The following is a 72,089-nucleotide window of genomic DNA, read 5'->3' as shown; positions in this document are numbered from 1 at the left end:
AACTCTGTGTCAGAAACACAGAACTTTCAACCAAAGGCTTGGGTCCTGTCTCTAACTGGCCTGGACCACTCTAATATCAAAAACAAGCAAGTGACCAGATAGGATCTTACAAAATTACTACGCTGCACCTAGACAATCGATTCTAAGTACATGTGATTTATTTCACATTCAATTCAACCGTTTAAAAAAAAAATTTAGACAAACATTTCATCGACAGAGATTGTTGCACCACATTTTTCAGTGTGACCTCATTGCATACAAAAAACATGAATTACATACGAATCACAAAACCATGAGAGTGAAAAAACATAAATATCAAAATATGTACAGCAAAAACACCATTCATATTCTCATTGTCCTCCTCGGAATTGAAGGGAACCAGTCCATGTATACAGAACAAAAAACAGGTGGACTTTACTCAGTTCAAAGGTCCTGTGTTAGCATGCATGTGTCATTGAAAGTAAAAGTTAAATGACATATGATGTCACTTCCGGTACAACAGGCATTTTGATGAATTGGCGTTCATGTGATAAAACAAACTAAGAGAATAAATAACAGAGTGTTATATGAATGAATAGGGCGCAGTGAACTAGCAGAAGGACGTTGAAGTTATAGTTACCATTTGTGACTGAGCTGGGTAAAGTTCATCAAGAGCAGCATACCAACAAAAGTGGAAGTTAACAAGTATACATCTCAGCTTGGCTGTATGCTCCAGACATAGCGAGAAGAGAAGTGGGCAGAGGGGGACAGATGAGTGATCGCAATAACTTCCTTTTTGGATTAGAGTGCTTTTTATACCTAAACTGAAGCCCAGTTAACAAGAATCCGAAAATTACTTTTACACATCATAGACAATTTGGTTCAAAAGCAACAGTACTATGTCAGAGTATACACGTGAAATCAAGTGTGAAAATACATTCTGCATGTTGTTAATGATGCACAAAAATATAAACACATAAAAAACTTTTATAATAGTACTTCATTGTATACATTTTCACTAATACACCTAAGCAGCTTGGCATTCAGATGAAGGTGTCACATCACAAAATAAAATAGATATCAGGTCAGAAGTTTCTTTTTAAATGCATTCCAACAAATATTTCCTGTCAACCCCTGTGAATTTCTACATTATCACCCTCTAAATTGAGACTTCATCAATATGATTGCCAACATTATTAAGTTAGGCAACAGCTAGAGCACGTTGTGTAAGGAAATTGATGTTAATCGAAAATGTAAATATATTTCTGGCAGTGTAGAGTGCAAGTTGGGGTTCTCAAAAGAGAGTTAAGAGCTATGGCATCAAAGGCAGAAGTGTGAAAAAGGGAAAAAATGCTATTCTTGCCCACATCAGTGGCATGAACCACACCGCCTAATGTGCTCATGACCTGAAAGCTATGGAGGTTCTGCAAACTCCCTAAGTGCATGTTGGACAAGAAGTGAGCTATCTCTACTGAATCAGGCACTGAAATCTTTGGAATGTATCTAAAACATTGAAAAAAGAATTGAATTAATGACTACTGAAATACTACGCATGTGGAAGGCACTCTGTCAGAACTTGCTGCTCATTCTCCTTTAACATCCATCCCGCAAACTGAGCTACGTGGAGAAGTAAAATCATGAAATGAATCAAGGAATTCACGAGACATGAATCAATCTTATGTTCTCAGCGTGGATGAACGTGCAGTAGCGGCCAGTATCTTGGAGAATTGAAGGCATGTGAGGGAGGCACGGGGGGAGGGGGCAGTGCTTAATTTGTAGAAAATTAAGTGCCAGGGCCCTTCTCGGAAGGCCACTGCAGCCTGCACCACCCATAACAAGCGCTGCCAATGAGTGTACCAACATGACACCCAACCATCGCACTCCTACAAGTGTGACAATTCACACTATTTCAGGCACATAAAACTATAATAATGGCGTGAGAGGCTGGTATTATTAATTTTCAATATAAATTGACTTAATAAACACGGTTGTTGTGCTCATCTCAGAATTAAATAGAAAGTGGCACCCTCTGATGAACTCCCATTAGAGCTGGTGCTGACAATTAAGTGCCAATGCCAAGCACCAGAAACCACCAGCTCAAATTAAGCACTGGGGGGTGTGGGGTGGGGGGGGGGGGGGAGGAGCTGACAGACGACCCGAAAAAAAAAAATGTACCTACCGTACCACCGGATTGCTGCATTACGCTCTTCTAAGCTCCTCTCCTCCGCAGGAAAAGGCTCCACTGGCCAATCCTGATGCTGCTCTCATGCTGCTGGAGCCAGTGCCTGCTGTTTCCAACCCGGCAATACAGCTTGGTTTGGAGACAGCTTCAGTACGCATAGCAGTTGGCCGGCCTGAGACTGCTTTCCAAACCGTCATTTGCAAAACACTCCCTCTTGTATCTGCCCTGCCCTAAAAACTCGTTCGCTACAAAAAAAAAACCCAATAATAAACATGTTTTATTATCGTTTTTTTTTCTATGTTTTTTTTTTAAGTTTGAGTTTATTGAAGGTTACAGAGACAAAGAACAGAAAGTGAAAAAACAAACAAAAATGACAATCAATTGATAATCAAGGCCGCTGGCAAGGTGGGCGACGCTCCGCTGCCATGGCGGAGGAGCTGCCGCTGTGAAAATGTCACATTTTCTCCAGCACTGACTGATTTCATATCATAACTTATGGATCGAATGGGAATAAAAAAGTTGCGCCTGTGATGCAGCACCATCCCAAAACATTGGAAGTACATGTCCTTAGAGGTCAAAATCCAATTTAACAATAATAGAAGTTTTGAAGATTCAAAAAAGTCCATGACACAGATACAGCATAATAATGTAATTACTACACTTCATTTTTTCCCATCCACAGAACAATATTTGAAAAAATCATGAAATTATGTGAATGGATTGAAAAACTGACTTTGCTCTCTTATCGTGCCGACCCATGAAATAAGAGGTGCTGCAGGATCAGTGTCTATTAACAGCAAGGTTGATGTATGATTATGGTACCGTTTACTATGAAGTAGGAACTTGCAAGGAAATTAAGGGGCATATTATCAAGGGATTTATCTCTTCTTTTTTTGGCTTTAAAAGCCAAGAAAGCGGAGATAAAATTATCTCCCTATCAGCAACAGGGTGCTTACACGCAAATTCGCATGTTAGCACCCTTTTTCTCTACGCTTCCCCTTGCATCTCTAATGAGATGCAAAGGGGGCGTTCCAGAGAAAAATAATAGGAGAAATGTTGTTAAGCGACATTTCTCCTATTATCAAGGATTTCGGTAACCCTGTTAGTGATAAAAAAAAAGCAGCGCTAACCGCAGTTAGCACTGCTTTTTTTACACCTGGTATTTTCCTGACTTAGCCATGATATCCTATGGAAGGTGGATATCATGGCTAAGTTTGTGAGCCCCTATCATCAAGCTAACGCCAAACTTCGAGAGATTATCGTTGGTTTTCCAGCGATAATCTCTCAATTGGCAGTTAGCGCGAGTATTTTTATCACTTCTGAGATAAACCTTGCTAATAGCAAGTTATCTCTGCGATAATTTCCGGCGATGCTTAGCGTTCAAAAATTAGTTGCTAAGCATCGTTAGCGATAAATATCGCTAAACGTTGGTAATATGCCCCTAAATGCGCTAATTAAGTTTCGGACAATATTACCATGTTTTAAGAAGAGAGCACAAGCACAGAGTGAAAATTAAAAGTTTTCTGGGATGCCAAGGCAAGAATATCAAGTTTAAGAGTTTAAGATTTTTTTCTACACAATGAGATCTCTAATAGGAGCTCAACGCTTTCTGGCCAAAATATTAACGTTCCTTCCCTATAGGAACCCTGATGGACCTCTAATGAGACTAATGAGTCTGTCTGCCACAACTGTGATTAGGCCTGAGTGGGGATTCAACTACATTTCAAACAACAGAGTTAGTTCTCATCCATTTTACTTTGCATGTAGGGGCTCAGTTCCACCAACATCCCTCCTTTGAAAAGATAAGAACGAGGTAGGTTTCTGAAAGACATCTTCTGGCAAATACTGGGACATGAATACTCTCCATCCACTAGTCCTTTAGACTTCTGCTTCCTCTTTTTACCCAGTCTTCAATACTACAACAACTACAACCTACCTTCACAGCTCAAACTACATTCTGCCTTCACATTTGCTCTAAACAAGTTTCAAGTGGATTTGCCATGCTCATCTTCCTATGTAACACATCTGTGTTACCGGATTCCAAAACATCAAAACTCACAAATGTTCCTCAATACTTCTTTTAATAATGCCTGTACATCAGGATATATCAGTTCGTTTGAATGTTGGTTACCTCTCAGTCAGGATGTCAACTCAGTTGCATGGCTCTTTATCATCTGCCCTAATATTATCCAATGAAAACATCTCTTTCCTTATTTCTGGACTATTATATTGTTATAGGACTCCTAACTTTACTACTACTAAATTGAGAAAAATCCTAATTGTAAGACTTTCGGTATTCACAGAAGGCATTTAGGAGTCCTAAAGTTAGTAGTCCTAACTTTACTACTACTAAATTGAGAAAAATCGTAATTTTAGGACTTTCCCTATTCACAGAAGATATTTAAGAGTCCTAAAGTTAGGAGCCCTATCTTTACTACTACTAAATTGAGAAAAATCCTAATTTTAAGACTTTCGGTATTCACAGAAGGCATTTATGTATCCTAAAGTTAGGAGTCCTAACTTCTGTGAATACCGAAATGAGTAAGTTCATTCTGTGAATACCAAAAGTAGTAAGTGCATTCTGTGAATGCCAAAAGTAGTAAGTTCATTCTGTGAATACCAAAAGTAGTAAGTGCAATCTGTGCATACCAAAACAGTAGTAAGTTTAGGATTGAGTCTTAAGTTCATTCTGTGAATCGGGCCCCATGTTCCTTTCAAATGTCCATCATACATTTTAGGCGTGGGTCACATCAATCCCAATGCATTTTGGGTGTTAAGCCCACCCTTCCTCAGGGGAGTCTACAAACAAATAATAATACCAATAAATGTATGACTGTTAACCTTTTCGCTGCAGCGGCTATTCCGCCGCAGCGCTAACGGGGCGGGGCGGCCGCATGCTGGTGACAGAACCGCTCCATCACCAGCCGCGGTTGAGCTGTGCTGGTGACGGAGCGGTTCCGTCATGGCCCGCCCCGCTCAATAGAACGGCCGCGTAGGTGTGAAATCAGCGCTGTGCAGGCGCGGCGGCCGGGCCATGACGGAACCGCTCCGTCATCAGCACAGCCCAACCGTAGCTGATGACGGAGCGGTTCCATCATCAGCAGGGGAGGGGTTAAAGTTACATCGATACATACAAATCTGTGAGGTAGTTGAGTATAGGAAATATATGATAAGCAAGAAGAGCCCAAATAAATCATCAAGATGTAGGATAGGTGTCATCAAAACACAAGTCGAGAAAAAGATCTGAAAAAGGGAAAGAGGTAAGAAGTCTAAAAGGAAGTGAACCTAATAGAACTAGAGTGCTAAAAGTATTCAAACGAACGGAAAACGAAAGTGACACCCTCTCCATGAACATGCTTACCCTAGCGCAAGACTATCTGCAGAGCAGTGTTCCAAGTGATTTCTACCCCCGTGAGCGTTACCCTCAAGTATAACTGTGTACTAATGCACTACTGTCATACAACATGTGCCCATCGTAGAAGTCTCCTCAAGATATCCATATGTACCTCCACGCCAGATTTCCTGTCGTGGGTCATCTATAGTATATGTCTTGTAGTTACACAATGATGCCGAAGACTGTTCTTACACCACGAGAAGGGATTTACATCACTCGGGAAAAAACAATTATGCTTCCTGCTCAAAAGAGCTATTTCCAATGTTTTGCTGTAAATACAACACTGACTCTTACTCTCCAGTGTTAACTTGATTGTTACACTGCCATTTAATTCTTGAGCAAATAGCACTCACCAAATTTCTATTGTTAGTAATGCTGTGTTAGCCACTAAGTCCTGTGCTCCTTGTACTCTCATTAGTACTTTTGGAAAGTGAGCAATTCAAAGTTCTCCCGTATTACCGGATCACCTTCAGCAGGGTGCACACTACAATTGAGTTCTGTTTTGTTTCTATTGTGTACAGTGTTTATTTTGTGAAAATTGAGTGCAATATAGCCGTTTTGTTTTATCACTATTAGATAGTCAGCATTTTCTTGCCTTAGCCATTTGGTGCCTGTAGCCTGTCTTGCTTAACATGACTGAGTCTAACTGACAGTTATACTTTGTGAATTCCTTACAGAGAGTCACGCAATAATTGGATTAGGTGTGCCTGAATGGGTCACCTTCTGGCAAGATAGAGGGGCAGAATTTAGTACAGCCCCACTTGCAACTGAATAGCCTGTGCTCTGCCCTCACACAAAGTGCCTAACAACCCCACATTGTTAAAGCAGCTAAGCTAGCAGGGAGCCAGGGCAGTAGAGGTAAGGACCTCCATGCACTTCAAAGACACTTCTAGAAGGTTCTCCCATCTTCCAGAACCAGGGTATAAAAAAGGACCTCAGACACAAACGCTTGAGTACACTTCTAGACCTGTGGATACTCTGCCAGGAAGAAAGATTGCTGTGCTGCTACTAGGACTGCCACTCAGCTGTACTGCTGCTCTAAGGGAACCGCTGCCCTGCTGTGTTGGCCTGCTGCCTGCTGCCCGCCTGCATGGGTAAGAAGAACTGTACCTGCAACTTCATTTTGAACCCCTGACCCTAGAGGGACTCAAAAGCCTAGTTTGCTGGCCCCCTGATCTGAGCCCCAGGGACATAAAAATCTCCCCAATAGTTCCTGGACCCATCTTCAGTGCATTCCCGACCCCCAGAGTGGTACTTCTCAGGTACTGCACCCTTGGTGTTGTTTTCAGGCTCTTTAAATCAAGGTTTTGGTGTCTTCGTGACTGCAAACAGACCCGTTCTCACCAGATCTGCGCTGCTCACACCAAAAATCAGCGCAAGCCACCACACGCTCATCTCTTCTCACAGCAAACATGGATCGTCTGTGGAGGACCGCCACCACGAAGCTTCAGCTTGCCCATCTACGATGCCCAACCTACTAATTGCACAACGCGGATCACCACCTGCGACACTCTCCTTGATCCCTGCAACCCTCTCCACCGCAAATGGGACTCTTGGCACAACACTTGAGAAAATAAAACTTCAGCAGGACTTATATGGACATGTATCTGACCTGCGCTCCATCGCAGGTGTCCTGAACCATTGACTTTGACCCGGACCAGATAGCTGCGGTTGGGGCTTTGTGCTTTTAGACATTATTTTACACTTTACTCTTCAAAAATCCATAATTCAGTCTCTACTGATTGGCTTTTCATCATTTTGGTCTTTTTTTTTTATTACATTTTGCTTTATTTTGCTAACCTGGTGTGGAATCTTTTTGTGTGGTATTCTCACTGTTTTATGTGTTGAGGTGTTGTACAAATACTTTACACATTGCCTCTAAGTTGAGCCTGAATGCTCTGTAATAATAGCGCTATCCCTAACTAGTAAGGAGCGTGCCCAATCGCACTCAAGGAAAATTAATTCACCATAAGTATTTCGATAACCAACTAAAAATGTATTTAATTTCGTCTTCTTTCATGAATCCTATTCATTTTCATCACACAGAACCCATCCTGATTATAGGGAGACACGTAGAACTTTGCGAAGACCGTTACAGTTGTAACATTGACGAGAATCGGTCATAGCGCCATTACAACTCCAGGAACATGGGTTATATGTGATGAAAATGAATGGGATTAATGAAAGAAGATGAAATGAAATTAAACTTCAATTGATTGCCGGAATACATATGGTGAATTAATTTTTCTTGAGTGCGGTTGGGGAGCCTCCCTACTAGTTAGGAATAGCGCTATTATTTCAGTTTCATTTACCTCATACTCAGGAGGATCTACGAACCCGCATCAACAACTTGGTTTAACGGACAACATTGTTCTAACAGTGATTGCGTGAGTCTAACCAATGGGTCTAATTGCAAATCGATATCCCTGACTGCTCTAGTTTGTGCCAAGCTACCAGGGGATGGAGCACAGGTTCATTTGGGGCTTGCTTCTGCCTTACCCTGACAAGGATTGTGATTGCTGCTTGACCTGGGCTCACACCCAGTCAACCAGCAACCCAATTTCTCCCAAAAGACACTTGGGAAACTGAGTTTGGGAGAGCTCTCCATAACAAAGAGTGATCCAGAGCATTGTGTTACTCTCATACCATTTTCTGCAGTGCTAGATTTAAGCTAATCCAATTCTTTATATTATACTATGCACATTTCTTTCCTGCCAGACTCCACAGAAATGGAACCATAGTTGAAAAGAAGGAAAGCCTAGCAGGCAAAATGGAAAAGAATAAAAATGCAATAAAACAGCAGAAACATAAATACACTCTGAATGTTAAAAGTTAAGATATGAGTGGGATATCTTAGGGCCCGATGTAGGAGCCCTGATACCGGTCGGAAACAGCCGATTTCGGCCGTTTCCGACCGGTATTAGGGTTTTGTAATGTAGGAGCATGCTTCACAGAATCGGTATTTTACCCAATCTGTATTTACAGATTCGGTAAAATTACCGAATCTGTAAATACAGACTCGGTAAAAATACCGATTCTGTAAAAGCACATGTAGGTAGCACATCTTTGAGTGCCGCAGGCCTTTCAGATTCGGTATTTTACCACCCAATCCAATAGGGTGGTAAAATACCGAATCCAGGTGTGCATGCACATCTGTGCATGCACACCTGTGCAATGTGACACACAGACATGCCTTTAGGGCATGTCTGTGTGCCACATGGCACACAAGTCCGGAATTGGGGTGCCAGAGGGTGTCAAAGTGACACCCCCTGCACCCTTGCAAAAATCGGAATTTACCGAATCGGTAAATACCGATTCGGTATTCACCATTGATTCCTATGGGCTTCAAGGCCCATAGGAATCAATGGGGGATACCGATTCTGTATTTACCGAATCGGTAAATACCGAATCTTACAGATTCGGTATTTACCGATTCTGAAATACCTACATGTGCCCCCTTCTATTTTACCACTTCTTAAATACCGAATCGGTAAAATTCGGTATTTTAGAAGTGGTAAAATAGAATTACCTACATCTAGCCCTTAGTTGGTTGCTGAGTCTTCCTTCAGATGACAAAGGCAATGCGAAGGTCACTGGTGCCAATCCTAGTGCCCGGGGGTGGCTCCTCCGCTAAGGAGGAGGAGCGTCGCCGCACTGCCTTTCCGCACGGAAACAAAGGAAAAATAAAATGATACTAGCATGCTGTTATCATTTTATTCTTCTGTGCTGAGGCAGTTTTGTTGGAGATGGGCTGGACAGCGCAGGGGGAAGGAGTGGTGCCCCGCCCAACAAAACTGCCTCAGCACATGATAATAACTGCATGCTATTATCATTTTATTTTTCCTTTTTTGCAGTGCTGAAAGGCAGTGGGATGAAGCCCCTCCGCCTTAAAAGGTCGGCCAAACAAGTATGCTCACTTTGTATGTTCTCCACCCAGGCTGCAATACATGCCCAGGCTCCCATTCCCCATCTGAGTGCCAAACCACGGCACTCAGAACAATCACAACGCTGCATTGCAGCGTTGTGATTGGCTTAGGGGAGCCTGGGTGCTTCCTGCTTCCTGTTTCAACAGAAGCCAGGTAGAGAACAGAGAGGGAGGAAGAGAAGTAACTGCTGGCCTGCCGGCCGGCAGGTAAATAATCTTTTTAAAAAGAAATGTAAACCCCCCCCTCCCACCCTACCTCCCGCCTCACTAATGCATTCAAGAAAATTGAATTAATATTGGGGAGTATCGCAGGATGATGATAGCTGGGGACTTTAATGGCAACATTTCTAATGCCCTACTCAACAAGAAGGGGAAATCTCTACAAAAAAAAACAGGCCTAGTTCCAACTCCTTTCTTCCCGATAAGATAAAAGCATATAAAAAGGGGGAAATGCTCCTGTCATTCTCTGAAACAATAAATGGTGTTATCTTGTATGGGAGAACTGAGGGAGACATCCCAGCGGCATATACTAGATTGGGCTCTCCGAGGTCTTCAATCATAGACTATTTCATCAGTAGTCTAGACCTGTTCTTGAAGATTTAGTCATTATCCGTTCAGTATATACATGAAAGTGTCCATGTTTTGTTCTCTACTGTAATCGAGGTGTTTACTCAGCCTACTTCCTCTTGGTCTTTATGCACCTATGAGGGACGGGCAGATATAAATAAAAAAACAGAAAGGATCCTTTGTCTGCCGCACCTTCTTTAGCTGATTGAGCGGAGGTCAGTGCTCTGATTTTCCCGCACTTCCGGAGCCTGGTCCTGGGCTGGAGTTGGCGCTCTAACTGGGGGAGGGAATACACTATTTAAGGCGCATGCCTGAACGAACGCGCAGTGGACGTGCCAAGCTGTCAGTTTGCCAATGGAGCTACCTGATGGTTGTCGATGTTACAGCCGCGATGAGCTACTAGGCCTTGACCATTACAAGGGTAAGTGCAGGTGTCACTGGGAGCTCAAGAATTTGGTTAGGAGCTGTGCAAAGTGTAATTTAAATTTTAGTACCGAGTCGGTAGGTCCCACTCCTCAGGTCGCACCCATGTCAATAACTTCACTTCGAAAGGGGATTGTATTCGGGTGGTGCTCATTAACTCCCGCTCACTTGTGGAGCACGCCCCAGACATATTCGAACTTCTTTCTGATGAACAGCTAGATCTCTCATTTGTGACTTTGACCTGCCTTAATGAGTTTTCTGCCCCTGCGGTAGAGTTGGCCATCCCTAGGGGTTTTAAAATCATGAGGGCTGATCGGAAAGTGAGTAGGGGTGGTGGGCTAGCGGTGGTGTTCAGAGACTCGTGGTCTCTGACCCACGAGGATTCATCAGGTATCGAGGATGGAGAGGCTCTTGATTTTTCCATTACTATGTCCCGCATTTTATGCTAGGTGGCACCCTTGTGTATACACCCCCAGGTTCCACCAGAGCTTTTTTGAAAGCTCTCGATGAGGTAATTATCCCTAGGGCATTATGCTTCCCTAACTTCCTACTCTTAGGAGATTTCAACATCCATTTGGACTGCATGATGATGAATGATACTAGGGAATTGAATGATTCACTTAACCTGGCGCAACTGACCCAATGGATCACCTTTCCCACACACAACGGGGGACACATCCTTGACCCGGTATGCTCTAACTTTCCTTTAACTATTAGCAAACCCCTCCAAGTCCCTTGGTCAGATAATTTTTTGATCCAGTTTTCCAGGATCATTGCGAAGTCCTCCTTCTCTAACAAATCTTTACAATGCAGTCATTCCAGAGAATAGATATTACTGCTCTTGGCAGTGCTCTGTCTTATACACATCCTGTTGCTGCTACTACTTTAGATGATGTTTTAGAACACTTTTCATGTTGGATCTCCCAGACTATCGAATCCCTGATCTTGCCTCGCTCTAATAAGCGAGCAAGAAAGGCACCTTCTAAGACTTGGTACTCCAGCACGCTCAAGGAATCAAAACAGTCATGTAAAAAGCTTGAACGTTGCTGGAGGCAGAGTTACTGCCCCCTGGCTAAAATAGCACTGAGAAGTGCCCAGAGAGACTACTAGGCAGCCATTAAGGAGGCTAAAAGTAATTGCCTTGTCCAAAAACAACACTAAAGAAATTTTCGCCATTGTCCAGAGTTTCCCCAAACCTAGCGCAGAGCGCATTGTTCTGCCCACTTCGATGGAATGGTGTGTGAAACTATTGGATTTCTTTATTGATAAAATTAAGGAGATCCAATGCAGTCTAGCTACTAGTATTCCGGGGCTTGTGGAACCTTATGTCGCAAATCCTATGGTCTCCACCTCGTTTGTTCCTCCACTAAAGGAATTCTCGCCCATTGAGGCGTTGGACTCTCTGTCCTTTCTTAAATCGCTCAAATCGGGCTCTCCAACAGACCCGTGTCTGGCTAGGCTGTTAGCAGGGGTTGCTGTGGTGATCAATCCAGAGGTGAACACCATCTTAAACATATCCCTCCAGCCTGCCACTGTCCCTTTGACATGGAAGCAGGCCAAATTGCTTCCGCTTCTTAAGAAGCCCTCCCTAGATACGGCTCTATTTGTCAGCTATCGCCCTATTTCCCTACTTCCGGCAGTCGCAAAGGTGTGTGAGAAAGCAATCTTTAGGCAGCTGGCCTCCTTTGTTGAGTCATCTGGTGCCCTCCACCCTGCCCAATACGGGTTCAGGGCATCCTATAGCACAGAGACCGCTCTTGTTGAAATGACGGAGGCAATAAGGGAATGTCTGGGCGTGGGCGGCTGAGCGGCCTTGATTTTGATGCACCTCTCTGCTGCCTTGGATACGGTCCCCCATCAATAACTTCTTGCTCGTCTTTCTAGCATTGGTGTGTCTGGTCGTGCTTGGGATTGGCTTAAATCCTTTCTAGAGGACCGTACCCAGCAGGTCTGGTTGCCACCTGTTTCATCGACTCCCAGGAGGGTGGCTAGGGGAGTTCCGCAGGGCTCTACTTTGAGCCCTCTGCTTTTCAATATTTATATCACGCCCCTGATCTATCTTGCAGAGGAGCTGAGAGCTAAGATCATTGCCTACACAGATGATACCCAGCTCCTCTTCACTTGGAGTAAAAATGATCTGCCCCCGGTTGCTGCTCAAAACTGTCTCTCTGCTGTTTTCAAATGGCTCGCATGGGCACTGTTGAAGTGCAACGAGGACAAGTCCTCTTGTATGGATCTTTCCCTGCATCTTTCAGGGAGTCCCTGTGGCCTTCAGAGTATCCCCAGCATAATTCAACTGGCGACCCTGCTAAGAACTTAGGAGTCTGGTTTGGGGAACACCTTAGGTCTCCAAGCAGATAAAGAGACTTGCAGGGGTATGCTTCGCCACATTAAAAATCACTCAGAAAGTTTCTTCCCCTGTTACCCAGACCAGCCAAAGAAATGGTGACCCGCGCCCTCATTTTGTCTCGCATCGATTATGCCAATGGTCTGTACTTTGGTCTGCCAGGGTATCAGGTAAAAAACTGCAAACAATACAGAATGCGGCAGCTAGGGTTTTGCTGCAAATCCCAGAAAGATCAAGCGTGAAACAGTTTCTGAATGATCTCGATTGGCTTCCTGTGGCCCACTGAGTTCAATTTGAAGCTCTCACTTTGGCTCATAGAGCCTTGCATGGCTTGGGGTCGGTCTATCTACAGAAGCGTTTTGCCTACTATGCCCCTCACAGAACTCTCCGCCCTGCTTCACAACGACTTGCAGTGGTTCCTCACTTATGCAGGACTCGCCTAGGGGACAACTCGTTTTCTGTCAAAGCAGCAGCGGCCTGGAATTTCCTCCCTTTGGAGTTGCAAAATATCCAGGATCCTAGGCTATTCAAGAAGCAATTAAAGACTTTTGATTTTACCTAGCCATCTTACTCCTGTCCCTTTTGCTGTCACGCTCTCCGCTCACGCAGGGACACTCCTGAGTATCTGTGTGCACTACAAATACACCATAACATAACATAACATAACATAAATAAGAGAGCTCAGTGGACTAAAGTACAGACTGCAATGGGCCAGATTCACAAAGCCATTTGCTCTTGTAAATGAGACTTTCAAGGCAAAAGGTTGGATTTAACGCTACAAGGAATTTACAAAAGGTGACCTTGCAGTTGTAAATCATTATACTCACTTGTAATATTACTCCGCAATTTGTGATGTATGAGAGTAAGGGCCAGATGTACGACCATTCCATTTTGCGGGTCGCAAATTGCGTTTTTTGTGTCTTTCAATTTGCACCTCGCAAAACTAAATGTACTAACGTGTCTCAGACACATTTAGCGATTCTCATAGGGGTTGCAAATGACCTGCCTCATAAATACGCATGAGGCAGGTCGCAAGTTGCGATCCATTGTGAATGGCCAACAATCATAGGGATGGTGGCCTGCTGGGAACAGCAGGCCACCATGTCTCTGTTTGCTTTTTAAATAATATCCACGGGTGTAAGCAGACTGTTAGAACCACAAAAGACCTAAAAAACGTAACCATTAACCTATATACCTCTAGCAGGCTACAGAAGGAAAAATCCTATACAAGGACAGATTCCCATCACTCACCAATGGTGATATGCTTCATCATAGGGGTCTCCTCCAAGTGTCACACTAGTGGCACTAAGGGCTACAACCCTTTCAAAAGAAAGGAGAGCTGGCAGATGTGTTGTATTTAAAAGCTATACACATTTAAGCAATAAAACGCTGTGTTTAGACCTACAGATGCGAGTAATCGATTAGTTTGGGGGTGCTAGGTGCAGTGCGAAGAGACTGTTAATTAGTGAATTAAAATTGACAGCTGAGAGAAAAAAAAACTTTTATTTATATCTCTCAAAGGTCAAACCTTAAAACAGTGCAAAACGACAGTTTTCAACAAATAACTGTCTGAATGTGAAAGGTTAACATGTTTCAGCATATACGGACATATTTATCCTATGCCTTCTTCAGGGCCACAGAGATGTTGCTACTGCACAAAGTGATATATTTAATCAATAAATGAAAAGGTTGGAACAAATACAACCTTGTGACCTGTAATCAGGAGTGTTTGACATTTCCTCTGTAAGTGACGGAATATTGATAATTTCTGTATTACACGAGGATAAGACCTCACCTCACCTGGCCGTGGCTCAGGAAAAAGGAGGCACCGCTCTTTCCGTCTGTACCTCTGGCGGTATTGTACCACACTAATCGATTACTCGCATCTGTAGGTCTAAACACAGCGTTTTATAGCTTACATTTGTATAGCTTTTACAAAAAAACATCAGTGAGCTCCCCTTTCCTTTGAAAGGGTTGTAGCCCTTAGTGCCACTAGTGTGACACTAGAAGGAGAACCAGATCATGAAGCATGTCACCATTGGTAGGTGATGGGAATTCGTCCTTTTATAGGATTTTTAATTCTGTAGCCTGCTAGAGGTATATAGGTTAATGGGTTACTGTTTTTAGGTCTTTTGTGGTTCTAATAGTCTGCTTAGACCCGTGCATATTGTTCTATGTATTTAGCTTGTGACTGGGGAATATATCCACGCCAGGTCTGAAAATATTCCCTTAGACCCGACATATGTCGTAGTTTTTCTTGCTTTTTAAATAAAGCATTTTTTTTTAAATGCAGCCCATTTTCCTTTAACACCATGCGCGCTAGCGGAATTCCGCTCGCACGCTGGGTTTTGCGGAAACGCACTTTACGTGACGAGCTGGGCTCGTCATCAGCGTGCGAGGAGGCTACGCCATGACAAGCCCAGCTCGTCATCAGCGTCGAAGGGGTTAAGGAAAATGCGATGCATTTATAAGAAAAAATGTAAAGTTTTCTTTTAATTTTTTTAGGGCAGTCAGTGGTTTGTGGGACTACTGCCTGCTCTTAAAAAGTATTTTCACATACATTTGCAACTGGCTTACCACCTACTTAAAGTAGGAGGTAAACTGCGATTGTTTTGCGACTGCATTTGCGGTCACAAAACAATCATACAGCCCCCTGCGACTCGCTGATAGGAAGGGACGCCCTTGGCATTCCCCTTCCTAATAGCGACTCATCCACCCTATATTGCGAGTCGGTACTAGGTTACCGACTCGCAAAATACGGTTTGTACATGCTACAACCCTTTTAGCGGTCTCAAACGGCCAATTTTCTGTTTGCGACTGCTAAAGTCGGTTGTACACCTGGCCCTAAATCCCATGTGAGGAGTGGGGAATGTGTGTTCCAAGGTGTGGTTAGACTTGCAAAGTTGCAAGCACCACAAACATAAATGTATGAGTAATAAATAAGTCTTCGCTGATTCTTTCCTGTCCTAGAAATGGCATGAGATTTACTTCTGTACATTTTTTGTAGCGTGGGAAGGGTAACGTAACACTCTGAAACCTGAAGGGGTTGCAGAGGAAAGTGTTTCTCCATCGAGGTAAATTAAATTTTAAGCAGAGAAAAAGATGGTGCTCTTACACAAAGGTGCTGGCATTTCACAGCTGTAATTCTACACTATGTATAATTATGATGACGGAAATGCCAACACAAACCCATATCTAGAAATTCACAAAACGTTTCCCCTGTATGCCTGGAAAGCTGAGACTGCTGCAGCCTTTCAGTTGTAACCTTGAAAAGTTTTCTGAATATCAGATAGTTGTTAATCAACACCCTGGCGGGACAGCAAACCTATGGATCCCGATTTCAGCTTTGTTTGTGGCGCAATGATACGACTCAGGTGATCATATAGGTCCACTCCAGGCCTCGCAAATATTGGTTTTGTGATCAATATTGGCAGGTCGTCATGGGAAAACATTCGGGATTTATTGGAAAATTCAGATTTTTTTGGCTAAAAACACCAATATCTACAAGTTATTCCTAGTTGTGGATGCTGCTAATATGCGGTGGAGGGGTGGGGGCGGCAGAGCAGCAGCGATGGGAGTTGAATTAAAAAAAATACAAAAGAAATGTACCGGATCATGCGGCCGCCTGGCGCTTGGATGCTCCTCATTCTCCTGCTGCTTCTGACAGTCCCTGGGACAGAGTCCCCAACCAATCCAGACGCTGCTCTCATACTATGAGAGCAGCGCCGGGATAGGCCTGAGCGGGCTGGTTTGATGCTCCGCTCATTCACAGGGAGTCTGTACCGTTTCTCCGCCCAGCTGTAGAATACAACCAGGTTAAAGAAACCTAACCTCGCATATCAGTTTGGCCGACCCAAGATGGCCGGCCAAACAGACATGCACACTTAGAAGTGCACCAACCACTCGTCCCTGTGACCCCAGCCCCGTCACACCCTACACACTCGGGCTCGGCCAGCACCAAAAATAAAAAAATAATAAAATATTGTTTTATTTTTCAGCTGCTGGCTGTGAGCCAGTGGGCCGGCGCTCCTCCGCCATTGGAGATGAGCCGCCACTGGTTATTCCCTAAAAAGTCGTAATTGACTGGTATTTTTCGCAATCTATAAATTCCAACTCAGCACAGTCTGATCTTATCAGGCGCGATAAATATCACATCTTTTACCAGGCGCTCTCGATGAGAGCTTAACAGCATGTGTTTAAGCGGACATGTCCGAAGTACATGGCCTTTATTCGTCATCCTGAAGCGGCTTTGCTGACAGAAGCCCAATTCATTTACCATGCTGGAGAGCCCGGAGTGCTGGCACATAACAAGCGGTGTTTAAAATTCGTCTGGACAAGCTGAAAATCAGAAAATTTGATAAGGGAGCCAGACTGCACCTGATGGAGTGATAAGAACAATGAAAGGGACTGTTATGTCTTGTAATCCAGTAATGGCTCCTAGGTGGTAAGCGTTTGCCTGCTTTGTCTGCAGCCTCCATTTCAATCAGCTGCTTTTAGAGCAGCGTCTACACTTTTTATTTGCTTTGATTTTATGCTTTCTTTTAAAGGATGTTTGAAGGATGTTTCCCTACCATAGTCAGTAGGAGAGAAGGTTGGAAAAATAAAGCAGCGAGGTAGGAAATTGCCTTACAATGCCATGAGATGATTGTTTCAGTAACATTTTAGTTTTTCAAATAATAGCTGTTTGTTTGACTGTGGTTAGGGTCAGGAAAGAACAATGGAAACTGAGAACTGAAGTTTACCCTATTCCTTAGTAAAATACAGAGACAGTTGAAACAAGCATTGGCAAAGCCAGTAGACCGAGCCTTGGCAGTCTGGTTTGATGGTTAATTGTTTTAAAATGGTTTTTTTGCATTACAAAATTATGCCACAAAAATAAAAAAGGAAAACTAAGAAAATATGCTGCCGCCTAAACCTGCCTGCCATATGCATGCATCAACATATTTTAATTTAAAGACCATTCAGATATGTGGCTGTTTTAGTCAGGCTGTTTTTTAAAGAAAAATCTTGCAGCTGCTTCAGTCATTCTTTTTTTAAAATATTGCTTGCAATGGAGACAAGAAAAATGGTAACCCATCAAATAACTAATATAACAGGCAGCTACAATTTTACAATGTCACTTGTCCTGAACATTTTACAACAGCAACTTAAAAAGGCATACAGAAAATACATCAAAGTGTTAGCAAAATAATTAACCAGTATTTTATTTTAAAATAAAAAATACATTAAAAAGTACAATGTGACTACAGCTTTGTCACTGAAATGAAATAACGATTTGCACAGGTTTTTGCAGGCACTCAAAGTAAAAGGAGCCAATGGGTAAAGTAGGCTTAGCAAACACAACAAGATGATGCACAGAGTGCTAAAACATTTCAACCACTCACTCCCAGTCAAGAGATCTGGGTTTAATCCATATTTCTTTGGGCAATATGCTACACCAGTTTGGAACCAGTCATATGCAAAACAGTCTTGAGCCTCCTCCTCATGGGAACGGTCCAGCCTGTACTGCCAGGTCAGGTCCTCCCTGGACCGGAAACAAGCATCCTGGGACTGGTTTCGGAGTATCATCCCTCATCAGCCAGCTTAGCTTAAATCCAGTGGCACAGCAAGCAAGGGACTATTGGCTCATGATATTTGCCATGGAGGGTGGAAGCAAAAGGGAAATGACAGATTACCTGACCAGTGGATGAAGCCTGCTGACTGAAAGCTCCTCTGCGTATGTATATTATCACTCAATTTTTTTTAATATAAATAGTTTGGTGAATGGCTAAAAAACCTAAGAATTATATTAATTGTCTTTCCAGCTCAGTTCCTTCCTGTTTCAAGCTGTTTCGAGCTGTGCAATGCCAAGAAATGTGTCTGTTCGTTCAATTCAATGAATAATTGATTATTTTCGGCTGAAAAGGATGTTGTCTGAGCAAAATAAGGCTGCGTCTTTTTAGGACTTGCCAGAGTTTGAACAATACTACTTGTCAGTCAAATTGGGCTGTTGAAAGCAGTTAATAGACTCAAACGTGGACAAAACATGGACGAAAGTGTCATTTCCGCAATGATCCTATTCGATCGTATATACTGAAAGGCTTCCTTTTCCACCATCCCCATAATTTTAAGAAAATCAGATTTTTCAGTCGACAGAATTCACCAAATATATATTATTATGTGGCTTAGATGTTGAAGAGTCCTGAATGGCATGACATTTCAACCCTTTGGACTAACACTTTGATGCAGCTAGAAGTTTTGAAAGTGGGTGAGAGCTAAGCACGAAAGGGCATACATGACCTTGAGCAAATAATGACCGAGAACCAATTTAGGGAATGGCAAAATAAGTATGGACTACCAAAATGGTAAATTTTATTAAAGTAACTGCAACTGCAGCATTTATTTGTCACTGTCCAGGACATCTCCTGGGAAAAGAAAACAGCTCATTTAACCCTTACATGGTTAGAAATAGTTACCTCTTAGTATAAAGCACTGGAGGAACTGCAGTCTCTACTAGAGGTTGGCCCTGATGAGGCAACACAGACACATGAGCAATCAGGCAGAGACCACCCTAAAGATGAGCTGTCTCACATTTACAAGAAGTTAGAAACCTATTGCATGAGGCAAATGTGAAACATTCATTCCATTTTTCAGCAGTTAGAATGTATCATGAACAGATTAAAGCAAACAGTTTGTTCCCCAAAGCAAACTCCAACTGTAATAGGTGCCAGAACTAATTAGGTACATAAAAAGATTTGATGGTGAAATGTTCTTAAGTTAAATCTAATTGGAGTAAAATTACAGATATTCTGCAGAAGGGGATTGGTGAAAGAAAGTGAGATGCCACTGTTGGGATCTCTGCAAAATGCGCTTAACGTGTTTTGTTTTTATCGCCGCCTATCACCAGATATTATCGCAGAGAGAACATGCTATTAGAAACGTTTATCTCTAATGCGATAAAATATCCGTCGATAGCGGCTAAAGGCGTGAATATCGCTGGAAATCCAGCGATATTCAGGCATTAACGCTAATGGGGAGTTAACCTGAATATCCACCTCCCATGGGATGAACAGGTTAAGTAATAGTCTGAGCAGGCGTTAGATTCTGTGATAATAGCGCTCAGCGCAACTTTTTTAATCGCACAGCCTGCCTTGCTAATAGGCCATAGCTGTGTTAGTGACTGCTTTCAGTCGCTAACATTTTGGGTACGCCCACTTTGCATGTCATTAGTGATAAATATCGCTGACATGCAAAGTGGGCCCCAAACCGGTCGCTATCACCTAAAAGGTGTCGCTAACTGCTGTTAATTTAGAGATGGGTTTTGATAAGAAGGAGTCTAGTGACTAAGATTGGCCATGTGGCAGGAGTGACTTGAACAAATAATTATGTGACAATCATGAGACCATTTTGATTCTGCTTTTAAAAGGGAATAAAGTACAACTGGATATAATTCTGTCCTGCCACCTTAGAAATATAAGCGAAATATATCACATTTTGTATCAATTTTTATTTAATATCAATTTCTATAAAAGTACTCTGAGATTCAATAAAGCATAATGAAAAAGAATTGCATAAATCCATTGTTAACTTGCTCAAATTTCCATTTTTTGTATGAGTAGAACATGCATAATGAGATAGAATGGATGAAGATGATAGCAGATTGTAGAAGTTTGAAAAAATCCTCTGAATAATCTATGTCGTTCCATGGAGTAGCGTTGTCCAAAGTAGCAAATAGTAGACTGCCCCTATGTTTTGAGGTAATCCTGTTTCAGGATGGACTGACCTTCACCCACCAAGGTGGCAGAACTTCATCATCGGTTCGAGCTCCTCTTTGATGTGGGGTGTAATACAGAATGGGCTCCTTACAGAGCTCTTTACTGTAACCTTTTATGTGTGTTCCTGGGTTTTCAGGGTGCACTGTAGATTCTTTCTAAAGAGTAGATTGGGCCAAGTGAGTTCACGTTATCTATAGATGCAAAGTAAGGAAAATGTTTATTAACTAGTATTGGGATCGACTGTAATATTAGAAAACATAAGGGGACTCACAGGACAAAATTATCCAGAATCAACTAAAGGGTTATCAATATGTTCCTTGCCTAGAGTAGTCCCATAGGGTCTGTGGCATTCAACAGAACCAATACTTCAGCAGAAGGTGGACCAAAAGAGACAAAGTGAGTTTATCAGGAAGTAATGGAAAACCAAAGGTTAAATCAGACCCAGAGACTCAAAAACATTAACTGTCAAATATCTACCACACGTAAATATTTCTCTACTAAAATTCCTATAAACACATAATCCTCCTATAATGCACTTGAACCCAAATATGCTTTAAATTGTGTCAGACTAGTGTCTAATCCAAGTACTACAAGAGTTGTGAGATGCATTTAGGAATTTAAACTCTTTCAAAATTCTTTAGGGCATTCTTTAAATACATATGGTTAATAAATTAATAATCTGTATTTGTGAGGCCCATATTTAGGTGGCTGCAGTTTTGGCTTTTCCAGTCTGTTCCTACACATGAAACCATATTCTGATAGATAGTTCCACTCAAACCTTTCTCCAGGTTGGAACTGCTTACCTCACTACAGTTCCATTCTTTTTAGAGGGGATGATACTGATCTGTTATCATGTTTCTAATGCCTTCCTATGTTTTCAGGTATGGAGGCTGAAGCTCAGGAATTGACTTGATATGAAGGTATCACACAATCTGGCCAATCTCACTCCACGTGACTGAAAAGATTTCATGACACACTGCCTTTAGCAGTGATGTGACCTTTTGACTGAATTGCAACCATCACAGCACTTAAACATGTGCTCTGGGACAGATGATACCCTGGCCTCAGGCCCCTCCAACACCTCCTCCAAGATCCAGGCAGCCTCAGCAGTTCTTGCCTCGAAATTGTTCTAATCCTACAGTTTCAAGAACTCACTTATGTCCTCGACCTTCTCGGGCCATATCACAGATACAGCGCATTTTCCTTGTTTGTGCCGGGTGCACCTTTTAAAAGGAAGATTTGCTGTATTAGGATGAATGTGATGCCCCAGGGCAGCTGCAAACTCACACAGCCCTATGAACAGCACGTTCATGGGAAAAACTGAGCAGCTGCTTTGAAGCCACTCCGTGTTTCACAGTTTAGACGGGAACCCACCTACACTTTGAAAGGGGATTAGAGATCCCCTTGCAGGCGGATGCAGTGAGTGCCTGCACCCGCGTGCAAGTTAACGTCTGGGGGTCAATGAGACCCCCTTTCCCCCCCTCCAGAGGGCTGCCATCAGGAGGCGCACTGACAGTACACCTCCTGTCAGCTTCTTTGCCCTGTGCCCGCTTTTATTATTCAGCACGGGTTCAAAGGCAAAGGGATTCCATATTTGCATTGTGCCCTGCTGCCATGTGAATGAGAGAACCCCCCCCTGATGTTAGCGCAGTTGCTTTATGTGCGCCAGAGCTATTGATAATACATAAGGGGGACTCACAAGTTTCTGCAGCCCCTTCTGTAATACCAAAGTGTCCCGGGTGTGAAAAGTGGACGCAAATGCCGGTTGCGTCCTCCGGGGAACTTCCGTAACCCGGTCCCTGGTGTGTCCCAGCTTCAGACCTAGGTGCACCATAGGATCTGCTACCATCCAGGTCATAGATGATGCACTTCTCATTATAGACTAAGGCAGTGTCAGGATTCATGGCTCATCTTTCAGTGTTTGGAAGGTGTACAGGTGCAACATGCCAAACTCACTTGCAATAAGCTCATTCCAAGGAATGCTAAGCTGTCGGTTGTCACAGAATATAGATGCTGATTGTGGAAGTCTTCTTGTCTCTGGAGAAATGTCAACACAATCGAGCTCAATACCAAAAGTACATATTTTAGAATGCAACTAGTTTGCCTTTTGGATGGTGTTCTCATGATCCTCTCACCAAACACTGGTGAAAAAGTGATGAGATTGAGTGTGATATCAAATGTTCCTCCGTTTCTCTCTTATCCCATGTGTCTATCCCCAATTGATGATGAATCTGAGTGTGTTATCCAGTGTTTCTTTTTCTCTTCTATCCCATTCGCCTTTCACCGATTCGACTAGCCATTGTTTTTGTATTGTCTGTGTTTGGTAGTGTAGATGGTAAAGTGTTGACAAGAGCATCCATCCTGTAGGGTCCAGTCTACGAGACTAGTGTCTTCTGAGAGGCAACACTTGCTTCTCGGTGTTACTGGATTTATACATTTTATCAAACCCATTCATCAGTGAGCCATGATGAACATTCTATGCAGTTAAATGAACAGGAAGCTGATAGCCTTTCATAGTATAGCTTGCAGCTCCAAGGTAGTTGGCTATTTTGCTTGATTGAAGTGAACACTTCCTTGTGCAGATGTGGTAATCAAAATTTCTAACTAGTTCCCTGGCTTTGCCTTCTGCTTTTGCAAAGATGGTGTAATCACCAGGTGGCTTGCTTACTCAATGTGTAGATCACTTTTTAAAGCAAATATGTGCCTGTATCTATGTACATAAAGGCATTTGCGTAGGGTAAGCAATTGACCTATAAGCAAAGGAGATCCGATATCAGCAACACAAAGCAAGATGACAGGTGATACCTATTTGTGTGGGGAATGGGTAGTGTTGATTGAGGTAGCCTGTCATATGCTTATTTCCTAATTGCAAAAGAGGTGAAGCAGAATAGGTGAAGGTAAGGAGGCTGTTACCAACATTTGGAAAACAGATGAATAAAGTCTGTCTTCTATTGTGTACTTCTTGTACATCTTCTTCCCCAGCCTGGTGATGTTGTGGCTCCTGGTTTAGTGCTGTCCAACGAGGTGGTTAGCTTCTTGGCGTAATATGTTGGGTATAGTTTCTAATAGAGGTATAGGTTATCTTGAAGGTGATGGCATGATGTTGTTGATCTTCTTCAAGCATTTGATATATAAGATGTGCTGAGGTATGTAGGATGCTTATGATGGATATCAAAGTGGAGTCTTGTAGGCCATTCAGAAAGTTGTTGCCGCTAACCAGGATTGAGTGAAGAAGGGATTTCACTGTTCTAAAATTACATTCTGGAAGTAAGGGTATCACTTGTTTATAAAAAGGAGGACTGGTACCAAGAGGTACAAACAGTGTTTTTCCTAGTGATGTGTTCTTTGAAGGCAAGATCAGTGTTGAGGTTGAATCCAAGTGATTCTGCATCAGCCGTCAGGGGGAAACAGTCAAGGTTTTTGTTAAACAACTTAGCGTGGATTTAATGGGGAACAAACAGGAAGAACTCCATGTTTTTGGGTTGAGCTTCAGGTAGGTTCTTGACATCCAATTCAGGTTGAGTTCAAGGTAGGTGTTCAGTCATTAAAAGTTGTTTGTTAAAAGGAAATTAAGGTTTATTTTTGTATCCTCGGTGGTTTATATATGTTGGTGTTTTTCTTGGTGAGTAAGGCTCTGAGAGGTTGCATGTAGAGACTTAAGATGATGGCAGAGAAGATGGGGTATTCCAAAGGAGATAGGGAGTTTTTGGGATCTGGTGTCTCAGTCTGTGAGAATTCTTGGCAGTTGGTGAGATCAGAGGAAACCATTGTAGGACTGGTCAGAGAAGCCCTTGTGTACATCCAGGGTGTGAATCAGTGCTTAACCTTTGACTGTCCTCATGGCTGCAGAGTGGTCGAGTGGGATCGGTAGTCAGAAGTCCTTGATATGGAAGGCATGGTGTAATGTCTCTATGCAGCATCATAGTGTAAAGCCCGATTGGTAGTCCTGTAGAAGATTGCTTATGTTGCTCCTGTAAATGTGTGGAAACTGCTTACTCAATGATTTTTCATGTAAAAGCAGGCGTGTGATAAGGAAGAACGTCTTCCAAAGATGGGGGATCTCTACTCTCTTTAGTGTGCCTGGGATGTCTCCTACACTGAGGAAAGAGTACCCTCTAGCTGAACTAGTTATTTTATAGTCGTCCCCTCTTCCCACAGTCTCCAGGGAAGACACATTTAAATTATAATTATCATTCAAAGTAGGGAGTTCATTTATGTTACAGATGCAGCCTTAATGCTGGTTTTTGAAACAATGAGTATCCTTTAAGTGGGCAACCGATGGTCTAGCATAACAGAAACAAGCTGGGTCAGGCAGAAATCTCCCTGATGTAACCACAGCTGCAAGTGATGTTGGAAGAAGACCGTGAGACTGCGAGTATGACCATCTGCACTTCCTATACCTTGTGATGGTGCAGTGCATTGATTAAAGTAATAGATAACTTGAGACCCATTTGCTGGAAAATACCTGTAACACAGGGAGATGATATTCGCCTGCTTAACCCCTTTAACTGTGGACCCCTGGTTACAGATTATGGATTACCAATGTCATTTCTGAATTAATTACCACAAACAGGAAAGGCTGGAAAAGGTGGTGACATGGCTTGGATTGTGTACAGTACAGTGTTTAACCCTCATATACCAATAACATTCTTTAACTTATTTCAGATAGTAATGAGCAACTGCATTCTGAACCCAAAGGTTAGTAGAATATAGTATTCTCTCGAACATCTGGAAGCTTTAGGTATCTGGAAACAGTTAGATCAACATAAGCATGAAAAGGCCACACACATGTTTGGCTCCTTGGCGGTAGCAGTCTTGAGGTTAAAATTCAATTGCTTACTCTTTCCTATAGCTATCATACTCTGGTCTTGTGCCTACTCAGTAATGAGGAAAAACAGGTCAGGGTGCTGAGTGACCATACAAATATTGGTGAAATGACCAAGTAAAGCTTACCTACTTGGAAATGAAGCTTCTGCTGTTATAACTCCTCAATCTGAACAGTTCCCTGACCAGGCTGCGGAGTGTTGTCTATGTGTGCAGGGTTATCACTTTTCTTAGAAAACAAAATTGGCCTATAGTTTATGTTTTGCTATTTTGGGACGGCCAGTAGCTGGTGAATGAAAAAGGATTTGTGTAAAAATGTCAGAATTTGTTTGTAACATGAATATTATCCATCTGGTTTCTCTAATAATTGTTCTAAAAGAAATGATTTAGCTCTCAACTAGTTTTAAGTGATTTTTGTATGTGGTTCCTATTTTAGGTTTAGGTTTCCTAATGGAGAAAACAATGTATTTCACTGCTTTTCCTTACACTTCTACCAGCTTTAAATCAGGCCCGTCCTGCAAAAATCGTCCAAACGGCAGTCACTTAATGTGTGTATTTCCACATTAGAAAGTGTCTTAGATCTACTAAGGTATGGTTAGGAGACAATGACTCAAGAAGGAACTCAGCTTTCCCATAAGTGGTTTTCAGCAGAGCTGCGGTCAATTAAAGCCCTGCTTCGCTCAGCCACTATTAATTGGCGAAATTAAGGTTTTTGATGAACATAGAGGCAGAAAATATCAAGAGGAAGTGCTGGAAAAGTCCATTGAAGCAGCGACACCGTCTTACTTCAATATCAGCATGGAAGAGGCTGATAATTGTATTGAGAAGTTTTTTAATAATATTTATTGATGAAACTGGGGGCATATTCTCAAGACCGCATAATAATTACTGCAAAATTAGCTTAACGCAACTCTTTACATCGCAGTCTCTCAAGGACAATAACGCAGTGATAACATTGTATTCTCAACACGCCGGTAGCACACAATAGGTTCACGATAACGTGTCAAATGTCCGCGATAAAGTCAACGCGACGTTGCAAAATGTGAAACACAAATGCAAAAAAATTGCGATGAGGCCAATCGCAATACAAAATCTGTGAAAATCAGCGACAGGTCTGCAATTTCCACGCGTCAAACGGCAAAAAGGCACCATAAAAGCAGAAAAAAAACAAAGGGAAACAAAAATAAACTGCGTAGCACCATGGATGCACCCGGACCGAGTGCAGAGGTCAACGCGAACCCCACAAGCCCCACAGACCACCAGCAAGGAACCTCTGGGTCGGGGAGGGCCAAGGAGAAGAGGAAGAGGGAGACTGGGTGCAGTCCGCAGGAAAACCAGAACAGTGTCACGGAGGTGACAGAACACTGCTATCAACTAAACTTCAATTTGACAAATGTGAATGCAGTCGGAGGTTTAAGGACGTCAAAGGAGGAGGCCAAGAGGCGCTGGCATGCAGTGAGAAGCCAAACCAAGCACAAACCCCCTGCCAACAGGAAGGCAGCAACGGCGACAGGAGGTGGGAGTCCAGCACCACAGGAGGAGCAGGAGGAAATGGAGCCCACAGTCATCAGTGTGGAGATGGTGCAAGGATTTGGGAGTCCGGACACTGCTCGATAGGACCTGACACAACATCAACAGGGTGATTAACGACCAGGGACTGGGGGAACAGGGGGAGATGGGCACAATAGCACACATCCACAATGATGTGTAACACACTGCAGACCCAGGATCATGTCCCTGATCCCCGTACACACTGCAGCACACACACAAACACCAAGTAGGCCCCCTTCCACCATGTGTCTAAAGGGGTCCCACCCACACATCAACAATCCCACAAGCAATACATGCACACTTTCGGACCCCGCACAGATGAGTATTTGTGAGCCACACTGACAATACAAGTGACACTACATGATGATCAGCATGGCTGAAGTACAATCATCATGACATTGTGCACTCCACAACACTGTGGACCACATCTGAAAAGGAGCAGGTCACACTCTGACACATCCACGTGCACAAACAACTCCTGACGTCAACAACACATCTGCTGACAAACAATGCACAAGAGTACAATAAACGTCCAGGAGTCGCTAACATCTCAGCACTGTAAAAGCACAAAAGTCAAAGGCACACCGCCTCAGAGGGATAAGGGGCAGCAAAATCACAGCTGCAGGGGTGACCTTCCCACAATGCTGCTCACCCACATAGCAATACCAGCATATCCACATTGACGACAATGTGGTACAAAGTGCAACACCTACACTGCAGAACAGAGGACACAACTCAGTCCGCTCATGCGTAGAAACAGGCCAATCACATCTAACATAGCAGGAAACTGTGAGATGAAATGTACGTGTACAACCTCACATCTGCCATGTAGTCTAAATGTCCACTGTCCCGCATCAAATATTCAGCATCTCCCAAACAGTCACAATGTACATTGTCATACAGTCTGCATGTAAACTAGAACAATGCACCAACATACATGTCAACACAATGCCAAAATGCATCTCCCCTTCCCAATGCAGAGGGACAAACAACACCTCCAGCACAGCAGACAAGGCAGCTCATCAGTGATGCTGGAGAGGATAACCACACCTTCGCCACCGACGCCCTACAACAGCTCATGGACATCTTAGGCAACCCACCTCCAGGAGCAGGTCAGCCCAGCTACATAGAGGAGACCCCAGCTCGTGCCCAGATCATACAGCAGGAAGCACAAGCCACCACGGCTGGCTCCCAACACTTCACAGAGGCACACATCGCATTCCAATGCCAGTTGTCAGAATGCCAAAAGTAGGTGGTCGAACAGGTGTGGGTGGGGTCTGAACTCATGGAAGCCAAACTAGATCATATACCTGGGTGTCTAACAGCCTTATTCATGAAGCCGAAATCGACTCGCAAAGGGCCAGATTCTGAGAATCTGGCCCTTTGCGAGTGCGATTTTTGCATTTGGGATTCATCATCCCAAATGCAAAAATCGCTAATTGCGATCTCGCAATTTTGCGAGGAATTACATGTAAGGAATCTCTATTTGAGATTCCTTAAATGCAATTCATCATCCCATTTTGTTTTGCGAATTCGCAATTTCTGGCCGCAATTTACAGCGAGGTCAGACCTTGTGGTAAATTGCGAAAACTCAGAAAAATGCTTTTAAATGCATTTTTCTGAGTTGCATGTTACACACACACATGTCCTTTGGACATGTGTGTGTGCAACACCTGTGTAAAATTTCATTTGAGGGGTGCTACAGGGTGTCCTTTGGACACCCCTGGCACCCTTCAAATCGCTATCTTATTTGCGATTAGCTAATTGCTAATCGCAAATAAGGAATACTCCCCATTCATTCCTATGGGCCTTTTGGCCCATCAGAATGAATGGCGAGTTATTCCTTATTTGCGATTAGCAATTTGCTAATCGCAAATAAGGATTATGTAGGAATCGCATTTCTTTATGCAATTTCTACAGTTTTGCGAGTCCTTAATAGCGATTCGCTATGAATCGCTATTAGGGGCTCGCAAAACGGGAGAATGATGAATCAGGCTGTAAGTCCCATCGGGGACCACCTACACCCCACAACACAGACCTACACTGCGACAGAGACACTTGTATTTGCACATTTCATGTACTGAACCACGCCCAGAGCCTCGGATTAATCATTCACACACCCACGCTGGACCTGCGTACAATGGCCCAGTCCACTCCTCTTACGTATTGAGTGGGTGACGGCAAAGCTACATGTCCAAGGTCTTACCCGCTGCCCTCTGTACACAGAACAGTGTAATGTGGTAGGGCCCGGGGCCCTCGTGCATACAATATGACCACACAGACACACTCAGATAGTATGTGGAACTGGCTACAGGCACGTACGCCTGGCCCCTTTATTGCCATGTACAGTGACGCCTGTGCTGGATGTGTGTGGGGGGAGTGTAAGCCAGCCCTCACAGAGGGGTTGGTGCTGGCAACAAGTTGAATACTGATCACCAATCAAATGAAAACAGAAAACACCAGCATGCCAGAAACAACTGCGAAGCATAATGGTGGCAGCCGGAGCAAATACAGAGGTCATCCAATATGCAAACAGAAGTGTCAATGACTTGCAGTGCACTAAGGTTGGGGCACTAGAGCTGAGCATGCTCATGTGAATAAATTGTCTATAATTGTGTCCCTTCGGGTTATTCCTGATGCAGCTGCAGTGGGGTGTGTTACACCTGCATCATCTTCCTCATCATCGTTCCAGGTTTCCCACACTGCCTGAGGTGACATTGCTGCGCGAGCTCTCCACAGCACACAACTCAATCAGAAATATTCCATGAGTTGTGGTGCACTGAATTAGTGGCACCTGAAGAGCTGAGTAGGGTATAAGGCAGATGATGGCATCCACGACAGGTGTGAGCAACTGTGTTAGTCTGCCAGTTTGACTGTTTTGATTCTAGCAGTTGTCGTTTGGAGGTGGCCCTGGCGGTGGTGGCATGTGCCTCCGGTGGTGATGCGACGTTCTGGCCGGTCAGGCCTCAATTTGATGTGTGAGCCCTGGTGGACTACAGTGGAGGCCGGAGGCAGCGGACAGAGCAGGACCACAGACACATGGCCTTGATGACCCGAAGTTAATCAACCCCAAGGCCATCCAATATCATATCAGACAGGGTCCCTGACTCGAGCTGCACAGAGTTATTGGCCCCGGATGCACTGCGGCCGGCACAGGCACCCCACCATGGGATGGTGACTTTCAGTGCACTGAGGTAGGACCACGTGGACTGAGCGGGTCCCCGTCGATGTCTAAGGTGAATGTAGCGGAGGGTTGCGGGGGACAGTGGAAGGTGTCCTCCAGGGCATGATGCAGAGGGCAGAAGCCGTCCAGAAGCAGAAAATTGAGGAGTGGAATGCTACAGCCTCGTTATTGCCACCAAGTCGGTATTAGCTACATGATGATTAAGACAACTCCCAGTCCCTAGACTCAGACACCACCAAAGTTCAGCTAGAGAGTGTCCATGAATGAAGGGGAACAGACGTAGTGGCACCGGGCTGAGAGAGGGATGCAGTCTGCAGTGAGGCCGGTAAAATGATATGAACTCTGCCATAAATGAATCAAGACTCAGTCCCAAATGTGTGACCTACTCGACCGCAGTGTAGCCCAGAGGCAGCGGTCAGCAGGGGCCCACAGCCACGTGTCATTGGCTCGCGATGCACAGAGTTAGTGACACCAGAGCAGTTGTTGGTAGTGTTCGATCACCTCCTTAACGATGATCCTTTTTTCCTCCTGACTGAAATGCGTCTTCCTCTTACACCTCTCCTTGCGTGCATTGATATGAACTCTGCCATTGAGAAATCAAGACTCAGTTCCAAATGTGTGACCTACTCGAGCGCAGTGTAGGCAGAGGGCAGTAGTCCGCGAGGGACCACAGACATGTGTGGTTGGAATGTTATACACAGACTTGGTGGCACCACATCGAAGGGAGTATAGTGATATAAATTCTGCCATAAAATGTGTACTCTGCCATAGTGCAATCAAGACTCAGTTCCAAATGTGTGACCTACTTGCCCGATATGTATGCCGGTGGAGTACGTCGATGAGAAAGGAGTACTGCGAGTCTGTGCCGCGGAGGGCGTGATGGCCTGAGCAGGCTGCCGAGGTCACGGGCTTCTGGCTTGGAGATTGCACCGGCACGTGGTGAGCCCTCTTTGACACACACCAGTGTTGGCAGGTGAGCAGTGAGGCCTGGGTGCACAGGGGCGGGCAAGACGGGTTCGGGGACCAGCGGCCCGGGGTGCAGCGGTGCACAGGATCACAGGCAACACTGCTCACGGCGTCGCCTCGTGGCGGGGTGAGAGGTGCCGCCCTGGCAGAGACATTGAGCATTCCGGAAGAGAACCAAGCCCAGAGCTACGTGCTTTTTCTTCACACCCCTAAGCTGGCCTGGCATACGCCGGGCCAGCCCACTCTGCTCACGCTTACAGGGGGGGATGTATCAAGCTACTTTTCTGCGATCTTCCCCACTGGCTGGGGTGACATGGTTGCATCCACTGTCCAATACACTCCATACACCAGCAGTGTATGTCGACATGGATATGTGTGTGGTATGCATACTGCAGTCTGGCCATCACATTCACACCACACTTGGCTTTGTGTACATTCTCATTCATGGGTCACCTGCCTCCTTCGCACATGCCTGTTTCCCACCTCTCCCCACAATCTGCTATTATGTGGCTTAGGTGCCATGCCATTGATGGTTCATGTACATTGCTAGTCCGGGTTACCACAGTAAGTTGTGCTGTCTTGTCTGGTGGGTGGATTTGTTGTTTGGCATATTGTATGTGAGTTTGTAACATGTTCATTCCCAGTGTTGTGAGTTGCTTGATTGTGGAGTTGAGGTGTGTGGTGTGTTCACTTGGATCATACCAACGAGCAGTGCATTTCCATAGGTACCCGCCTCAAAGCGCTGGTTGATGATGGACTGTCAGAAGATGTAGGAATCCTGCACACTCTCTGGGTAGTTGGCGACAACATTGGTGAGGAGTACCCGGTTGGTCCACTATTGCCTGAACATTGATGGAATGTGTGTGCTTTCTGTTGATGTAATTGTGTACAGTGTTGGCAGGGGGCACAAGTAGGACATGTGTGCAGGCAATTGTCCCCAACTCGTGCAGGAAGCCTGCTATGGCATAGAAGCCTTGCTTGGTCTCCATCTGTTCCTGCGCAGTGTGGGGAAGTATAGGTACTGGGGTGCCAACCTGATGATGTCATCCAGGACAGGTGTGAGGAACTTGGATAGGGCTGGCTGTGAGACTCCTCCGACTCTGGTGGTTGTTGGTTGGAAGATACCAGCGGCCAAAAGATGCAGTACAGCCAGCAGCTTTTTCTGTGGTGGGATGTTGGTTGTCCGCTGTGATGGTACCGTCAGCCTGTGAGCAAAGATGGTCAGGATGCGGAAGATCGGTGTCCTTTTGAGCCTGTAGTGGGCAATGACATTCTCTGTTGTTAAGTCTGTGAGGTTGGTGCGTTTCCTGAAGGTCCGCTGTCTTTGTCTGCGCTGCCTCTGTTGTGGTCCAGGGCAGGTGGGGGGTGGCAGGCCTTGTGGTGGTGGCGATGGGTGTTGTGGCCCTCTTGGGGCTCCGAACTGCATGATCAGTAGCTCCACGGCATCTGTTGTTCTTCAGGTGTGGCTCTGGGCTGGGCTCCCTTTTCTGGTGCAGGTTGTCGTCCGACTTTACATCCGGTCAGAGTAGGTAATAATTTCCTGCTGCTAATGCGTCTTGGCACCGGGTTTGGGTTCTCATCGACGATCTGGCTGGTCATTGTGAATGTTGCAGAGTGATGTTGTTGCAGATTTTTGCAAGGGAACGCCTACTCTGCATCTCATTAGCGAAAGTTGACAGGGTTATCTGTGGCAATATTTTTTGCGGCTGCTATCGCAGGTAAACTGATGATATGGGCTGTTAGCACCAGCTTGTGAATGGGGCAATACATTTATCGCTACTTTGGCTGTGATAAAGTGCTGTAAACATAGGGACAGGAGAGACGCAGGATGGATTGGAATTATCACCGGAATTAAGAGACTACTTGAACCTGACCTCAGCTCTGAAGAAGTCGCAGGCAATCCCCTGTAACAGCGTCGAAACACTTGTCAGCTAAGAAGGCTTAAAGATCTTGAATTAAAGACATCTGAAAATATAAAGACAAGCAACATTGTGATATTTTATATAACTTTATGTATTTACTTTTGTACGTTTGCAGAAGATTTGTATATGTAGCATAAGTGGTCTGCTGGCCACACACGTGGGGATCTGGTGGTGTTTCCCTACCTTATGCACTGTGCCAGATTACCTGTCTTAACTGATTTGTACTTGTGATAGACCTTAAAGCTCCATTTTGCCTATTGCTGACCACGGACTGTATAACTAAGGACAGATTGATAATGGCACAAGGAGAATGACCTAGACCCAATCAGAATAGGGCTTGTACACCAGTTATGGTGGAAGGCTTGAAATATTGGTTATTTTTTTGATGAAAAAGAGTATGATGTGTTATTATTGTTGAACATTTTTAAGTTTGGTGAACCTCAGAAGCACCCTGCGGTTGTGCAGAATAAGTTGATGAAGGAGGTGGGGAAAGTAGAGTGATGAGCTTATTTGATGTGTGGTCAATAAAAAGACTGGTTAGTTCCCCCATAGGCATGCTGCAGAAGAGAAATGTGTGTGTATAGGTTTACACAGTGGGTATACAGAGTTCTTCAAAATAAGTAAAGGGAAATTCCCAATTTGGAAAAAACTGACTCCTCGGGCGGCCATCAGTTCGAGTTTCTGACTCGTGTAAACTCGGTGAGTTCACCCAGAATATCGAACCATCGTACATGGGAACTCTACACTCTTTGCTTAACTTATAGTTTTATAAAGTCTCATGACTTGCTCCAATTGTAGGGAGCATTTGGATAGGTTGGTTGTGGATGCGTGGAGCATTGGTGCTGGGTGGTGGGGGTGTGAATGTGTCACTATGTATGGCGAAGTAATATACCTCGTAAATTATTATCGAAGTATATACTGTGAGTGGCTGATTACGTCCACTTTCCCTGTATTAAAGATCTAATGAGTATGAGAGGAACCTTGCTTTGAATTACTATACAGCAGAGACTAGCCTGAGCATATTACTAAGGCCCAGGACAAAAGAGAGATTTTCTTAGAGTAAACCTTGTGTTGTGGGGGATTAGCACTCACTTTCACCAATTTTCTTCTCTCTCTTTTTCTCTCTATTCTTCTCCAGTGAATGTTTTCCCATGATTTATATGGGGATACTTTCTCCACTGATCTAGAAACATACCCAGCAGAGTACGGATCCGAGTGACCTACACCTAGCTGGGCCACCCGAGGATCTAATTTAGACACGGGTAACCGGTGGATCCTACTGCGACAGTCCTGAAGAAGACCAGGGTGACCTTTCGGGGCACAAATCTATGGTTGGAACATGTTGACTCGAGCAGTGGTAGGAGGGAATCTTTGAGAAACCTAATTTTCTCAATAAGACATTTTCCCATCCTTTCTTTTCTTTTAATCCTGATAAGGGTACCATAATTGGTTCTAATAAAGTAATTCTTTCTATTGGCACCCCTAATCAGTTTTAACACACGTCCTTACTGCACTCATTTGTGTCGCACTTTTGATCCACAAGGTGTTCCTCCATACACGGTATCACTCATTTATGTTACTCATTGTACGTATTTACGTATTGTGTTGTACGTCTTGTAACGTGGAAATTTATTTTTTCCCCCTCCCTATTGCTCCGCCCTGGATGTGGCTACACAAGGGCGTTTGTAGCAGGCCCTATGATGAAGCATGTCACATACCTTGGTATGTGAGTGAGGGCAGTTTTTTCCAAATTGGGAATTTCCCTTTACTTATTTTGAAGAACTCTGTATACCCACTGTGTTTGTAAACATAGTCCTTCTAGGGGGTCTGGGGTATTGGAGTATAAACAATGTCGCCCTCTCCCCTTTTGTGTGTTGAATATGTGTATAGGTTTATTCAACACCTATTTTGGCAAGCAAGGGGAATCTGTTAATGATTTCTTAGCAGGCTAGCTGAGTTTGGTGAAGTATGTGTCATGAATGACTCCATTAAGTTGGTGAAGAGCACGGGAGCACGAGCCTTGATGAAAAAGAAGTAAGATTTTCACCTACTGCTAATATGACAGGATGACATTGAACTGTTGGGCATGCAATTTTGGAGTATTTGTTTGTGTATAAAGCTTTACTGATGTGCTTTTCAGTATATTGTGCCCAGTTTTATAAGTTTCTTAGTTTTATGCAATGGTTGTTCACTTTTCATTCTGGTTTTCAGTCACTTATGTACTACTTAGATTTTTTTTGTGGGCCCTTCAAATTCAAGTGGTTGCCAGCAGTTGCTGGTCAGCTTCGAAGTTTTTATTCAGGATGTGCTTTGGACCAGGCAGGGTGGAATGACCAAGCATAGTGTTGACTTTTTGGGCATTGAGATTGATTCAGTAGCCAGGGGATTAGGAAAGGAAGCTGATGGTCTTGTTGAAAGAGATGCTGTTGAAGAAGAGGGCTGTTACGTCTCACAAAAAAGGCTCGTACATCTCTGGATGACTAGTAGAAATCTTCTTTAATAACTTAAAAGTAACAGAGACCCCAGCCACAACAGTCAGCTGGGTTTGAGTCCCACTGACCTAGCAATTCTATCTCATCAACCACTACTACATTGCAGAACACTGCATCATCCCACGATTACAGAACACCACATCACCTCACTCACCCAACATTACACAGCAGAATAAGTGAGACTTAACAACATTATCTAATAAACTTATATACACACACTTAGATTACAGACCTAAATGCAGTGGGGGGCCAACTGTTTTAAAAGTAATATTGTAGCTGCAGGGGCACCCCCTTAATAAGGTGTGCTCTCATCAATCGGTTTTCCACTGGTTGTGCACCATGAGATCATACAGTCTCACCCTGCACAGGGTGATATGTAGCCACCCTGTTGAGGTTCCAGAGTCTAAACAAGATGTTACACTTTTAAACACCTTCTCACACAATGTACACCAGAAAAAGTCCTTGCCTTTTGTTAGCAAGCCTCTCATGCATTCTGTCTTTTCAGCAAACTGGGGTAAAAACGTATTGTAAAACTGAGCCATGCCAAGAAACTTCACCAGTTCCTCCTTATGCTGAGGCAAACTCAAATTTGTGATGTCCACTTTAGGTCTAATACCAGACGCAGTAACCATGTGATCTAAACATTCAATCTCAGTCACAATGAGCTTAGATTTCTCTGATTTGAACCCACTATTTTGCAATCTCTCCAACACCTCATGTAATCTACTATTGTGTTCAGCAAGGTGAGCTTTATCTGGTGGTACTCTAAGGTTAGGTCGATTGATTGCCACTTTACCCACCAAGGAGGGGCGCGGACACATAGACGGGACCGGATCTCTTGGTTCAATGGCTTACACAGTCTACTGGCTACCTATTTTGCTACCTTGTCACAGTGGATCCATTCCGCAGAGCGAGGATGTAAGAGCTCATCCAAGAAGGTTGACTGGGTGTCCCAGGGAGTCTCTGAGGGTCAGGGAGGGGAAGGACGCCATGACCGCTGATGGTCAAATTCGCCATCCGAACCCATAGGGGAATCATCTGAAGGTGGGGTGGAAATCCCCTGGCCCACCTCATGTGAAGGGGAATGGTCCTTCTGCTCCTCTGCCGGCGTGTGAGGGGGCCTGGTACCCTGGGTGAGGGGTGGAAGACATTGTTGCGACAACTCAACTAATCTCATCTCAAGAGGGGCCACTGCCTCCGAGACCACCTGGACAATAGAGGCGTCCACCGCATCTCAAAATTCATCTGTGACCGGAAAGTAGTGTACGTCCTCTTCCTCATAATAATCCTCCATCCCCTCCATGTTAAGAGGGGCAATACAGTCAGGAGTAGGAAGATGGGTTAAGATAGGTGGCCACCCACAAGGTAAGTGGGAGAAAGAACACTGGGCAGAACCCAGCCAATAGGGTCACCCAAGGAGTGCGATGACACCTGAACTCACTAAACTGGCAGCGAAACAGTTACTAAACCTTGGGTTATACCTAGGCCCACAACCAACTGACTCTATCTCTGCAGTTTTGGGTTGAAAGAGCAGGCCGTCGCCCTTCTGGCTCAAACGGGCTAGAATTGCAGCCTGGGCAAGTCTGCTCCACAAGCAGAAACACAAGTTTCTGCCGACCTACCCCGCAGGGAGTTCAGCTCCAGGCGGGCCGGGGAAATTGACTCAGAAACACAGACGGGGGTGGAGATCCCCAGCAGCAAGTGGTAACTGACACGTTCTCCTCCCGCTCTGCACTTGAATTCTAATCAGAGAAGGCGCGCCCTCTAAATGCTGTCAATCCACCTCGCTCTCACTGCATCTGAAAATTTACAATGAGTCAGCAGCCGCAAAGGATCGACAGAGTGTTCCTGTGGAAGTTCGCGCAAAGCGTACGCTTCGCTACTGTCAGACAAATACCCCAATAATAGTATGGAAGACGCAGCAACATATAGCGGGAAACATAAAATAGCAGAAAACACACTATGAAGGAAAAATCAGGGGCAAACTCCACACTTATCTTCTACTGGCTGTAGCAGCGAAGAAAAAGGGATTCCGATGAGGGACAAGAGAAGTCCATGGGGCTGACAATTCCTCATTGGTGGATTCGGTTGACTGTTGAACTTCATGGTTTTCCCTATGGTTCTTGGGAAATTAAGTCCTTTTGGAGTGTTTAACAAATTTAAAATGGCTGCTGTATTAAAAATAAAGAAGAAAGAATTAGCCTGATCCTCCTCGCCTCCCGGTCCTGACATAGAATCACTGATGCATTCTGGGCTTTGCACGCGGATTTGCACAACGTAATTTCTTTGCATGTGAATACATAGGAAGTAAGAACTTTTCGAGCTGAACAGTATCTTTCGAATCAGGCGCCATCTAAGAATAGAGCACTTTGTTGTTTACTAGGAGGAGTTGATTCATTTATAATGGCAGTGAGTGAGGAAGGCTCCTCTGTACCCTGCTGCTGCTACAACTCGTCAGAACAAGCACCTCAAACAATTAGATAAGAGAGCTTGAATGAGCCTGATGACGCGATAAGTGCAATGAAAGGGACTGTTATGTACAGTGATGTCTATGGGGTGGAGAAAAAAAACGCCTGCATTCAAAACCTCACTTTCAATCAATTTCAATCCCCTATCTCTCAGACATCCCTAATCTGCATTTGCTTAATGGGAATGTACTGAGGTCTGGGGATATTGAAAGCTTAAATCTCACTTTATCGCTTTGTTCCACAAAAACATTTATTCTTCTTTTCATAACCCTTCCCCTACCGATAAGCAGTTTCTTCGTCACTCTTTTTCTGTCTGTGCCCTCGGGCAGGGAGAACAAGAAATGATCTTTATTAAACAACCAGCACTCATGTATTTTAATACAAAGCAGCATCATTTCGAGAAAAAAAATCCAGTTAAAACTTTTCAGACATTGGATTATACTGATATTACAGCCATATGTAACCGATTTTACAGCATAGGGAAAGAAAAATCATACAATGGTTCTTTTTTCCTGTATGCAAGTTTCAGTGTGCTCTCTTAGGGCGACATTAATAGTTGAGCAGAATTCAAAGGGAACAATTAACAATTCCCGCTGGTATTTCCACCTGAAACCCCAGCCTTTATGAGTCAAATTCCCCAACCTGGGGAATAACAGAGAGACCTTGGAACACTATGTCCTTTTCCAAATCCGAATCCCAGATTCTATGGATTTAACTGCAGACATTTTTCTTCTGCTCTGAGTATTTGCAGTCAGCAAAACCAGGGCCATTATTTACACACCCAGTAAATTCTGGTAGGGAAACACAGATCCTATTGAAATTTGGTTAAGGGGGTAACATCGCAAGCTAGACCTGACTTGAAATGAGGGCCAGATGTAGGAGCCTTAATACCGGTCGGAAACGGCCGATTTAGGCCGTTTCCGACCAGTATTTGGCTTTTGAGATGTAGGGGGCATCTGATTTACAGAATCAGTAAATTTACCGATTCGGTAAATATACAGAATTGGTAAAATACAGAATCGGTAAATTTACTGATTCTGTAAATCAATATGTAGGTGGCACTTCACAGAGTGCCACAGGCCCTTTAGGAGTCGGTATTTACCACCCAATCCTATTGGGCGGTAAAATACTGAATTCAGGTGTGCATGCTGCATGCACACCTGTGCCATGTGACACACAGACATGCCCTTAGGGCGCGTATGTGTGCCACATGTCTCACAAGCCTGTACCTGGGGTGCTAGAAGGTGTCAAAGTGACACCCCCTGCACCCTTGCAGGATTCGGTATTTACCAATTAAGTAAATACCGAATCGGTATTTCCCATTGATTCCTATGGGCTTCAAGGCCCATAGGAATCAATGGGCAATACCGATTCGGTATTTACAGAATCGGTAAATACCGAATCATACAGATTCGGTAATTGTGTTTAAAAAATTACCTACATCTGCCTCCTTCTAATTTACCAATTCATAAATACCCAATCGGTAAAATTCGGTATTTATGAATCGGTAAATTAGATTTACCTACATCTAGCCCTTAATGCTTTAAGTTTTGACCATACCAACACAACACATGACCAACTCACTCCCAAGGCCCTTTACCTGTCATGATGACCAAGAAGGAGATTTGAATCCTACATAGTCATTTGGAAAAGCCACAGTGTGTACTGCAGGAAAATAAACTTAACAAGCTCGTGCAACAAGTGACTTGATCGGTTTCCATTCTATAAATAGAGACAAGAAAATAGCTGTCAACTCCTCTCAAATTTGCAGAATTGGTCAAGAAATGCAAAGCAAGCTTTAAGGTGGTCAGAAGGTGACGTATATGAGTGATACAAGAACCTTAAATGGATAAATAAATATTTGTGCTTACTACAGGTCTTCCAGTTTTAAAGGCTTTCACCTTGCTGTCTTCTAGCTGGACTAGAGAGCATCTTCGATGCCTGGAAGTCATTGTGTTCCACAAGGAACATAATTTAAAGAAAGTTGAGATATTCTGAAGGCATCAGCAAATAGGGTGGACTCTGAGAACTCCAAAATGTGTGTCTGCAAGATCATTAGGAAAATCCCATCTAGATATTAAGAAAAACAGGAACGGTGATGGCAGGAAAAAGCAAAAGTCAGTGCTGCAGGTATAAAAGCTGAAATGCTCCAGATTGTTACTCTGCATTCTCAATAACTTTGTTGTCCTAATTGCAACCAGGGTTTTTATAATTTATTTGCTGGTTACAGCTCCATCTCTTGTGATGAAAGGCTAATCCGTTCAGCAAACATCTGATTGAAATACAGTTTCCAAATATTTCTTCGGATCCACCTACCACAAATTACAGAGACCACTGGGTGCAGGGTTGACTTTTTTTTGGCAATTTGAATGTTTCCCCTAAGAAATCTCAAAACTGTACTTCATCTGAATATCTGCTTAAATCATCCATCCTCCTGAATGCCCATCTTTAGCTACTTTGGGGAGATGAGGTCCCCATTGCAATACTCTGCACAATACAGTATTCTAAATAATTTCTCAGCAGGTACACACCCATTTTTCCTCTCAGTTGTTTGCAGCATCCTTGCGTTACTTCAGCTAGGTCTTTGGGCAACACAGCTATTCACTGCTTTTGATTCTACATTATTTTCTGTAAAAATCTGGCGAACAAACTGAAAATGGTTCACAGAGGATTTGCAAAATCTGTGTTTAACTTTCAAATCCTATCGCCAAAGGAAGAGATCGTGTAAGGGAATACGTCCTGAATGCCTAATTTAAAGCATTGTTTTGCACAGAATGGACTTCACTCTTCCGTACTTTTTTTCACCCATTATTCTGCCTATGAGCTGTGCTGGGATCTTTTATAACAGAGAAATATAAATACTGTGAAATTGTATGTGCATCAGACCCTGACCTGCCACCCTTATTCATCCTTTTGTTTATTTCACAAATTACTACAGGCATCAACATCATTTTGTTGCTGAGAAGTATGTATCATAACATGAAAGTCATAAGCAGTAACCTCTATAATGCAAGCTCAGCTCAGCCCTTTTAGTATACGAACAAATCTCTTGTAATGCACTTAACTCAATTCTTATTCGATAAATGGAATGCTGGACACTCTCTATTGAGTGAAGACAATAGAGTGGAATAGAGCCAATAATGGCTGGCATGGACTTTCTGCTTCAACATTCCAATGTCCCCCTTTCTGTTTCTACATGTTGAGTTTAGAAAATCAACCCTCAGTGGGCATAGTGTTCTAATAGGAGGCAGCTCAATCTCCTAACTTCGCTAGAGGCATTAAAGAAATGGGACAGCCTTCCACAGCAGGCCGTATTGTTCTATTGGAACATTAGAATGTTTGAACACTCCATTGAATACAATGGAGTGCTCTCGACTCCTACGGGCCATTAAAGGCCCGCTTCCTTGTTAAAGGCCCTCAGCGAAGGCTGGAGCAGGCTTTTAATGGCCGGTAGAGCCCGCTAGGTCGGGCTCTAAGGCTATATTAGATAACAATATAGTCATCCTGTTGGCTAACATTATTGAACAACCTACAGGCGATAACATACCACCAATCATTTGTAATAAGAACATTATAAACCATGGATCAGTTCTCTGAACTTACATGAGCTGAAGCTTTAGGATCCAATACTCCTAAAAATACATAGTGTGTTCCTTCCAGAGCAACACATAGCATGGGATCTTTCATACCCAAGGTGTATGCTGTGCCACGATGGGCAGTATATGATATGCATTTCAAAGCCGTTCTGGGCATTTTCATTCAAATAATGTGTTGTTTAAAATCTAGACTGAAAACTGGGTATGACTTATGGGTCATATATGTTTTATGTCTTTGTGTTATCTTCATTTATTGTGTGGGATTAAGGACCCCAGTCAAACATGATCAGGATATTGCAATTAGCTAAGGTAGTCCATTAATATAAAGAAGGTCAAGATCATTGCAGGCCACAAAACTCATCAATGGGATGTCCATAAACTGATTGCATGCAGGGTTAAGTCTATGAATATAAAGAAGGTCAAGACTATTGAAGGCCACATAACTCATCAATGGGATGCCACAGACTGATTATGTGCGAGATGGAGTCTATGCTTTTTGATATTTCGGCCTCATGCCGTTTAAATAAAGTTTCTGGCAGATCCAAATGAGGTCATTCACTGAAGTAGTGATGGTGGGGCAATGGGCCAAAAGTGCAAATACTAAGAAGTGCTAATGCCCTGTGCCCATGCTATGTCTTTCTTCGCAATGGATCTTTGAATTGTGTATCAAGAGTCAAGGAGCAATTTTAGACATCTCTAATCAATAACAATTTACATTCAGTCAATGATAAGAGTTGTATTGTCATTTCAAAATTGAATTTCTAATTAAGAGATTAGTATATATATGTGGAGAAGTGTGGCTCAATGGTTAGAGCGGCAGACCCTGATGCAGAGGTCTAGCCCGGGACCAGGGTTCAATTCCCTGCCTCGGCGGGTCTTGGGCTCAAAATTCCACAGACCTGATAATTCTTGCCTCGGTGCCTATTCCAATCCTGGAGTTCCACTCTGCAACTCTGGGCAATAGCTTGCTTAATCTCCCCAACGGCCCCCACAACGCTAAGGATGCCTGGCCTCCACCTTGGGGGTGCCCAGGAGTGGATGCCTCACAGGGAAAGCCAGGATGGGTTCCACAGTGGTATTCGTACAAGCGCCTTGAGACCCTTGCGGGTGAGTAGTGCGCTATACAAGTATCAATTTACAATTTTACATGTTTATTTCTGATCTTTATTTAGTTAGTCCATCAATCAATTATGTTTACAGAAATCTCATCGTAAAGAAAATTGGTTAGAACAGGTCAATCATCAATATCAATTCAATTAAGCATGCTCCATAAAGGATTAACATCCCTATTCTATAGATCAACATAAAAGTTTTAGTCTATTGTGAACCCATAAAGAGTTTGCATGGAAATGGAAAAGGCTGATCACAAGGAGCATGTAGCTTCAAACTCAAGTTAAATAGCACAATTACCCATGAAGAGTATTTCATAAGACTCCGCCGAGTTTCAGATCAACATACAGTTGCAGTACCAATCTGTAAAATCAGGTAAAGGAGGGAAACAGCAGCAGCAGTAGCTACCACTATCAAAGGTCTGGGTCAATCCCCCAAGCAAATGCACAGAAGAATAGAGCTCTAGCTACCTAGGAACATGCACTGATATAAAAGTCAAGAAAGCATATCGAAAACATTGTTGCCGGCTTATTCCTCCAAGAACCAATGAGGGGACAGGTTTCTTCTGTAAGCAAGTTCATTCCTCTATTCACATGGAAATACATGTGGATTACACTTTTTATCATATTGTACAGTCTTGCGAGATTAAGTTCTGGAAACATCAGGAATAGTTCCCATATGCTTCTCAAATCCATTGACCATCTATATCTCCACTTGTTTCACTGCGAAAAACAAATAACTACTAACTGAAAGACAAATCATAGTTACGTAATACATTTTTAAAATCTTAACGACCGTTAATTATTACTTACTGCACAAGTTATTTTTCAATTTTTTTAGGAAACATTAAGAGATAGGGAGTTCATGACATTCAAGAATAAATGTTGCAGAGTGAAACTTTTTTTTGTTAAATGTGAAAATCTGCAGTTATGAAAACATCTCTTAGCATGCAACTCTAAGGTCAAGCTGCTAAATCACTTTGTGCACATTTTAGCAATATGGAGCTTCCTTGTAACTAGCAAAAACTTGTCAGGCTTTTGTCTCCGGCCTACATGGTTAACAGTGATTGCCTGTGAATGAGCACATTGCAAATGTGTGTCTGTTTAGCATTAGGTTTTAAAATTTTCACGACACATTTAGCATACTGTATTAATTAATTTAACATTTGAATTTTTAGACTCTATTAGTAGCATACAACAGTGGCTACTCAATCAGTTTCCGCCTGAAAGCATCTTATGCTTTCTTCAAACTCCCTCTGTGTCGGGAGGGATGAGAGTGCTGGTCGTATGACACCAGCTCCCCTATCTTCTACTATCTCTCCCTGTTCTCCACAAGCACTCGGGATAAGGCTGATGAGTGGGTACAACACCAGTCCTTCAGCACAATTTCTCAACAGACAGGACAGAAGTAGTGGCAGGATAGGGGAGGATGGCGATGGTTGACATCAACCCCTGCTTCCATCAAGCCATTACAGTCCTGGTAAAATTGAGGTTCTTTCTTGGGCTCATCAACATCTCTTTCACTGTGCTGGAGCTATTGCGTGTGAGGTGAGTTCTCCTCACTCTCAAACATTGGAGCAGGAGTAGCCGAAGCTGAGTGGCTGGACACTGAAATTGATATGTACATGGTCAGGAAGGCAGCAGTGAAATAAAGGAAAAATAAAATTATATTAACTTGATGTTATTATCATTTTATTTCTCCCTGCTACTGCAGCTTTGAGGGGGTGGGGCTGCTCTGCTCACAGAGCAGTGGGAGGAGTGGTGGCCACACTAAGTGCACATGACTGTTTCCACTGCCATCTCGGGCCAGCCGAACAGTAATGCATACTCTGCATGTTCTCCACCCAGGCTGCAGGCACTCAGACCAATCACAAAGCTGCATTCACCGATATGATTGCCTCAGGGAAGCATGGAAGCCTTGAAGCCTTAGGGCTTCCTGTTCGTCTAGACGCGGAGGAGAGATGTTGTGCGAGAGATGTGGTGAGGAGGTAGGTTTTTCTTTCTTTTCTTACATCCCCTTACTCTCCCCCGACCTCCCAATCCATGCTGGCCCCCACTGAATATAAGTGAAGGAAAGGGGGGATGGCAAGCAATGACTATCTATTTTAATATGCTATTTGGAAAACACCTGAAGATGAAAGTGAGTAAGAGTAGAAGGCAGGCAGATATTTTTGGACACTTTGCATAGAAAAGTACAGAAAAGCTATTTTTGGATGAGTCCCTAACTTCCTAGCTCTCCATGGTGTCAGACTTTGCAAGATATGTATTACAGTTTGCAATTAAAATGCTTTTTAGAAGTTGAAAACTAAGTTACCTTTGTCTTTGGTAGCAATGACTAAAACTCATACTGTTTGCAAGCTTTCATATTAAGCCCTGTACATTCAAATTGTTTCAAGAACAGTGGTGGTCAATGTGCTCCCAGAATTCCATGAAAAAAAGATTTTACATAAAGACATTGATTGTGCAACAAAAATAATTTGTTTTAGAATGCTCAACGTTGCAGGGTTTTGGCAGGACTCAGATACGGTTTTCAGATTATAGCTGGAGCCTTTGAGACTGCTTGACTATTTTTTTTTGCAGAGTTTTATATAGCGCAAACTTGACCCGAATCCGAATTGGGTATCAGAGCGCTTTACATAGCAACAGTTACATTATATGAGGACATACATTAATTTTTCTTAGGCATGGGGAGATTAAGTGATTTGCCCAGAATCACAGGATGTTTTTGACGTCATTACAGAGACTCAAACCCAGTTCCCCAGGTCCGAGGTCGAGCGCCCTAGCCGTTAGGCTAGTTCGAAGGCTTTGCGCGATGTACACCCACCCCATCCCTCTTTAGGACCTCATTATGAACTGGGTTAGAAAATAGTTTAGTAATATCACACCAGAAATACATATACCGTGGGGTGAAGACTCATTATACAAAAGCAATCATAAGCTTGATGTGAAATTGCACTTACTACAGGCACAATGACCAGATGCCAAAATTCCACATGCGGCTTACAATACATTCACAAAAACCCAGGAGCCACATTTTGTCAATTCAGATCATCATTACAAAGGTTGACACCTGCATGACAAGAGGTACCTGGGTGAAGAGCAGTTTTGGAAAGTGGATGATTAGTTGTGGTAAATGTCTATCTACCAATGGCAATAATGCCACTAACACAATCTAGGGCTCAGAATATGTCTCAGAAAATTATTCACATGCTCAAACCTTGGTAGCTTGGCTGTGAGTAGGTAGGAGTAGCTTCACACAACACACAATAAAAAGCCAACACCAATTTATAAAAAACTGAAATATTTGTATCTTTAAAATGACGCTAAAAAAGCCCATCCAATGTAGAGATATAATTTTTTAAAGATTTAGCAATATATAGCACATAGAAACCTATAGCACCTATTGGAACATTTGGCCACGCTAGACTGGGACAAAGTAAGAGTTTCAGGCGGACCACGATGGGGCCCTGTGCATCTACCACTCGCGGCAGATTTCTCGGTCAAAGCATTTACCTTCTGACTTAGAAACCTTTCTGTAGCTTTTATTCCCGGGGTCTCTGAAGCTCTTATCCAGTCTTGACTCAGTGATGGTTCACCGGCTTGCCATGCCACAAGCTCCCAGTAAAACGTATGGAAATCAGACATTAGAGCTTTCCAGCAGGACAACCAGAGATCCAGGCCGGCATGTGGTTGAAGGTGGGTGGCTTGACTCTGGCGGTTGGTCCCAGTCCCCTTTCCTACGTTCGGACTAACAAACTTTTATGGAGCTTTTTTCCAGGGGTTCCTCACTGCTCTTCACCAGCCGGCTTCAGTGATGGTTCACCGGCTTGGGTTACAATCAACTCCTGGTGAAATCCTGGAAGTCAGATCTCCGGAGCTTTTCAGCAGGACGAACCTGGACAGCAGGCCGGCTTGTGGTTGAGGGTCGCTGGCTTGGCTGGTCAGGTCGAGTCGGTCCACTTATGAAGCTTTTTTCCAAAGTTGTTCCAAACTTATGGAACTTCTTCCTGAAGTTCCTTTGAGGGTCTCAACGTGTCCAAAACTTACTCCAAGGGTCTGGAAGCTCCAAGATCGTCCTTGAAAGTTTGGGACTTCAGTTCCCACAATCCACTTGGAAAACCGTTACAAATCCACTGGTAGTACTCCAGTCTGGGGATTCTTGGTGGTGATGGTCCAGGTGAGCTCTGTTAATCTGTTGCTTGAAGGAACTCCACTATTTAATACTTTTGAAGCTAGTTGGTCCACAGGGCTGTAGTTTCAGATTGTGCAGCAGGTGAAGTCTTCAGAGTGCAGGGCCTGGTTGGTGCAAATCAAACTTCTCAGCATTGACCGTTCTTCTTCTTCTTGTTTCAAGAAGCAGATCTGAGATGCTTTGCCCCTCAGATATGTATTCACTGTTTTCTGGGTCAAGCAGGAAGGCAACCCTTTCCAGTGAGGTCCAGGACAACACCCCAGATCAGACCGTATCCTCCAAAGTATACTCCCAGAGAGCACCATTTTTCAAAAATTCAACATGGCTGATTTTTCAGCAGAGGCAAGAGCTGGCTAAATCAACCTCAAGGATGGTTCAGTTCCAAATTGTCCCTGCCGGCATCTGCACATTCCTTCCATAAGCCTGCTCTCTGGCTGGGTTTAAAGAGATGGGGTGTAAATGAAACTGGCTCCTCCTTCCTGTCTCTTCCTCATATTGAAGGTTATTGTTTACGACCCCTCCCCTTGCTCATGCATTACTATGTAGCAGAACCCTTCTCCTCCCAGAATGACTCTCTAACCCCAGGGGCTACTTATCACCTTATCAAAGCAGCCTGGATAGTCCACCTAACTCTGACCAATCAGGACAGATCAATGGAAGGCTGAATGTTGGCTTACATGCCAGAAAGTCTTCTAACTTCTTGTCTGTACCTTTTAAGATAAACTCAACAATAACATTTTGTTGGATTTATCATAGTCATAGTCATAAACTTTATTCGATCAAATACAAATTGATCATAAAAGTACAAGATAACATTTACGGCATAAAATACAATACAAGCAAAAAAGAAAGAAATATATATATATATATATATATATATATATATATATATATTTATATATATATATATATCTCCAAGGTTTCTGCTACGATAAGCAAAACACGCTCTCAGAAAAGGTACAGCTAATGGAAGTTTATTCACAAGGTAACGCTACGCGTTTCAGCACAAGGGTGCCTTGATCTAACGTGTGATCAAGGCACCCTTGTGCTGAAACGCGTAGCGTTACCTTGTGAATTAGCTGTACCTTTTCTGAGAGCGTGTTTTGCTTATCGTAGCAGAAACCTTGGATATTGACAAACTCGGCGGTGGGATTGGCCGAGTGCAACACGCCACCTGACAATGGGATATGGATCCCGGAAACTAATCCTCTCGCAAAGTGATTGAATATATATATATTAAATAAACCTAATTACAATATTTACTTTCTTTGCGACACCTAATATAATTCATTTCAACTGATCTATTTTATCATTATCATTATCAAACCCAAAACAGGTCTTAGCAATTTTCAGAGTACAGGGCCATTTATTATTAACCTCGTATTTTTTTTTTTACACTGGTCCACAGAAACAAGGCTAGTGAAAGACATGTCAGTGGATCTGATAGACTTTTTAAAAAGTGTAGTGCCACCCGGCACTGGTTGAAATTCATTTTCCTTAGCAACGGGTTTAAATACATATCCCTTTCCTTCTTATAGAGGCTACAGAACAAAATTAAATGCAAATCCGTTTCTCTAGACAGTTTGTCACATGGACACTGATTAAATCTGCATGCTTATATGTTTTATTAGGATAACCTAGCATGAGTGGAATCATGTTTAGTCGAAACCTTAGCAATATAAATCTATGCTGAGATTGGGGATATCTGCCAAATAAAAAAAGCCTCTCAGAAATTAGGGGGTTAACCCATATATTACGACTACCTGCTTCTTTCTATGATGCTCCATTCTCTCGTCCTCCACCATTTCTTGAAACATGCCTTTAATCTTTTGTTTGGAGACTATATTACATGTAGGAGGATCGTTGAACAGTTGTGGAAGACCAATTTTGTTCAAGAGTGTTTCAACATAGCCCAACCATCTCGACATCCTCGAGTTGTCCATGTTTAAACAGCTCTTTATTATAGTTTGAGTCGGTGGCACAGTGTCTCTCCTCCATATTGAGTACCACAGAAGGATAGGAGCCAGCTGCAGTGTATCTGATATATAAGGGAGACCCAATTCTGTGTGTAAAAGATAATGAGAGGCAGAGGCTGAAAGGCCCACTAAAGATTTAAAAAACTTATTTTCAATGGGTTGTAATACGCTAGTATTTGCAATGCCCCACACCCCTGCCCCGTAAGTAACTGCTGCTTTGACTTTCGCCTGGTAAATATTTCTTATCGGCACAAGCGGCCTATCCCCTAGTTTTTTGGCAAATGATTTTACAGCAGATAGGGTTCTTTCCATTACCCCCTTCATCCTTCAACTGGCCTTGACCATGATAAATCTTTATCAAAGAGTACCCCCAAGTAAGGGAAGGAGTCAACCACCTCTATTCTCTCCTTCTCCACATTAGGGAGTTCTATCACTTTTTCTCGCTCCCACTATTACTGCAAAGGCCTTAGTGTGGTTTACTCTTAGATCTATTGAATCCATAAAGGCTACATATGAAGTTATCAGATGCTGTAGTCCGCGGCCTGTCCTTGCGATCAGCACTGCGTCATCTGCATATGCTAAAATTAGTAGGAGTTGTGAATTGAATATGGGAACGTCTCTCATAACCTTAGAGAGAGCGTTTTCTACTCCATTTGTGTAGATGGAAAAGAGGAATGGGGAAGGACGCATCCCTGCCTCACTCCTCTGGCAATTTTAAACGAGCGTGTGCAGTCCACTTTTTAGTGTATCAGACCGAGGCCGTCGCGTTGGAGTACAGTTGTCTAATAAAGTTTGATATGGCTGGGTCGACCCCCATCTCCCTCATTATTGCCCATAGGTTTTCATGGGCCACGCAGTCAAAGGCTGATATCCTACTCAGGATGATTGTTAGCGCTCTATAAATAAATTAAATACAAATTAAATATAAGCGCCAGGTTCAGACACTGATCTATAGTACCCCTTCCTGACTGGAAACCATATTGGGCCTGGATTAAGATATTATTTTTCTTCGCCCAACCCTTTAACTTAGAAGGGAGGAGCCGGCCCATAAGTTTTGCTGTCGTATCCAGCAGGAAAATTGGTCTGTAGTTTTTCGGATCAGATCTGTCTCCTTTCTTATATATCGGAACGATGACGCCTGCTGACCAGGACTGTGGGGGGCCAACTCAGGCTATACTATTCATAACGTTGGTTAACAGGGGCGCCCAAAGCTCTGGTACTCCTTGAAAAAAATCAATTGGGATGCCATTTGGTCCTGTGGCCTTACCTGCACTACATGACATTAGACTTTCTTTAATTTCACTCAGTGGGAATAAAAGAGGGGCTTGTTCTCCTGTTTTCATATTATCAAGTAGTATTTTGGGATCTATTGTTGCCGCAAAGATATTCTCAAAATGAGCAATCCATGCCTCTTCGGCCACGTTATTATCTAATGAAGGACCTACCAAATTTTTAAAATGTGGTGCATTTACGATTCCCCATAAGTCGCAGCTATTGCCCATTTTTGCTGCTTTATTAAGATCCTCCCACATTTCTTCTTTTATGGCCTTTTCTCTGTTTTCTGTTGAGTTTATATGTACTCCGCAATTCCCTGATTTCATTCGGGTTTCTGGGTTTTCTTTTAGGGCATTAAGCAAAGCTCTCCTTGCTTTTGTACAGGGTGAATTAAACCATCCCCTATCAAGGCTCTTTTTCCTCGTTTTTTTACATGATAGAGCTCTTTTTATTTCTTCTAGTATGTTGCTAAACGGCTTCACCATTTCTCCTGCCTCTGCCTCTAGATCTAAGCAGATAGCTATCTTATTTAATGTTTTTGCTATAATTTCTATAGTTAATTTGGATTGGTCAACTCGAGCCCATTTTAGTTGTACGCCATTTCTCCTTGCCACTATTGGGGTGTCAACATTTAAAATATGCACAGACTGCCCTATGGAGGCATTTATCCATAATGATAAAATAGCGTGGTCACTAAAAATTGTAAATTTATTTGGCACTCTGGTGGCTCTATGGCTAATAGGGGTAGTAACCAACATATAATCAATAGTTGACTCTAAACCATTTCTATAAAAGGTTCCTGCCTTATGACCTGATGCTGAATTTAAGTCACTCGACATTATCATATTTCGCCTCGCTAGGGTGTTATTTAAACAGTTACCATATTTGTTGTGTTTGAAATGGTTTATGTTGTTTCCCCTCAAATCCTCTACGCCACATATAGGGGCTACGTTGAGCTTACACGGGTGTATAATAAAATCGCCAATCCAAATGATGTTCAAATCATAATTCCTCTTCTTGTCTACACAGTTGTCTAAAACCTTATCAACTTCACCAACAATAACATGTCTACTTGGGCCAAAATCATTGTTATAGGTATTAATTAAAAGCCATCTACCTTCATGATGGATTTCCAGCATAAGAATATGAAAATTTGCATTTGGGGCTTTGAATTTTATTACTTTCCCCGGGAAGTTATTTGCAATCAAAGTCAAAATACCTCCATTTCCTCTTCCTGAAGATGAGGGTATAGCTGGATTTTGATAAATACAATATCCATTCACGAAAATTGGATCAATAGATCAAGTTTCCTGAAAACAGGCGATATCATAACCTTGCCATGTTTTCAATGGGAAACAGCCATTACAACGCAACTTTCACAACGCACTACCATTGCAAAAAAACTTTTACAATGCAGGATCCATTACAAGGCATGCCATTACAACGCATGCCATTACAACGTAAGTATGGGTAAGTATTTAATTTAATTTTAACCCCTACACTATCCAACACTTACCCTACTATTGCATCCCCTGGAGTTAGAATAGTAATTTTAACCTCCTACACTATCCAACACTTACCCTACTATTACACCTCCCTGGAGTTAGAATAGTAATGTTAACCCCTACACTATCCAACATTTACACTACTAATACATTCCCATTAATTAAAATGTAAAAAAAATACTTATCCATACTTACGTTGTAATGGCATGCGTTGTAATAGCATCTGCGTTGTAATGGCATGCGTTGTAATGGCATGCGTTGTAATGGATCCTGCATTGTAAAAGTTTTGTTGTAATGGTATGCGTTGTGAAAGTATGCGTTGTAACGTCTTACATCCGTTTTCAACCAATTTTCATCACTTCGTTTTTGGAAAATACCAGCCACGTTCCATGAGGCTATCTTGAGGACCGTTTTAGTGGGTTCCCTTTGGAGGTCAGGTAAATAAGAAACCTCATCGGTTTGAGAGCCCTTTGGAGTTTTAGGTAATGGTTGCAGTCAATCGCAAGCCTCCAAGTCGGTCAGTGGGGAAAAACGATTCTCAAGATTTAAAGTCTGCAACCTAGGTTGGCCCTCTGGACACTTACAAACCTGATTGTCCGTGTGGGGGAAATAGATCTTTTGGAGTGACATAAAATTTGGTTTATAAAAATAGCCTAACGGTAAAACCACAATTTCAGAATGATTTAAAGAAATAGTACCTAAAATATCCAAAATGGATTTGATTATGAACTCATTATTAAAATGTAATACTACGCAGTCTCCCACCATTCCTTTCCTTGCTGGGCCTGCCCATGCTATCCTTCTAGCCATGATCAACTGATTTGAGAGGTCTCTGGTTCTTCCCTCCCTCTCCCTCAGTTTTTCTGTCAGCCAGTGGAGTGCCTTAAACATCAGTTGGCTTGTAGATTCTGATGCACCCTCTGATATTAAAGGTGTATTCCCCAATACCAATACCAATGGTGCGGCTGCCGGGGGAAGCTGTAATGCCCGTGCTCCATTCAATGTTGGATGGAAATTCGCCCTTTCCTCCAGTGGCAAATTTGGTTGGTTATCATGCATCATTCCTCCTCGTTTACTTATATCCATATTCTAGGGTAGGGTTTGCTGAGTTGTTACAGCATCCATGCCACTCAATTGATGGGAATGGGTGATGCTGGGTTTGCTCAAGTCAACTCTCCCATGCCATTTTAACATTTCTAATGGGCTATTTCTGGGATTATTAGACAGAGGTACGATGTTTTGAGGAATCCTCCTCCCCTCTATGTTATCAGACGAACCCTGGAATTGGGCCTCTCGATTTATTCTTTCTCTTCCCAGTGCCCCTGTATTCGGGCACAAACTAATGTCCCTAGTGCCTTTTCATTTCTTTTCATCTGTAGCTCCAGGGCTTCTAGTTTCCCCTCCATCCGAGTCAATGTAGTAGTAAGAGGGTTCAACATTGTAGCCACTAAAGTCTCTAGTCTCTGCCACATTTCCTCCCAGGACAGGGAGCTACCAGTTATTTCGGGGATGGCCAAAATGATCCTTTCTTCTTGTATCTCTTGAACAAGCTTCCCCTCTACGCAATTTCCACTTGTTTTTGCTTATCTAGCGTGCCTGGGTACTTTTGCCGGTTTCTGGTTATGATTCTGTAGGCAAGTTCCTCTTTTTCTTATCCCTACTTTTTCCGAATTTGCTTCGGTGGCCTTTTTTCCCCCTGCGCCTCCGCCTGATACTCCGGGATTTGTTGGTATTGTCAATTGACCAGGTGATACATCCCTTTCTATGCCTTCCCTCTGAGTTTGCAATTGTGGTCGATCTATATTAGGGGAGACTATTTCAGCCGTTGGAGCAGAAATTTGAGCAAAAGTGGTTTGATGGACCGGTTCCAGTGATAAACGACGTTCTGCAATCTCAATTTCATGCGCTAGAACCATTGTTGCTCTTGTTATGAACGAGTCGAATGTTCCCACAATCCCCTCCCCCAGATGATCATTTCGGCCCCTGCGCCTATTCATCATGCAAAAATAGTTGGTGCCTGCTTTAAGTTTCTACTGACTCATACACCACTGGCAGGGCAATAACAATGGTACGAAGGAAAACAAGGATTCTCACAGATATTTGAGTGTAAATATCCCTTCTTAGAGGGTGGGCCCAGCCCAGCCTCCTCCGGGCTCCGACGGGCGTGGACGGGCCCGCCCTTCATCCGGGCACGTCCCCGCGATCGTCCCGTGCCGCGGGAGCTCGTAGGCACTTTATGCGCGATGATACAGCAGTGGCGGCTAGGAGTTTGAGTCCTCTCCTGCCGTGCAGGTCCGTGAGTGGCAGGTCCGAGAAGCGCGTGACCCCAGTAAGAAACTCCTATGTCCTTGAATGATATTTTCTGATTCTCGTGGCAGAAATTAATATTTAATAACATCTGGCCATGTTAACCTATGTGGCTGGGAATCTGCAAAGGGAAAAATAAACAGGGCAATTTCTCCAACACCAGGGCTTATAAAACATCTTTTAAAAGGACCCTTGTCTATATCTACAGAGCCCCTCACCCCTACAACACCTAGGGAAGACTTAAGGGTGTACTGAATATGTACAAATATTGCAGATCCTCACTCCACAGTGCTCCTAGCACAAAAGTCGATTTTGGGAAGCACTTTACTACAATGTGGGGAGTGAAATTGCATTGTCACGAACCCCAGGGTATATATAAAACTTATTTTATAAGGTTCTTTCTTATAAGTCACATGAAAAGGGTTGCACACCAATTATTTCACCCGGGTATTTCCTGAATTCTTAGTCATATTTCTTCGTATTGCGTGCTCACTGTTTGACATGCCTAGCCCACACTGCACGTAATGAACTTAAACACCAAAATTATGGGGCTTCTTATTAGCCCCAATCCAGTGGCGACAGCATTTTTTAATCTGCTTTTGCATCAATTTACTTCATCTGTACTTTTCTTTACTCCATTTTTTTAAATCCTGGTTTTCAAACGCAATGTTTCATCCTTTCCATTACATTTCTCATTTTAAACACGTCCTCATGGAAGGAGCTGCAAATTTCCCATGTTTCTCATGCTCTGGTGGGCCATCCGAACCTCTCTTTCCAAGAACACGTACTGAAGCAAGATTCTTTTCAAGCAGTTTTATTTATTACCCAATGCATTTCGAATCCATGGGGTCCTTCGTCAGGGGAAAACTGTAAATAACAATAGGACATATTTTAACAATCCTTTCTAAATCTATACCCTTCAACTCATTCTACTTTCACCTATGTCTAAAAATTTGCACTGCTCGTCCCTCGTGACTCCCACCATTTGCTAACATATGTATTACATTCAGTTGACTCTTACTCTCAGTCCTCAGTCATTAGTTCTAAACCTTAACCTTTTAATCCTAACAGTCCACTTTTTATCACTAACAAATATATAATGATTCTTCCATCAGTTGTCCAACAAACACCCTCCTCTCCTTTCTACCGTAATAATACTAACACACAACACACACACTGCACACCACCACACTTTGTAACTCTTGAAACAAACCAGTCTAAGATAAACACTCTCACCTCTACTTCATTCCCTCCTACACACAACATACACTTTACAAATAAACACATCACCACCCCCTCTACGTCACACCCTCCTCTCACAAACAATACTACACGACCAAATCAGGTGCATGAAACATATACATCAGCACCCCTTTTCACCACACCTCAAAAGCAAAACATATCACACACACCAGCACAACAAGATCTTCAGAGCGCAACACCTCATAATACTTACCATCACAAAATACATACATATACCCACCTTTCAAAGCACACAAAGGAACAAACTCCAATGCCAAGCCTTCACTCTTCCACCACACCTAACACAGATACAGCAATGCAGCACCTCTCTTCTAACCGCCTCTCATCCATTGGACAATTTAAAGCATTACGACATGACCCACATGCTGCACCACCTCCCCTGACTCATACACCTTCCGCCTTCAACATACGCAAAAAATATAAGCAACATGCCACACCTCACAACTTTGCTTCCCCAAGTCTACCGCACAACAATGTTACACCACAAAAGCAACAGAGCACTCCAACTCATTCTCAAACACCATCTCCAACACATACACATGCAGACCCATCAAAATGCCTTCTTAGCATGCTGGATGAGGAACACGATACAGAACAGCTACACAATTGCTATCCTAATACAGCTAATACCAGCACTAAAAACACACCTGCTAAACACCCACACAATACTAATCACTCTTCGTCTACAAAACAAAGTCCCACTATCACCAAAGGCCACTATCTACACTGTCTACTAATAAATGCTCGATCCCTCTCTAAAAACAAGCATCACATCTACGACCTTCTCACCGATGCAAAACCAGACATACTATTCATAACCGAATCAAGGTTGGGAGAGGATATGGCTCCAGTCCTGCATGAAGCCATTCCTCTAGGCTATCAAATAATCACCCAAAATCGTATAGCCAAAAAAGGAGGTGGTCTAGCTGTTGTATTCAGGCAAACAATACATATCACTAAAGTTGACAACATCTCCATAAATAATTGTGAGGCTCTTCTAACAAGATGCAATCCTACACCGTCTTCCACCTGTAATTTTCTGCTCCTTTACAGACCTCCACCTAGCAAGGCAACATTCCCAGACGCACTTCTAGACACAGTTTCAAATCTGATAACAATACACTCCAACCTGTGCATTCTGGGTGACCTTAACATTTGGTTTGATAAAACCAATATGACCCATCCAAAAACAATAATCAATGGCCTAGACGCATTGAACCTACATCAGATTGTCCCCAATCCGACACACATCGCTGGACATATCCTAGATGTCATTTTTGCTAATACTGAACTAGTTACCTTTCAAACGATAACTCCAGTCACATGGTCAGACCACCACTTGCTTGCTTTCCAACATAAAACAACACTAAGCGACTCAACTAAAACTACCTTACATCCATCCACCTATCGGCCGTGGAACAAACTCAATTTTGAACACTTGGAAACACAACTAACATCCAGTATAAATCTGGAAACCATAAATTCTGTTCAGAATCTATATGAGTGGCTACATGAAGCGTTTGACATCCTGATACCACTCAAAACCACACAACAGAACAAAAGGAAAAAAGCGCCTTGGAGAAACATAGAAATAAAAAACATAAAACAACAAATTAGAAAGCTGCAACGCACCTGGCTCAAAACAAATGCCAAACAAGACAAACTTAACCTACAAAAAATTAACAGATTATATAAGTCGGCTATCAAAAAAGCTAAGAAAAAGTACTATTCAGACAGAATTCAAAACGCTAAATGTGCAAATAAAGAATTCTATAAAATACTCAATGAATTTCGAAAACCAAATTGCCTAGAAGGAACTCATCCTGTTACTCAAGATTTCACAGACAAACTGGCAAATCATTACAAGGACAAAGCAGACACGCTGGACTCGTACTTACAACAGAAACAAAGCACCAGCACCAACCCTTGTACAAAACAACTATCCAAGAATGCTCTAATCACGCCTCTCTGTTCCTTCCAACACATCTCACACGATAAATTTATGGACCTGGTCAAAGCAAGCAGGCCTGCCGGCTGCCCTTCTGACCCCTGTCCGCCACAAACTTTCAAGACAATTCTTTTAACAACCTCTGCTGCCATTCCAGTAAGAAGAATCATCAACGATTCCTTAACTACTGGAATATTTCCGGAAGAACTCAAAAAGTCATACATACGCCCTTTACTGAAGAAAACAAACTTGGACCCGCTGAACCCCGACAACTACAGACCCATTACAAATGGACCTTTCCTGGGCAAACTGATAGAAAGAGCAGCGTTCGCCCAGATGTCACAATTCATTGAAGAAAATGACATACTTTCAGATTTCCAAACAGGATTCCGTCCGGGAAGAGGCACAGAATCTTCCCTCCTTGCCATCTGGGATGACCTAAAGAATACAGTTGACCGCAACGGGGTTGCTGCGCTACTCCTCTTGGACCTCTCTGCTGCCTTTGACACGGTTGACCATGACACTCTGAAACAAAGACTTTATGAAGCCGGCATAGAGGGAACTGCTCTAGACTGGATCACGTCCTACCTTCGAAACAGAACTAATGTCATCCACACCCCACCTTTCTCTTCCAAACCGTACACCACAAAAGCAGGGGTCCCTCAAGGTTCTATCATCTCGCCCATGCTTTTCAACATCTACATGAAGACTTTACCAATACTGATCAATAAATTTCACCTCACGTGCTACAACTATGCAGATGACACGCAAATACTCCTTCAACTGGAATGCCCCAAAGACATTGGAAAATCACCAATTTTCAGCTGTCTCAGAGCCGTGGATCAGTGGATGACTTGGAGCCATCTCAAATTGAATGCTTCAAAAACTGAAATACTCACGTGTGGCGATTGGAAAAATTACAACCCGCTTGCCGCATGGCCTGATGAACTGGGATCACTGCCTAAAGTATCGAAGGAAGTAAGAAACCTCGGAATGACCATGGACTCCAAGCTGTCGATGAATGTCCAAGTAAATAAACTAGCAAGATCAAGCTTTGCTACTATAAAAACGCTGAGACGAATTTTCCCTCATTTGGGATTTCCACACAAGGTCCAAGCTACCATCTCCCTTGTTCTATCCAAACTCGATTACGCCAATAGCCTCTACCACGGATCACCTTTAGCGACCATGAAAAGACTACAACGGATTCAGAACTCGGCTGCCAGACTACTCTTGCATATCAAACCACAAGACCACATCTCCCCTGCCTTGAAAGCCCTGCATTGGTTACCGGTTGCCAGAAGATCTACGTTCAAGCTGCTTTGTATTACCCACAAAGCAATACATGGAATAGGACCACTCTTCATCAGGAATAAAATCACCAAACACATTCAACAAAGGAACCTGCGCTCTAAAGGAGCATCTCGCCTCAAAATCCCACCATACAAGAAAAAAACAATGGGTGGCACATCCTTCTCTGTTCAAGCAGCCAAATTATGGAACTCTTTACCCCCCAACATAAGATCCACCGACAACCACCTTGTCTTCAGAAAACTACTCAAGATCTGGCTCTTCCCCACATAAGCACCATACGGAAATAGAAATTTACAGCATATCCCTCTGTATATAAGCATTTGTTTTCACTATAGATATGTACCTATCTTTGTGTATTACTTTATAAAACATGTAAAACAATTATGTTGTTAAGAGAAGGAAAAAAAAAAAAATAATAATAATAATCATCATCATCAATAAATAAAAATCATTTTTGGTCTACATGTACATACTTCCATTGTACATCTATGTACCTTCCATGTACTTGGATCTGTGTGTCTGTTACTTTTCTCCTGAAAAAGCATATCCAATGCACTACCCTATCTTTCATCCTGTGCCTCTATCAATATATTTAATCTAAATATACTTACTTTTTTTATATATCTATATACTTTTAATGTGGTTATGGATCTATATACTTATCTCTTTCTTCTAATTTAGCATTTCCAATGCACTAGCCTATTTCTCAGCCTATACCTCACTCATATCTTCTACCCCAACCTTCTGATTTCTCTCAAACTTCTTTCTACTACTCCTTCTAATGCAACACCCTATCTCTCATCCTATAGATCTATCAACATATCATCTACATCCACTCTCTCATTTAGCCCAAACCCCACACCACTACTATGATCGCCAAAATAACCTTTTCTAGACTCTCTCCTGCTCTACACCTCCTTGCATCATCTGACACCTCTTTTTACAAACTCTCCCCTCTGACCCCTTCCCTCCAAAACTCCTTTTTACTCATCCATAAGCTTCTTCCTACTGCTAAGACTTAAAAAAAAAAAAAAAAAAAAAAAAAATCCTTTACTCTTTTATCCCTCCACTATTCTTTTTCAATAAAAATTAACAGACTAGCATGTTTCACTTCTCAAATTCCATATTCCATATTCAACTATACTAATATACTGCCCAAATAACTGAATAACATATCTACTACTCAAATTACTTCATATTTATACTATACTAATTTTCAACACTAACCCTTTATGGGTTCCGGAGTGGCGTGCTACTCGCCAGAAAAGCGCTTCAACGCCCATTAGGGGTAACAAGTGCTATATGAATGCAAATCTTTCTTCCCCTTTTACCCATCCGCTATCCTTCTCACTCCAAGTAACAGACTAATATCCACCACTGAAATTACCTCATATTTCACCATATTAATTCACCACTAATCCTCTATAGGCTCCCTGAATAGCATGCGTCAACAAGCGAGCGATAAATAAATACAAACCTTTGTCCTACTCTATCCTTCTGCTATCATTCCAAATCCAAATAACTGATTAACCTATCCACCACTTAAAATGTACTTGCATGTTTCACTATACTAATTCAACACTAATTTCTCTGTTGGTCCCGGAGTAGCGTGCTACCCGCCGAAAAAGCGCTTCGACGCCTCGTCAGGGGTAGTAAGCGCTATATAAATGCAATTACAATACAATACAATACAATACAATCCTCCCTCCTGATTATCACGCATTTCTATCTTCTCTAATTACGTTACCATTCGTCACCACCCTCTTCATACCACGTTTAGTTTCCTTGTCCTCGAAACCTTCCTAAAACAACCCTGCTTAATTCCCTCTTCTCACGAATCACTCCTTCCCTTTATATCCCGTCCTCCATTCCCCTCCATTTAACACGATACTCGCACCTGCTAGAATGTAATCGTCCTCCCTTCTCGTTAAACGGAAGTTAGACCTTCACCTTTAGTCCCCACCCTTAAATAGAACCTTCCATCCTCATTTCTTTAACCCTCCCCTTAATCACGAACCATGACTTCCACCTGAACCACCCGGAACTTTTTGGGAATCCTACAACTCCCATAATCCCCTGCAACTTCCATCCTAGATCGCCGTTTTATAGTTGTTTAGTTAGTTATGCCTCAGCTGTAGATAAAGTGAGCCTCTGAAACTCGTGCAGTGTAACAAATTTTTGATGAAAAAATGTCAATAATGTCCAACATCCTTTGTAGTTACTTTTCATATCCTTCTGACACCCTTAAAAATAAACTAGCTTGATGAACCAGATTGTTCCGCCTTGCATGAAGATTCCGGTGGCCTTTATGTTGAAGTTCCTTTGCTTTAAAGGGTGCTAACCCGGTGGGGCAAAACATCGACAACATCACATGAAAACGGGTTGCACACCAATTATTTCACCCGGGTATTTGCTGAATTTTTATAGTCATATTTCTTCATATTGCGTGCTCACTGTTTGACATGCCTAGCCCACATTGCACGTAATGAACTTAAACATCAAAATTATGGGGATTCTTATTAGCCCCAATCCAGTGGCGACAGCATTTTTTAATCTGCTTTTGCATCAATTTACTTCATCTGTACTTTTCTTTACTCCATTTTTTTAAATCCTGGTTTTCAAACGCAATGTTTCATCCTTTCCATTACATTTCTCATTTTAAACACGTTCTCATGCAAGGAGCTGCAAATTTCCCATGTTTCTCATGCTCTGGTGGGCCATCCAAACCTCTCTTCCCAAGAACACGTACTGAAGCAAGATTCTTTTCGAGCAGTTTAATTTATTACCCAATGCATTTCGAACCCATGGGGTCCTTCGTCAGGGGAAAACTGTAAATAACAATAGGACATATTTTAACAATCCTTTCTAAATCTATACCCTTCAACTCATTCTACTTTCACCTATGTCTAAATATTTGCACTGCTCATCCCTCGTGACTCCCACCATTTGCTAACATATGTATTACATTCAGTTGATCTTACACAGACACATTTAGAAATGATAGAGACCATGAGATAGGCAACCCTCTTTTGGTCAACAATACAATGCTGCAATAAAGTCTCTTCAGAAGAAAGAACACACCATTGTGCAACTGTAGATCTGTCATTGCTCCAATGCCATCTACATTTTTGGACAAATCACTGACAACTAACATCACATTCAGAATCTGACCCTCACTTGGTCTTTGAGCTGCATCATTTTTTACAACAGATATCTTGGAGGATTTGAGATGTGCTGGCAGATGCAGAATGCTTTGTTCTGAAACACCAATAAGTGTAATTTTTATTCCTATCAAAATGTTCCTCCACTTCATTTGCAAGTGTATCAACCTCTTCATGCATTCCTCCAGGTACACTTTCCCCATATTCCTATTCTTATGCAGTATAAACCTTGTGTGGCACAACTGACATCCTTACATTTCCCTGGTTGCTCATGTATGGCCAAGAAAGAATGTTTACGATTATTGAAAAATCGCTATCAGTTTCTAAAATTCACAACAAAGAATAGTAAGCTTTTGCACCAATTTCAGTGAAAAAAGTGGGGAGAACCATGGTATTGCCACCCCACAAGACCTTCATAGCTGTCCTGGCACCATGGCAAGCACAAGATAAGTGGTTTTATTTTTTTTAATTTTAGTTTCGCTTGTTGTTGTCTACTCCCGCCCCACACCGACTCACCACTCTAACCTGCACTGACCGCGGCTGACATACATACACAATGCATTCACAACACTCACTCATTCAAATACTCATATATACATATGTTACTACATACACGACCGCACGCACCAAAACATCAAAACAAAACTTACCTTCACTGCAGATCTCTGGGAGGGGAAGCCTCGGAGGTAACAGGAGGATTGGGGCTGCTGCCTTCCCTCACTGGATTGGCTGACCTGAGTCAGCCAATAAGGGAAGGCAGCCATCAGTTCCTCCCTTGTAAATAGGTGTTACAGCAAACAAATGATGGATGGGATGCTGAAAATGCAAACATTCTCCCCCAGTCAAAAGATCTGGGTTAAATCCATTGTTCTTTTGCCCACTACGCCAACCCTGTTTGGACCCAGCCATATGCAAATCAGTCTTGACCCTGTGCCTCGTGGGAACAGTCCGGACCGAACTGCCAAGCCAGGTTCTCTGTGGACTGGAAACTACCATCCTGGGACCAGTTTCAGGGTATGTCACCCTTCTTCAGCCAGGCTAGCTTGAATCCAGTGACACAGTGAGCAAGGGATCCACGTCTGGGCATACCCATCCCACAAAGGACGAAAAGTGTTACAGCAAACAAATGATGGACGGAATGCTGACAATGCAAACATTCTCCCCCAGTCAAAAGATCTGGATTAAATCCATTGTTCTATTGCTCACTACGCCACCCCAGTTTGGACCCAGCCATATGCAAATCAGTCTTGACCCTGTGCATCATGGGAACAGTCCAGACCGAACTGCCAGGCCAGGTCCTCCCTGGACCGGAAACAAGTATCCTGGGACCGCTATCAGGGTATGTCACTCTTCTTCAGCCAGGCTAGCTTGAATCCAGTGGCACAATGATTAAGGGACCCACGTCTGGGCATACCATCCCACTTAGGATGAAAAGTGTTACAGCAAACAAATGATGGACGGAATGCTGACAAAATGGTTGGAGCAATGGGTCATTGAAGTGGTTGGATGGATTGATGTTCTGAAGAATCCTGTTGATGTATTTTTCACTGAATGGGGTAAAGGTGCTCCATGAGGCCTTATTCTTGATGACCAGGCTTGTGAAATTGGGCTTTTCTATGACAAGAGGTGGTGTTTTGCCTTTGCAAATCTTGATTACTTTCCAGCTCTCCTTTGAATTTTTCTCTTAATGTGGTGGAGGGGTTTGGGGGAGACTAAAGATCTTCTACAATATTGAAGGTAACAAATTTAAAAAAGTACTCATTTCAAGTTGGACGAAAAGGAATGGTTGGTTGGGATAGTGCTTCTCCTAACTAACTGGACAGGTGTTCCCACATCCAGGTTTCCTGGGTGTGAGGACACTGGGACAGATTTGACAAGCCAGAAAGTCCAGCTGATTAAACCACTATAGGCTTAGGCAGCAAGTATCATCTGGCCTCCCGCCTTTTAAATCTCAGGCCTCTGGGTAACATTCTCCCTGCCTATCTACCTGCCCTCATCATACCATCCCTTTCCTCTCATATGTATCAGATGGTAAATGTGAGTAGGAATCCTCTCAGATTTGGGAATTTCATACAGAGTTTTGCCTGGGTCTGTACAGTAATATCCCATTTATTGTGCATTAACTTGTAATAGTCAGTTTATGTGTGGGAAGTCACATTTTTTTAAGGTCACAAGGCATCCCCCGCATATGAGACCGCATGACTTATAATCAAGGTTTAAGAAATCAACTGAGGAATGTGCCGTAGGCTAATTAACTTAAATGAAGCTTGATTACTAGTCAGACTATAAGTAGGATTAAAGAGTGCACACATGCATGATAATATCAGTGATGATGGGATACACTTGGTGTACCATTACTGAGTTAAAGGGGAGGATTTGCCTGCGATTTGCTGAGGAAAAAGATTAGAAGAAAGGAAGTTTCCATAGACAGAACTCGTGCACAAACGTGTCCCCACGTCACCTAGTTTTGTGAGCATCATGCTAGTAGAGTTGAGTAAAATAGTAGAATCTTACAACACACCAGGAAGTCAGAGCTTGCTCCCAGCAAAGATGCATTTAATATGTCAATAAATCACATACTCTGGCTTATTTAATATAAGCACAGACTTATTCAGTAACCTGCTTACAGACCATTAATCTAGTGCGAATTTAATTCACTTACTGACATAGCCTACTTGATAATACAGTCATTCGCACTCCCTGCTCCATTCTCGTTGCTGCACGTGGTCTTTAACAGCCGCGCCCTGTCCGTGTTGGCTGAGGGATAACCCCCCCCCCACCAAAATTAAGACCAAAGAAAACCTTGTCTTAACATGGCAAAATGAGGAGAAATGTTTAATTTCTCCTTGTTTTTGCTGTTTCTTTGTGCAGCACACATAAGAACAACAAATAGCCATGAAATATTGTTAATGGCTTACTACACATAAAACAATCTTTGGAAAAATGATGATTTGCAACTTCTATGTGTGCTGCATTCTGCAGCACATGTTGCTGTTACAAATCACCATTAGTGAATGCTTATTTGGAGGAAGGGACACCTTCCTGCATGTAAACAATGATTTCCTCAGCGCAGGCACCCTTGCACTATGGTGCAAGGGTGCTTGCGTTGGCGCTAGGCATCTGATTTCAGCGCCAGCGCTAGAGGAAACGCAGGAATGTGTCTTACTATTGTAAATATGGGCCATCCCTACGTTTTCAGTATGGCGAAGCGTGGCCTTAACAAATTTGTCTTAACGTCATGATTCACCAATCACTTATAAATATGCCCCTTCATTTTTTTCATATTCTGAGCACAAAGCTCCAACCCTTCATGAATGACAATGTCTTCAGTATTCACAAGCAGCTTCTCCCATATGAAGGAAACGCTTCTACATCTCATATGTTGGTTTCTTAGCAGAGAATCTGTTGGAACCCTCAAATCTATTTCTAGAACCAACCTCCTTAATCCAGAATCTATTTCTAGAACCAAATCTATTCTAGAATCTATTTCTAGAACCAACTCCTTAATCCAGCTGCTAAATTTTGCTTTCAGGTCTAAAAAAAAAAGGTTTATGTCTGGCTTGTACTATAAATGCTTAACCAGCATGCACACTTACATGTTAAAAACATCCCTAGCATCCAGCTCCACCTCCCTCATGTATTTCCAGAATGTTTCTCGCCTGTATATAGCAATCAATTAGACTTATAGCAATCAATTCGAGGTAAATAACTTCTTCCATGGTTTTTGCAGCAGCAGCAGTTCTGCTTAAAAACAGTCAAAAATACACACTGTTTTTCAAGTTTCTTTCTTGTTATTTGCGAACTTCAAACTCTCAGGGGGGTTGAAAAGTTGGCATTGTTCAGTCTGTAACCCTAAATTACAATTGTTCTAGGAAAATGCCCTTCAAGGCTTCATAAGAATCAAACGGAACTAAACAAGAAATTCAATGATTTTCCTCTCACCGCAACAATTCCAAGACTTCATAAAAATCAAACAAAATTAAACAAGAAATTAAACGATTTCCCGCTCACAGTAGCAATCCAAGTAACAGAACTATCGACATTACAGACAGATGTGCACTTCCGGGTCATTATTTCCTGCACCGGAAACGTCCTATACAGCTCTCCAGCAGGCCTATGCTCAATAGTGAACACGCTTCTACCTTGCAGTTATAGATCCAGATTTATTTTGCACCTGCTAAATCCAACACTTGTACCCACGACCGACCACTGAATTCATTAAGACACAGGGAGATTAACGCAGCAATACAGGCTCTCTGATGACTGAGCTACAAAAAACAAGCATTGCTCAAGCCAATAGGTCTTGCCTATGCAACATTTATTGCCTTTGATAAAGTGTTTTTAGCAAAGTTTTATAGCACCTTGGCTGCTGTGCAGCAGTCCTGTAACTATAAATGCTATGCTGCGGTGTTGGCGGCGCCATAGCCCTTTTTTGTTTACTTTCAACCATGCTGCACAGCAGTCACGCTGCTTTTCAGCATGGCTAAAAAACATTGGCAAAGCAAAACATAGCTCACATGTTTCTTTTTTGTGGTTGGACAGTAGGGGGAAAACAATGCAGGACGAGGTGGGAGGGGTCAAGCTACAACTTGGGAAAAAGTGAGAGGGATCAAGCAATTAATCAGCAGTGAAGGAAATACAAAAAATACTAAGTTTGAAAAAAAGAGCTATGGCACGTCTGGCAAAATTCGTGGCATAGCGCTAAATATTTTTACTTTCAGCCATGCAGCACAACAGCCATTCTGCTCTACAGCATGTCTAAAAAACATTGACCAAGCCAATAGATCTTGAGTAGGCGAGATCTATTGGCTTGTTTATAACTGTAGTCAATTTGCTCAGGGCTCTTTGAATATCAAGGCAGATGAGATGAAAAGACACTTAAAGATGCATGTGGGCTCCATGCCATCCCTGCCACAGTAAATAAATAATTCCTTTTAATTTAAATGTGAATATGGACTCAAACACCTCTTGGATTATCTGCTGATAACTTCAAAGACGCCCCTGTAGGTAGAAAACACTCCGAACGGATTCCCACTGTGGCTTCAATGAAAGGCCTTTCACCCACTAGGTTCATCTCTCAAGGATAATCGTACGGCTGAAGAGATGTTGATATTTTTTGGGGCGTCTTAATGAGCTTGGCAAGGGCGCTCTCGCAGTCACTGAGGGTGGCAGATGTCAGGAGTCTTCGGAAAGCAGATCTTGGAATTTCTTCAGTGTTCATGGGCAGTGGCATAGCTGGACCTTTTGACACCCTTGGCGGTCGGGGGGTATGCCGCCCGCGACAGCCACAGGTGAGAGCGGGGTCGGGGTAGCGACGGTCCATGCGTTTGCTGCCCAAGATGGAGGCAGGTGAGAACACGGGGGAGAGTTCCACCACCCCCAAAACTCGTGCCACCGGGGTGGAACACCCCCGCCACGTCACTGTTCATGGGTGACCCAGCCTTTTCAAACAATTAAATCATCTCTGCAACCAATTCTAATTATGGTTCATGAGACTTGGGTGCCTCCTCACTATTACGCAACAGGAGCTGGCGAGTTAGGGAGGGTCCACATGGACAGTGGGAGTAGAGCAGAGGAATGCAAGCAACACCAGTGCCAGCTGAGGAGGGGTTGAGAACTAGCAGGGACAGCAGGAGGAGTGCGGGGTCAGAAAGTTGACAGATAACAGTACCGGGTGGTTTCAATCATGAAAGCGGGATGGTGGAGTGAGGGAGAGACAGCCTGCAAATGCATGCACTCCTATGGAGTGCTGCCACTAAAAAAAAAAAAAGTAGCTCCGAAAGTAGAGCAGTGGAAGGACAATGAGAAAGGAAGAGGTACTTGAGCCATACTCCAGCAAAGGAGACAAACACACAGCGAGGAAGTGAAGCCGGCATCCACTGACCAAAGCAAAGCGTGGAAATAAAAGTGAGGATGAAGCTAACCAATGATAAGCAATGGGCAGGCTCTAAGACCCCTGAAGGTAAACCAAATGTCTCTCAAGTAACTAACATAACAGGTGAATTTGTAAAGCACACGATTACCCGTAGGTGTCTAGGTGCTGAATAACAGATGTTTATTGTTACCCAAATCAATGGTACTCATTTTATCGACCTCAGATGGATGAAAAGCTGAGTGGACCCGCCAGGATTTGACTTGTGACCATGAGTTCGAACACAGGCCCCTGCAATGGACGCATTAGTCTACTGAGCCACCAGACCCGGTAACTGCACATAAGATGTCTCAGATGAGACCTAAAAAGGTGTGTTGCAGCCAGATTCCTATCTAGATTTTCCTCTTACCAATCTTAAGAATCCTTGGTCAACTGGACCATCTGGTCTGCCAAGAAGTGTGAAGGGAAGAACAACAGGTTCATAATAACTTGTAAGTATAAATAAATCACACTTAAGAACCACTGACTACCAAATACAATTTTAGGAGTTTATTACAAACCCAAACATCACTGAACATACAAGCACCTCACAAAGAGGTTTAGAAAATAAACGGGCAGTAATACAAACATAATCCTACGCAAAAGTCTCAGATGACTCAAGATAAGGACTGAAGTTCTCTCTAAGATCATCAGGCAAATGATGACTGTACCTGCTTGAAGCTTGACTGCTTTCGTTCAAAGGAAAGAAAAGAAAGTTAGTCTGTCCCTACACTAACACTAAAGTGGCATCCCTACTTAGCATCCCTCCCAGGCAAGAGAAAAAGGTGTCAGCAGTGAAGACTTCCTCAGAAGTACACTCACTTTCCATAGGTAAGTAACCTAAGCTACTGAGCTCGTTCTAAGATGCTCCTTCTTTTCTCCTGTCCTCCTTCTCTCCTACTCTGCTACCGCTAATACTGACCTCCTCCCTCGGGGCACTATCCCTAATACAAAATCCCAAAAACACTAAACACACCCTAAACACACCCCTTCGGCAGGTCTTCAGGTTTGTAATTTTCCAACGAAAATCCAACTTCGTCCAAAAACCGTTGGGGTGTCCTTGGGTCCCAGGCACCTTCTCCGCCTTCTCCGCCAAAAGTATTGTCTTCACATTCCAATGTCCTCCTACATCGCTCGCCTCTACCATCCTAGCTCCTAAAACAAAGAGTTATACTGCCTAACTAAACGTGTGTCCTTGCACCTTCAACAGAAAGCCTGTGAACGAATTGGCCTTGTACATACACAGATCCGCAATGCAAAATTCGACTAGGAAAAGAAGCCTTCCGAAGGAAAAATACATTTTCAGGCCTACAGTCTCTTGACAACCTAAGCAACCACAGTTAGGCCTCTTATTAATGCTTTCATACAATCAGGCCTTTACACATTTTAAACACATTTCTAAACTACATTATGAACGTTACATTCAAAATCATGTTGATGTATTACATTTTACTCATGAATAAGCAAACCTAAATGTGCAACTTTTAACATGGTGCACGCTTAAACCTAATGCCTCGCAACATCTTATACTTGAAGCACTAATTTCTACATTACTTAAGGCATTTTCTCGTGTTAACACTACATTAATTTCCAAACAACATGAATACTCCTAAACATTCTAACATAATTTGATTAATTACTATGGCCCACATGCATCATTGTTTGATTTTGCACTTCCTAATTTGCGATTTTTAGGGAATCGCAAATTAGGAAATGCAAAATGGGATGCATGTACATTTTCTCAAAATATTTGAGAATCAGTAAAAATCGCAATTTTTACCGATTCTCAAATATTATGCGATTAGCAAAGTGCGAATTTTTGCATTTTAGCCCATAGGAATGAATGGGAATTGCGAATTCGCACTTTGCTAATCGCAAATCCTGATTGCATTTCAAGGGTGGAGAGGGGGGTTCAAATGACCCCCCCTGCACCCATGAAATGTTGTTTTCGCATCATGTTGCACACACACATGTCCTAAGGACATGTGTGTCTGTAACATGAATGTGTAAAAAATGCTTTTGCAGCGTTTTTAACACTTTTTGCAAATTTACCGAGTGGTTCAACCACTCGGTAAATTTGACACCCTAATTGTGAATTCGCAATTATAAAAGTAATCATGCATTGCTTTTAAGAAATCGCAGATTTGCGATTTCTTAAAAGCAATCGCATTTTTAGAAATCGCAAAAATGTGCGATTTTTAAAAATGCTTGATGCATTCCAAAAAGCATTTTTGGAATCGCAAACGGCCGATTTTAAGGAACCGCACCGTTTGCGACTCCAAAAATGCTTGATGCATGTGCCCCTATGTTTCTAATGATCACGCTTTAGTAAAGTCCTCAAAATATGCGGGTGATGACTACCCATGATTATGACGCACCCCTACAATTTTTTGAATAACACGGCGCTCTATCAGGTGTCTTGTGATCCATGCCTCATAATTTCACTGCTGTTTGTGGGGCATATTAACAAAAAAATGTTGCAGTGTGGTGTTAGGCCAAAGTTGGCAACACCGCACTCTGACATTTTTTAAAAACAGGGATGCGCTGTATTCACAAGAATTTGACGCACCCCTGTGTTTCCCTTGCACTGGAGCAAATAAAGCTGTCTAGCCCTAGCGTAAAAAAAGCTGCCTAGTTCCAGCGCAGCCACCCTGCCACCATGCTGCAAGGGTGTCTGCACTGCAGGGGCAATTGTTTATGTACAGGAAGGGACAATTTCCTGCACATGAACATCATTTTAGGCAATTTGCTCTTTCTATGTGTGCTGCAGAAGGCAACATCCATGGAAAGAGAAAAATACAGGGAGAAATGAATAATTTCTCCTCTCATCGCTATACTAAGAACAGGAATTCCCTGGAGTTAGTTTTTGGCACTGCCTCACCGTTGTAAATCTGAGGTAGCGTCAAAAAGCAATGGGTGTTGCAGTGGAAGGCCCACTGCAACACCCTAAGAGCCAGCAAATGTAAATTAAAACGATGCAAGAACATCTTTTATTTTACATTTGCTGGCTCTGAGCCAGGCAGTGGGGCAACACTCCTCCGCCATTGCGGAGGAGCCCACACTGACTAAGAGATGTAACACTACAGGATGTAAGAGACAGCTTAAGCTTTTTATTTTTGGAGAGGGGGATATTGAAGGGATAGGGGGCAGAAGTGACTGTCAGGCAGTTCTCCTCATGAAACCCATCCATCTCCAAGGCCCCTCTCCTTCCTTACACAATGACATTTCTTAAAGATTGTTTACAACAAGGGGGAGGGGGTTTAGATGGGCGATTTCCACTCGTCAAGAGTGGTAGGTCCAACCTCAGCGTGTGCCCTAAAGTCATAAGTATTACAAAGAACGCTGGGCTCAAAAGTGTGAATATTCATGTCACACTAATGTTTGGATACTGTTGGTCTCAATGAGTCCTACAGTTGGGCATCCATTTTGTTGGATGTAATGCCCTCACACACCCTTTCAGGTGTCATGCTTCATCATCTGGGCTGCTCCTCGTTGGGTCGGCGGTGCAATACCCAATGGGCGACACCTCAAAGAGGGGCACTTTAGCGGAGATCTTTTATCCAACTGCCGTCAGGTGAAGTGTGGGTGTGGGGCCAGAAGAGCATAGACGTATATGTGAGTTCAAATAAAGCTAGGAGTACCAGTATCAAGTTTATTCTGGGGGTCCCCTGCTTTAATTAAAACGAAAGACTGGCTGGTACTCGTTGGAATTCAATTTTTCCAATATGAGTCTCGGTTAGTGTGTGATCTAAACGGTCGACATGTTTCTCGCGTGTGTGTACAATGACTCGCGATTCTTCAGGACCTCAGTAAAGAAAGTATCTATAGTGGAAGACTGTCTACGTTTATAGGATCTACCTGAGTATCTAGTGTACTATTCTAAAAATCTCACAAAAAGGAAATGGGCTCCATGTGGTAATGTACCTGTGTTGCGCTGCATCTGCCTAAGGTGTCAAGTATACACGCAACAACAGTTCCCGGCGGACTGTACATCGGGTTCAGACATCCAAAATATGGTTCTAGTCTCCCATGTGTTTAACAGCTCAACCTACCCACGCCGCCGGACCCGGTGGCATGGGTAGGTTGAGCTGTTGGACACACGGGAGACTAGAACCATATTTTGGATGTCTGAAGCCGATGTACAGTCCCCCGGGTACTGTTGTTGCGTGTATACTTGACACATTAGGCAGATGCAGCGCAACACAGGTACATTACCACATGGAGCACATTTTCTTTTTGTGAGATTTTTAGAATAGTACACTAGATACTCAGGTAGATCCTATAAACATAGACAGTCTTCCACTAAAGATACTTTCTTTACTGAGGTCCTGAAGAATCGCGAGTCATTGTACACACATGCGAGATACATGGCGACCGTTTAGATCACACACTAACCGAGACTCATAGAGGAAACATTGAATTCCAACGAGAACCGGCCAGTCTTTCATTTTAATTGAAGCATGGGACCCCCAGAATAAACTTGATACTGGTACTCCTAGCTTTATTTTAACTCATATATACGTCTACGCTCTTCTGGCCCCACACCCACACTTC

The sequence above is a fragment of the Lissotriton vulgaris genome, chromosome 7, assembly GCF_964263255.1.
Source record: "Lissotriton vulgaris chromosome 7, aLisVul1.2, whole genome shotgun sequence".
NCBI classification, from domain to species: domain Eukaryota; kingdom Metazoa; phylum Chordata; class Amphibia; order Caudata; family Salamandridae; genus Lissotriton; species Lissotriton vulgaris.
Note: the sequence above shows the minus strand (reverse complement) of the source record.